Raw genomic sequence first — 72089 nt, 5'->3', positions numbered from 1 at the left:
ATAATCTTATCAGGGTCAATCAATTACAAATCACCCAATATAAATATAATTTGTTACGAAACATTAATAATTTTCCTGATTCTTTTATCATGGAATCCCTACGGGTAGACATTCACAAAAATCCATTTGAAAAAAATTTGTAAGCCACACTTTTTATTTGGAAGCCATTGCTAAAATGACGGTTCAATAAATTCAATGGAAAAACAGGGTTTATGGAAAATTTATTTGCACAGTATCTTTTAAAGATATTAGAATAATTTTAAAACCAATGAGTTTAGCATGAAACAACCTTCAAAAAGATACTATTTTAATTTCTGTATCATGCAAGAAAGTCAGTGAAACCCTTTCTATAAAAAATCAGAAAAAATGTTAAAATTTAATTTTCATGACTATAACTTTTAGGAAGAAGAAGAGATTCACAAGTAAAATTTTATTTATGTGTTGAGCACTCGTAATACTACCAGCAGCATAAGTTTAAGTCTTGAGAATGAACTCCTTATTTTCTACAGCTTTTCAAAAATAGATGAGAGCACAGTAATGCCAATTTTTATAGGTTAATATCTAAAATTGGACTGAATGAAAACAAGTGAATATTTTATAAAATGTTCTTTATACTAATAAGAATATCCCTCCAAAAATTATGACTGAGACTCAACTACGTTTTGAGACACAGAGCTGTGAATTTCGATAAAAACATTACCTTTTCAATACACTCGTGCAATGCTAAAATATCAACTATAGGCTTAAAGTTATCTTACTTAATTGACAAAATTAAATGATGCTTAAATCTATAAATTAATATATTGAGTTTTAAAATAATATACTTAATATAATAATATAATATAATAACTTAGTATATAATTGGGAGTGCCGATGGCCGAGCGGTCTAAGACATCGGATTTTGAGTCTGAGTTAGAGATAGCGCAGGTTCGAATCCTGTCTGTGACCCTTGCACTTTTTATCAGTACCATTGACCTTGTACTGTATCGACTCTCCCCCTTATTCTGTTTGATAAGATCCTCGCACAGGCCAGTGGCCCATGAGGACGGGCAGAATAAGGCTTAAAAGGGGATCGGCTTCTCCTTTAAAACAAAAAAAAAAATTTAACGCAATACTTGAGTTGAAAATGTACCTTTATTAAAATGATATATAAGTATATTATACAAGTATGTTTGTAATTTAAAACCCTTTGTTAAATGTCAACAGACACATCAGTTTTTATGTTGCAAGTTAATATGAGTTCCACAAGTTTAGACTTGAACTCTTCCATCTGCAACAGCTTGTGCAGTATTATAATATATTATAATGGAAGAGTGGTCTGAAAAATTTCCGAGCTAACAAAAATACAAAACATTTTTTCTCAAATATTTGTGTTATTTTTCAACATAGTCTCTTTGTAACTCTACACACTTCTCCCAGCGATGTTTCTATCTCTATAAACCATCCAAATAGTACTCAGCGTTTTTCTCTGCAAAATAATTGTTCATGAAGGTAATTACCCGTTCTTACTTACTCTTACTCTTACTCCCATGGCCATGGATACCCTAGGTGGTATTTGGCCTCGCCAACCAGCTGCCTCCATCTCTCCCTGTCTTCACAATCCACCTGACCCGCTCTCAATTTCCGCAAGTCCTTCTCCACCTGGTCCTTCCAGCGATTTTTGGGTCTACCTCGAGGTCTTCTTCCAACTGGATTGTGTTTCCAAATTACCCGTTCATTTGTCGAAAATCTCTGTCTTGTGAGTGCAATTTTTAAATGAGAGTGAGAGAACAAAAAGAAGTCGCTAGGGGCTATATCTGGTGGTGAGTAAAGTGGATGGTTAAGCAGTTCAAACCATAATTTGTGGATTTCCATGGCAACCGCTGAGGTGTGAGACAGTGCAATGTTTTGGTGAAACAGGATTTTCTTTTTCTGCAAATGTGGCCGTTTTTCTGCAAGTTCTGCCTTCAGCTTGTCAAGTAATGATGCATAGTATGCTCCTGTAATGATTTTTTTTTTTTGGAGATAATCAATTTAAATAACTCCATGACTATCCCAAAAAACAGTCGCCATCACTTCCCTAGCTGAAAAAATGTTTTTGCTTTTTGTTGGAGCCAGTTTGCCCTTTGCAGTCCACTGTTTGGACTATATTTTTGTTTCAGGCATATAATGGCGTATCCAAGTTTTATCTACAGTAATTAATCAGTGCAAAACTCAAATTTATTGTGGCTAAACTACGCCAACAGAGCATTGGAAATATTCATTCCAACACGTTTATTGGTCTAACGTGAGTAAACGCGGCACCAAACGTGCGGACAGCTTCCTCATGCCACCACTAACGAATCAGGTGCAAAATTATCAATTAGAAATACCTAAACTATAGAATACAAAAACATTTAGTTAGTTACAACTAATTATTACCAACTCTTTTTAATGTATAGAATAGCCTAACAATAAAATTCCAAATTCATTCAAACAAAGTAAAATCTTTTGTATTTTTGAGTAATGGTCACAAGTACAATAGCGATGTACATGTGTTATTTTTGTCACAACCTGCCAGACCCATTTCAAAATAGTAAAAAGTAACTAAATGAACATTACACTGTTTTGTATTTTCCGTTATATAAATACACATAGATAGTTCTTTATTCATCATTAAATTATTACGTTTTAGATATAAAAATAGCTTAACTATACTTTAATTTGAAATACCTATAACGTAATCCAGTTTGACATTCTGGTTTCAGTAGTACAGATAATCATGAATATCGAAGAACTCAATTGTGGTGGTGGCCACTTATTATACTCCAGCCTTTGTAATATCACTGATACCTCAAAATAACTGACTCCCCACCTGGTGGTCACCATAAGGTTGCAGTATAATAAGCGTCCAACACTCGAGTGATCAATAATATTAAATCATGATATTCATGAGTAAAGAATCCTCGCTTAAACTACTTAAACCAAATTACACTATATTTTAATTATGTTATATTTAAAATTACAGTATAAAAACATTATAGTGAATAAAAACAATCTAGGATATGTGTATTTATAAATAAATAACAAACTAAACAGTATAACATTTACTTACTTTATACTATTTTGAAGGATAAACTTGTCTGACACAAATAAAACATGTGCATAATAACCACTGCACTTGTTGCCATTACAGATCTGCAGTGTTAAGAGTCAGTATCAGGTACTTCAGTGGTAACCTTTTACCAGGATACTGTTGTTTCAGTAACAGCTGGGCTGAATAATTTGTTTCATAACAGTTTTTTGGTTTTGTGTTACTCGTTAACCAGTGTCAGTTTAGGCCATTTCGTGCAAGCAATGAGGCATATATTAGCAATGGAAATATTACTACACTATGCAAAGTTATTATACGATATAAGTAGTTTAGATTAGATTATCATAAATATGTTACTAGTAATATCAAAGTTAAACACAACCTATATAATCACTTAAGTGATCTGAGCTTGAATTTGGGTACTATCTGAGGGGATGTTTTTCTTTTTGCACCTGCCGTGCGGATGGCATAACAGAAGACTGCACTGATGGCCATTGGTGCAAGCTTCGATGGCAATTTGGCTCCACCCTGCACTTCTGGTGAAATAAGAAGTACATCCCTCGAGATAGGGCTACAGTATAATAAGCGGCCACCAACATAATCGGATTATAACTTTTGATTTTAAATATCGATACTATTGAATATGACATTTTACTTACAGATATTCATGATAATTATTCATTGCCGGCTTTCTTTATTAAGACTAGTGACGTCATTATCAAAGCTGTTATTTCATTTATGTAGGAGAAGGCTAGTGACAACGACAAGAGCAACGACGACGAATATGCAGATATTGGCACAAATTCTTTTTAAGAACACTGAGCAATGTTTTAAATAGTTACAAGATAATGGCCTTGCTCCTTTAAATCCAAATTGTTCAGTTTGTATTGGCAAGATGAAAGCGAGAATTCAAAGTGGAAATCAAAGAATGTTTCGCTGCAAGAAAAGTAAGAACAAATACTTATCTAAAAATGATCTTGAGAAGACTTTTAGGACATTCTAAGGGTAGGGTACGATAAGCGGACCCGGTTTTTATATCGAAAAATGTAATCATCGATATCTAATATTCGCATCTCAAATCCTAGACTATCATTCGATATAAAAGTATCTATAATCCCCAATAACAAACATATGTTTTAAATTAAAATGTGAATTTAATATTAACAGTGATCAAACAAATTATTATAACCAAAATTAGGAAAACCAAAGACCAAATATTAGCTCCTCTCACAGTTACATTTGTTTCTTTCCTACAAATTTCACATAATGGGTTTTTCGGTACGAGTCCATGTTGAAGCCACGGAAAACATGTCTTATCATCTTTCAAAGCAATGTTGTGTAGTTTTCTAAAATTGACTGTCATTTTTAATAATTAAATGTTGCTTATGTAAAATTGAAATATTACCTTACGTGTATTATTTGAAAGTATTTACAGCTGTTGATATAGATTATTCAAAATGATTAATTAGTATCGATTGATTATATTGATGGTTATGATTAAGTAATATCGGTTGCCAATTTCGATATAAAAAACCGGGTCCGCTTATCCCGGGTCCGGGTACCCTACCCAATTTATTAGTTAATCATTCTATGTTACATAGTTGTAGCTTAGTTAAATTTTAGTATACTAACATGCAACACAGTAACAGGTCCCTGGGATGTAATAACTCAACAAGTTATTTTTTAATAGGTATTAACAAACAACAGTATTTCCCGTCTCTAGCGGGCATTACTAAAATACCACACACATGGTTTAACATTGTTCAATTACTTAGGATCAATAATGTTGAACTGAATTATGTTATAGACTTTTAAGATTGTATTACAGTAAAGCTATAGTTTTATATGTCAAAGAAATATATGCATTTTAGATTATAGAAAATAATACAACTTTCTTTATACTAAGTTTGGGCAGTTACAATTACTTAACAAGGTAAACAAACATGTCTGATATAATTTAAATCGTTTTAATTGATGATTCGATATAATCAATCACTCGAATGTTGGACGCTTATTATACTGCGGCTCTTCATGATTACAACACTGGCTAGGCCATTGCAAAACAATCAAATAAAACTATTATAAAATAAAAATACATCTTCATGTGGTTTATATTGTAGTTTAGCTTGACTTAGGCCTATTAAGATAACCAACATACTTCATCTAGGATCTGAATAAGTATTTTGAACATCTGTTAAAAAATAACTAAATAAAACATCCTCTCACCTTCAACACAGGTGTCAAATATTCTGCAACCCCAAGTGCTGTTCCTTTGACTGTGTTTATGACACTTTGCATTTTGATGGTAACTTAAAAGGTTTCTACTAGCACATAACAATCCGGTTCAAAAATCAAAATACAGATAAAATATCAAGCCTATAACAGGTCACCTTTCTATTCCTTCGATATTATATATGATGAGTTACACTAAACTGTTAATGCAATTGAATGAACATTTAATTTCAATAATACAAAAAATATATTCCTTAGATATATTTTTCGTTCCACTTCTACTTTAATTTTCTTACTTCGTCAGTAATCACTAATCAGTATATAGGCCTAGGATTCTATGTTTATTTTGTTTGTTTTTTTTTCTCACAGTTTGATGAATCTGAATAAATGAAAAATACACTCATAGAATATACAAGCCAAAGACGTAATATATACGCGAAATTAGGTTTTCTTACTATATAATGAAAATTGATAATTTTCCATTTTTAAGTAAAAAATAAATTGTGTATTATTACTAACAGGAACGAAATAAAGCAGAGTTAAAAAAATAATGTAAGAAGACTGCAAAAGAGTGTAGCCAGTTTTTTTTTTTTTTTTTTTTTTTTTTTTTTTCAGGAAAGTATATAAATGTATCCAGTGATCGTCTATTGTGTACGATGTCACCACAGCAAAAACCGATTTCATCAGTCAAATTAAACATTCGTATGAGTGATATATCAGTATTTCTGTCTCCCAATTTCTTGCCGTTGTTTATTGACGCTTATAGAAATCACGCTTTGAACACGTTGTGCAGTGCACATGTAGTGTATGGATAAAAGATCAGTGGACGAGGTTCATGAGAATTTTGAGACACACATATTATTTGTTTGGATGCGGACAATATTTTTTCTAGATTTAATTTGAGTTAATGTTTTTGGAAAATTAAACCAGACAATTCATGTTTATAACAAAATCAGACTATCCTGTTAAAGTTCTTAGCCTTGTTGTATCATAGGCAAACATAAAAAGGTTCCTCTCGTGGATTGCTTCAGCAACATCATTAATAAAGATAAAAGAAAAGGACCCAAAACTGCTCCTTCTGGTACTAGAGATTGTTGTTTTTATTATTTCAACTGAATGGGCATAACTTTAGTTTTGAATGGTAATGAATTTCAGTTGCCTCTTTTCTGCGAATTAATGTCTGAGCATATATACATGTGTGTGTGTGTGTGTGTGTGTGTGTGTGTAAATGCTCTTATAAAAATTAATTCGTCACAACTAAACATCTGAAATCAAAATGCAAAATAAATAGATGTAAAGGCTTTTGGCGATTTAAAAATTCTAAAAAATAGTTATTTAATTAATAAAAATAAAAAATACATCCAGTTAAATTCCATACATAAAATACAAAGTTCATGCACTGTATCACACCTGAATGAAATGAGAGTGTTAATATTCTGCACCTTAAATATGTCCATGTGCTTAATAAGCACTACCCCCTCAGGCATGACCCCAGAGCCCGGGAGTTCCTTATTCCAGGGGGTGCTAAGGCATCGTCTCCCTCTTAGCAACTATAATTATTGAAGCTCTAGAAACCACTCGTCAGTGTATCATGTTGAGAGCTTAAACCAAAGGCGCTAGACTGTAACTCTATAATGAGAATCTAAGAATAGGATTTTTATAGACTAAAAAATAAGACTAACTGACTTATTAATTTATCAACGCCTAGGAAAAGTTATTAATTAATGCCGTTGGTAAGCACAACACCAGAGGACGGCTGGACTGATTTTCTATTTTTTTTATAATCGTAATAATTTAAATAGATTTTCACAAAATGAAAAATCAAAAACGTTTTTAAAATTTAGCATTTCGAGAGTAGTAGTGTACTTCAAATATGAATAACAATAATATTAATTATATACTACTATAGATCGCGTCACTGAAAAACTCAAAACAACTTTATATATCATGTGTGCTATACTAACAGTGATGTAGGTTATAATAAAATCATTCTTGATGATCAAACTTACTAATATACGAACATAACGAACCAATAATGTATCCTCTTGATACTGTCAAATGGAATATTTACAGAAGCTGAAGAAAAGAATAAGGTGGACGAGCAATAACATTACTCAATGAGCCATTCCTTCCATGATTACAAGCTGTATAATTATTGTTAATTAAACTAACATACTTTCAAATAGGATAAATAAACTTTAACGAATCAGCCTGTATACGTATACCAGCAGTGAAATAATAGATGACTAGTTCTAAGGTTAAAAATTTGAATAAATATCGGAACCGGTAGCATTTAGTGAAGTCGCTATCTCCTCCCACGAGTTTCCTGTCATTCCTAAGTCGTGATAACTCTTATGTGCAGGATTTTTATAAGTGTTCGTAAAGGCGCATTCTTTCAATAAATTTCTCGTCGGAGTAGACACAACTAGCCATTTTTCGGGGGACCAATACAACGACCTGCACCACTGAGGGTACGTTCGGAGAGTGGATAAACTCTATACAGATAAAGGAGACCACGTAGAAGGGGTATCCCCAACCCACCCACACCCCATAACATCACCTCCCTTCCGGCCTTCTCGAAATGCATACGATCAATTGGACACCCGCCCACTGCGAACGGCCCGGGCCGGCCCAGCCCGTCCCGGCCTCGGTTGGCTCTTGGGCGGTCGCAGTGGTGGCCATTTAATTGCATGAGTTTCGACTTCACAAAAAGCCCGGCCGGGCCGGGCTGGCCCGAGCCGGTCGCAGTGGGCGAGTGTCCATATGATTAAGTATATTTTGTCATCCTACAATATCCGGGCCGGGGCGGACGCAGTGGGCGCCGTGCTTTAAGGGTGACTTCCGAACCACCACCAACGGCTGGGCAGGCGGGTTGCTTGCAAGAAATATTATAACAATTAATAATAAATAATATGACTAACAATAGGATAAACACAATAAATAATAAGGATAACATAAAACAGTATAAAATAAATAGTAAAAGATAACAATAAACAATCAGTAATTGATTATACTTAATCTAAAGTAAGAAATTTAACAATCCTAGTCGGAAAAGAGTTGCAGGTTATCGCAGAAGAAAGCACAATATAGGACAAGCTGGTTTCCCAGACGGAAAAATTTCACTAAGGGACTATTTAAGTTAAAGTTTGTGGCGTGATGCTTGCGACTTAATAGACCGCGATATCTGGTGCTTATTGGGGCTTTGAAGTCTAATTTAGCCGAGCATTGCATGAGGCCATTCATAATCTCAGAAAGCAAGAGTACATCAGCCACGTTATGTCTTACGGCAAGAGAAGAAACATGTGGTTCTTCTGAAATGATTTCCACAGGAACCTCCATAAATCTGTAGCCAAGTATGGTCCCAACTAAACGGATGAAGCGCTCTAGTCTTCACTTCGCACCAATTGCATAAGGAGACCATACTGGGTTGGCATTCTCCACAATCTGTCTCATCAGGGGGCAGTAGAGAGCACGTAGAGCAATAGGATTGTTGACATCTCTAGAGAATCTTTTTATAAAGCCGAGTAGGCTATCTTGTTGGCATGTTTACAAAATGCATTTGATATAAATAGGCAATCGCATATCGCTGCCGAAACGAACTGCCAAATATTTTATGTTATAGGGTTTTGGAGTCCGAGTTAGAAATAAAATAAGATTTTAGGATTGGCGATCTGATTCTATGAAAAGTGACTGTAGAGCATTTGCCGGGGTTTCGCCGAACATATAGTTTCTCTTACACCATTCCTCTATTGTAAATAAGTTATCCTGAAGCTTTTGAGTGTCTTCAGGTGAAGAAATTTCAGTGAAAACTATCAGATCATCTGAAAACTGTAAAGCGTTAAAGTTAACTATATCCAGGAGTTCATTCACAAAGATATTAAAGATTTATGGGCCCAATAAAGAGCCCTGAGGTAACCCTGAAGAAAGTAAAAATTTTGTGGGAAACAGAAGAGTCAATTTTAACATATAGAGATCAATCAGAGATAGCTGGATATCCAAGGCAATAACTGGTCGGCCACCACGTTGCCTTTTAACGTGGTGAAGAGGATGGAGTGGCCCACTTTATTGAAAGCATTTGCCATGTCTATGCAAACCACACAAACTTGCTTCTACTTCCGAAAGGCAGCCAACAACTACTCTTGGAATATCAGATTAGATAGTGGATTTTCCACGAACAAAGCCATGTTCAGAAGGATGAATTGTCTTTGATATGAATGAATTAGGTCTGTCCACTATGAAATCTTCTAACAACTTACCAATTCAAGGCAGAATAGTGATGAGGCGATAGTTCCATATATTGCATGGGCCATTGGATTTATGATGTAGCAATTTTTCAGAGCTCCAGGAAAGATGCCATTTTCCAGTGATTCACTAGACATTACAGAGGCTCAGCAAGGAGGTAACGGAAGAAGTGAATTACCGAAGGAAAGCTGTCAAGGCCAGCTCCTTTTGAGGTGTCAAGACGTTCAAGTTTGAGTAGAACATCTTTGGTTACTGTTATATTGCTTAAGTAATCATAGACGGAGTATTCAGTAAAGACAGGGGCGCTATCTGAAGGCGGAGAATAGACAGAGTTGAAGAATAATCGGCATTTGCTTGTGGAATTTTTAGCTTCTCCTCCGTCAAGATGTAAATTCGACAGCATGTTGGGAGATATTCACCGAGCCTTGACCAGGTCCCAAAACGCCCCTGAACTATTACAGATATTTTACTCAACATGTGACAAAAACGTCTGAAGCATTCACTTGACATAGACTTACATGTGTCTCTAAGGTTGGATAATTCCTAGTAACGGACGAGGTTGAGACTGCTTTTGTAACGCTTGTGGGCAATCTTCTTCTGTATGATGAGCCCACCAATTCACTACCATCACCATTTAAATTTCTTTACAAACATATTTCTTATATAGGAAAATATTTCTGTAGATATTTACCAATAGAAATAAGACAGGAAAGATAAAAAAAAGAAATTTGAAACATTATTGAAAGACCACTTAATTAATTTAGCTCCTAATTCAATAGACGAATATTTACAGAAATAATAATTCAGTAATATGTATGATTTAGGTTGTTAGTTGGTAAGAACGTTTATGACACTATTCATGTACATGTTTGTTGAGTGAAAAAGATGTTTTGATTTGATTTTTAAGATAAACCTCCTTTTCAAGATGTTTGTTGTGCCCTTAACATGGTGGAGGTTTATCTGAATAAGGCATTTTATTACGCCTTTTCACCATCCTCCTCCCCACAGATCCACTCTTCTCAGTTTTTTTGGAGTACTTGGGAACTGTGCCCCCTTTACTGCCCCTGGTCGAAACCGATGGTTCTTTCAAGGTGGGTCCTTCTTCAAGAAGAGGGAGCATGAAGGTCTTAACTTGCCCTCTGCAATTTTTTTTAACAGACTTTCCAGTTAAGGTTCTTCATTATGTTACTAAAATAGAATACTTACCATGTTTTGAGGATTGAAGATTTAAATAAAAGTTCAGAAGTGTAACAATGAATTTGCCACACTAAAAGAAACAATTTTTTAGTATAATTGGCTATAAGGTATAATGACATGATGGAGTGATGATGCATGCACGGTGAGGATATTAAACGACATTATATTATGTAAATCGGTGCATCTATATAACATTTATTTTATAATTTAGTACTTTTTCATTATACTTTCCATAAAAATAAACTACTATATTTTAGCAATTTACTCTACCAATTTAGTTGTGATCTTGATGATTATCTGGTTAAAACTGTGGCACAATGACTTCAGGCTGGAAAAGAACATGGTGTTTACACATATATAAATGATTTATTCTATTTTTTTAATTTTTTATATAAAATTTTATTATTTATTAATTTTATATATAAATATAAAATTAACTAATGGTGAAATCTGACTGATTTGTGAAAGATATTGTGGATAAGAAAGGCTAAATAAAAAACCATTTTTAAAACAAAACTATATGTACAATGCTGTATATTGCACAAACATACATTAAAATAATACAAAAACACTTAGGTACTACAAAAAAATTAAACTTAATTTATTATTGTACTTTATACATTACCACTTAAACTTTATTAATTTATCTACTTATTTATAATATCTTTAAAGAAAGCACTATGGTGCTTTTTTGTGGAAGAAAAACAAAGGCCATTATTCCATTGTGTAATTATGTGCAGAATAACTACTGCAGCATTTTTAGCTGAGAAACCCTTTGCAAAAAACATTTACATAAGTGGTAGCTAGGTAACCAATTTTTTATACGTCTAAAGAAAACGTGTTGACTTGTAAAAAAACCCACATGTTTAGAAAGAGCTATTCTTTTCAGTGATGTAAGTTTAATACTCACCAAATGGAAAATCCCTTCAGTATGATACATGAAAATATAGGTAGTTTCTTACCCTTCTTACAACTTTGTGGCTGGCACTAACTACACAACTATTTTATAACTTGCTAAAATCAAGTGATTAGGTCTATTGGAAATTTAAATACATTTTTGGGAATATAGTTTAGTTCATTTGGGAAAACATACATATCGTTTTTGACGTGACAACGTCTTAAATTAGGTTGCGGCTCGGAGTCACTCATGAAAAAGTGTAACGCTCGGTAACGTTACGATGCCCGTCCAGTGGGTCCGCCGCACGGGATAAAGCAGATAACTATGTTTATTCGTGAAAATGTGGAGTGCTTAGATTCGTCATTTACAACAACTACAACAATAAAGGTAAATAATTGTACACTGATATTTCATTATCGTAAACTATGATTGATTGATTAATTGTTAGATTGACACAAAAGTTGAGAAACTGAGTTTATAGGTTATGTCATACTATTGACAAATGTTGATAGTGTTAAGTAAATTATTAGTTTAAATCAATCTGCAATCTATCGTAATTCAGTCGATTGAGAAGAAACAGCGCGTATTGCTAGTCAAACATTTAAAATAACAAATTATAACCTCTAACCTGTCATAACAGTGCGACCAAACAAACGAACTAAACCGACCAATCACAACGTGCGGAGTTAGAATTTAACTGTGTTTAGCAAGAATTTCAAATTCCAATTTTAGTAAATGTTTTATTCAACTTTACCATTTACAATAACAAATTTTAATTAATTTCAAATTATGTACAATGTTTTAGTAAACAAAATATATTTCTATAGTTAAAATTTGTGCAATTCTTCTTTTCATTCAATTCCTTGTTCCTATTGTGCAATTTAATAATATTCATATCAATAAATATTCTACCGAGAAAAAGACGTTGTCACGTAAAATCTTCGCCCGTAAAACCGACTTTACAGGCAACCATAATTTTTTTTGTCTGGGCTAATGCCCATTTGATTTGATGAGTACATTTGCTATAGAAGTGGAGATGATATAATGACTCAAAATGAATTGCTGGCCATTACAGATGGAACCTAGAGGTACTCAAAATGAGTTACTGCCCAGTAGGAGAGTTAAGAAATGTATGTTATTTAAATTGTGATAATAAAGATTGTTATACCTGGTGTCCTAATAGTCAGCCACCCTTAACAGATTGTAGACATTAAAACTTTCCAGTCTGGTTGTCGCTACTCCAAAATTGCATAAAATGTTTGTTACATTCTGTGATCAGCTGGTGACAATGACGAAGTTTGTTTTTAATTGTAAATACAGTGCAGTTTTTCTGTTTGTACTTTGTGTTTTTGTTTAATTTAAATTCATGTTCAATAATTGCTACTACTTGTTACGCCTAGTAATTATTACTAACAGCCCATGTCTACGTCTAGAGTACGGTAGCCTACGTCTAATGTGAATTTGTACTAAAAATGTTCACGAATTTCATAATAATCAATATATTACCAATTTTAGTTTCTTTACATGCTCTTTTATTATTTTTGAGAATTCTGAATAGGTTTATAAATTTTTCAATAAATTAAGGCCAACCAATTTACAAAAATGATAAAAGTATGTATTTATTAAATATTTTGGTGTGTGTTAGAAACATAGAAAATCTTGAAGTAACAGTTTATTTGCAATAAATTTGCACGCCTTTGCTATTGTCACACAAAAATAAAAAAGCCTTATGTACAGTATACACATGAAATTAAAAAAATATATATATAATCGTTTTTGCCATTTTTAGTTTATGCCCAATAAGAAACTTTCTTAGTTTTTTTTACCTGGTTATATGGGCTTAATATAATGCCCAACTATTATAAGTTCATTTCATTATTTTATTTAAAGCTATGCATATTTGTTAACCTTAAATGCAACTACGAAGGAACTACACAGGGTTCAGGTAATTCAAGTGGGAAGGGTGGCAGAGAGAACTTTCAAGTTCTAGCTTCACCTCTTTAACCCTTTACATCGCATGTATTTATTAAGATACATCATTCTCAGTGTGTTTAATCTTAGTTGATACTAACCTAAAACACTCATTATATAATGTGAGGTAAACAGTTAAAAAAAATTTAATATAAATTTAATTTTGTTTAACTTTTGAGTTGATGAGAATATTGAAATATTCTTCAGAAATATGCCCCTTGGATAAGACCGTTGTGTAACTTTTCTGATTCTATCAAACACACTGTCAGGCTTTTTTATGACATATTCCTAAAGGAGATAAGGCAATTCTCAAAGTTTAGGTGGGGTTGTAGTACTTTTAAGACAGCTGGCACATCAGAAAGAAATAATCAACATATTAGCATCATTTATGTATTAAGACACAACGCTTATGAAAATCTACTTTATAAAAAGTTTGAAAAAACTGAATTGTGTAACTTGCACTCCCAGTTTACATTACTGCACAAATCTTTATTCTGATCAGGTCCAGGGTGAATCCAACAAAATCCTACATTTACTCATATTGTTGACAGTGAGAGAGAAAATTGAGATTCCTGCATCTGAAATGTACACTTTATAAAAGTTAATCACAGGCAAGCTAGTTCCATCCACAAATTATACAATGCAATAATGGCCTACTTTGTAAACACACAAAAACTCCCTTTATCAGCACACAGCAAAATCAATCTAATCTATCTATTCAAAGTTTATATATTTACAACTTTAATTGCTAACATATTACCACACACTAATATGTACACTGTTTTTTTATTACAGGGTGTCCTGTAACTCAGGCTCTCAGTGAATAGCCAACTAATTACAAACACTGAATAAACGGCAGCTCTCAATATGAGCCATGTCTTGTCACAGTAAATCTGCTCTAAGCAGTAAATGGCCGCCATTTTAAAAATACTAAATATAAGTTCATGATATATTTTTCAGTCACTGGCCTTGTTATCATAAACATTTGAGCCAAATTTGGTATAATTTAATTAGTTAGTTTTTAAGATATTAATTTTTTAATAAAAAACACATACAGACAGACAGATGGGAAACTAAGCATCGGAAACCCATGTTCATATGGTGAAATATGTTTGTCTTGACCTGAGCAATAACGTGGTATACCTTTGTCCAGAGAGTTACGGGAGAGTTACCATGGACATTTTTTTATAATGAAGGAATATATTATGTTCTTGAAATATTGGTAATTCTACTTAATCAAAATATGTGCTTCAATATTGTGATATATTTTTCTTAAAAAAACATATATTGAAACAAACTGAAAGGGAACCAGCAATATTCACCCCTCCCCCCCCCCCCCAATAAAGAGTGAAAAAGTTACATATAAATTAAATCCAGTGTTTCATTTTGATGGTTCCCTTTAAATTTATCTGAACCTCTATGGTCTTGAGTTATTTTTCACAGTTTCAGAATCCCTCTCATCCGGTCAGTTTAACAATGGAAATGACTCCTTTAAGACAGTTCATTGCTGTAATCAACACGTCTTGTTAAGTTTCCAGTTATAATTTTCTATTCAGATATAATACACCATACTAATAATACAGTATTTATGGATGAAATGAAACAATGACTCAAGTGCATATCAACAACACCTTTCGAGTACATAATCGTTATTAAATCTGACTCTTTGAAGTCCGACTGAGAGTTCAATCACAAGATGAGTCCGGACTGGAGGGTGTCTACTGTAGTAGGTAACATTGTATATTAAAATATTACTCTGCAAATAATATTATGTATCAGCAATAAATAGAAATTTAGTTTTAATTACAAATATTTGTTAACAAGATTTTCTATATGGCCTGTTAAGAGATCATAGTCAACATGATAATGTTCAAATATGAAACTAAAATAAATAAGCAATCACATAAATAAAGTGATTCATTCAGATGTAATTATCAAATTATAATTCATACCTAGTAATTAACGAGACAATTCTCTCTACCAATGATACACAATTCACATATATACAGATGTGTTAATATTTACAAATACTCACTTATATACAAGATTTTATTACAAGAGTTTAATAAATTACTTATGTCATATACCAAAATGCTGTAAAACGAGTTACACGAACCTTTACAATGCAATCTCCAGTTATATTCTCAAGTTCTTAAAACTCTGTGACTCAAAATTGAATATGGTACCTTTAAAAGAAATCCTTTAAAATTTCAATCGTTTACTGCTAGTTTAGGGATGATATTCATCAGTGTTATGTATATTTAAATCTTTTTTTAATACATAAAAATAACCTCTGGAAGTTCTTTGTTTTTTTTAACATGCTGTAGGTGTAACAAAATTCTAAAGCCAATAGGAACAAGTTATAGTTATCCAAGCATTCCATAAAAAGACAAAATTCAAGTAGATGTTAATTCAAAATGTGTATTTAATCAGAAATCACTGTCAACGGTAAACAACACTGGAAAGTATAACATTTTGATTGCCTATTTTAAAAATAAAACAATTTCAGATATATACTCTAGAAAATAAGAACATTTTATTCCTTTTTTTCTTACCCATAAGTTAAATCAAATATATTTCATCAACAAATGGATAAAATTAATGGAGTATAAGGGCCTACTTATGTTATACAGTAGAGATTTATCTAGTTCCGAGGTTTATTTTAGTGTGCATCCGATTTGATTCATATACCACTGAAAGTATAGAGAATAAATTGCTTAAGACATACAGGTAGACTGCTACGGACGCTGATATTCGATTTGCCTAGTAATGTGCGCCTGTCAGCGCTTTGTGCGTCATAATGTTAATGGTTTTTTTTTTTTGTAACATATATGTTTTATAAGTTTCTGAGTGTAATAATTCATTGTTCGTTTTTGGTTTGGTAATACAATTTTTTTTTACAAAATCAGCTGATTGTTTTGTTTGACAGCATTACGAACAAGCTGTGTGCAGCAAGCGCTTTTGAGAGCTAGTCTTGTATTTTCATTTGGTGCCGAGATTAGTTCTTCATTTTGTTCAGAATTGAGGTTAACTGTGTTTAATGAGACTTTCCTTAGTTGTTTACTTTTACTTTAGTGCAAGTAACACTTTATTATCAATTTTTGTTTCTTCATATGAATTGTATAAGGTGTCTGATGGAGGACCTTCAGGATATATAATATATGTACACAAATTTAAACAGAAAGCTAGCTCTTTATAAACAAAAATGGAAGCCCAGAGAAAGAAAAATTATGCCGTGTCCTTTAAATGCCCACGAACACCATCACAAATTGCTAATAAGTTTAATAATTGTAACCTTGGCTAACTTTCTACTAGCTGGTTCCCTGTCAATGCTTAATTTCTCAGGGCCATACAAAAGTTAATTTTACACAAAACCAAGAATTTTAGTATGTATTTCTTTGGTAGCGAGTTTCCTTTCATACAAATTAAAAACTGTTGTAAAAGTACATTCTTGAAGCTCTTTTCTTATTAAAAAATTAGATATTAATTTAAAACAAACACTCCAATAATATAGGTTTTTTATTCTTGTGAGGCCTTTCGTACTCAATGAGAACATCTCTTTGTATTTTTAATGACATATATTTTTATTTAGTACAAAATTGTTTATGTTATTATTTTAACCACTTTTATTTAGTCTGATGATGTTCTCATTGAGTATGAAAGGCCTCACAAAAATAAAAAAAACCTATATTATTGGAGTGTTTGTTGTAAAAATACCAAATTTTATAAAACTGTGACATCTTTATGTAACTCAACCTTCAGTACATATTGTAAAGTATAATTAAATAGTTGTACATGTTATATGTTATTATGTTTAAATAAAAATCATGCTTATTCCTTTAGCACACTTTAAAGTTATTTACCTGCAAAAATAAGTATTCTCACAAAGAATCAAATTCAACTCTGCAGCTTCCATATGTTTCTAAATATTATATATTTGAAAAAAGTTACAATGAGGTATAACATGTAACATTAAAAAAAGTCAATTCATAGTCAAAGTTAACGTTAAAATTTTTGAAATGAATAGTATGTCTAAACCATAAGACAGTAAAAATGACCCTTTATATAAAAAAAGTACATTTAGTTGGCTATAACTTTTCCTATGGGACCCTTATTAATACTTTGCCCATAATATGTTGTTTTTAGATTTAACTTAAAATCCACCATTCAAGTTACCTTTTACTTTTAGTTACTTGGTAATTAGTTACTTTTTTCTGTATTAGTTTGTCCCAGTCTCGGAACTTTTAAATTGGTAAAACGTCCTGCATACCAATATCATCTAGTTGATAAATCTATGCATTCCTTTGTTATAATGAGCTTAATTATCAAGAATATCTTAAGGTAACAATCTATTCCTTACATCTTAAACACAGTATTTCAATCCACTGCTGTGCATTGTGGATTTCTTACACATGATTTAAGCGATATTAAGATACTCTGCGTCAAGTGTCGTGTCAGAGATGTATGGGGGAATGATCTTAAACTTCTGGCCGTCGGCTGCAGTGAACTCCAGTGTGGAGATTGGCTCATCGACAATGTCCTGAGCCACCGGGATTTCCAGAGGCCCGTCACTGCTTGTTATCTGCAGTGGGATCATCTGGCCATCCTTGGTTGTGACATGGAGGTTCTGACCATCTGTTGTTGTTATCTGTTAAACAAAAACATTTAACTATCACAATTAAAATCAAACATGTATGCTAGTTTTAGACAAAAGTACGGAAAACTCTTTGTATTTTTAAACCCGGTGCTCGATTTCTAGAAAAGAGGGAACTGTAATCTATCAGAGATCGGGAATGTATGGAATACCTTTTAGAAGAAAGGGGAGTTTGGAAAATTTTAAAAATATAAGGTTCTGAAACAACAGTGCACAAACCAAAGTGCTTATTTTTTCAATAAGGTACCAGAACACTGTTCCCATAGAGGGACTTACACTATCATCAAATTCTATCTTGTCCATATAAAATTGATTTGATACCACAGGGTATTAAAGGACCAGAATCAGACATAACGAAAGTCTTGCCAATCTCATCACATATTGTGTTACTATATCACATGTTAACATGTCAAATGATTGTACTCATGTCTACAAATTTATTCATTCTCAGATTTTCTCGTTACCATCATAGTTATATTTATTATATCTATATCTGTAATTACACAAGACCAATATAAAAATGTTTACTAAAGCTTAGCCAAATCCCTTGGAGAAATATGCATCATCATCAAACTCAATGTTGCCCACATAAAAATTAAGATTTATACAGTGTCATGTTTATAAGTCAATCTGTTCTTAGTATACACTGTAAGGGCATACAGAAAAAATAAAATTTGTACAGCCCCTCAAGGGGTAGGCTTGGCTAACACTCAGACAATAATATAATTTTAATGATGATGGTTCTTACCACCTAGAGTGATTATAACTCATAAAGTATAAGAATATTCCAAAATATAGAGAATAATTGATTATCTAATATAAATATTCAATGATTACAGTGTTGTATTCACCATAAATTGAATAACACATTCCCGCTTATACATTACATACAGGGTGTACATAAAGTCCTGCACGGGTATAATATTTTCTGAACGATAACAGATAAATAAACAAGATTTGGTACATCAATACTACACCTAAAAATCTACTTTTTGAAGGAACTATCAGTTTTCTGTAATATCATGGGGACGTCCCGCAAGGAGTCAGAAGGAAATCTTAAATAGGAGCATAGGTCAATATGGACATCATTTTAAAGGGCTTATCTAGCAGAGTTTAATGCCGCAAACCGCACTCAAAAAGATTGATCCAGTACAAAATGGCGGCTGTTCGAAGATTTTACTTGGTTACATTTTATTAGTAGCCATAACCCCAGTAAAGCAAAACTGCAACCAAACAAATACTGCAGCTAACTACTACATTATGCTTGTCAGTTGTACATAAGTGAATTATGACATTAGGTATCCTCAAGGGTTACAAATTTGGTCCTAATATATTGATAACAGGGAAAACCTGATAACAGTAACAATTAGAAATCTCTTATCTTTGGGTTGCAGTTAGGACTTTCCTATTAGCCAGTCTATTCATAGTAGGCTATTCTAGTTTTCTTGTTTTAGTAGTGCTGTCCATCCATTTTATCAGTGCGCTTTAGTACAAAAGAGTTTGTCGTATTGCTTGTAGTTCTTCAACTACATTATGTCGCTTGACGAACGTGAACGTATAACACTTTTTATGATGGTTGGTTGGGGAAATAACAGACGATCACACGAGGAAGCATGCCATTTATTTAATGACTACTTTCACGAAAGGCAGCCAATTTCTAGAACAACTGTAGGGAGAACTGTTCAACACTTTATGGAAATAGGAAGTGTTTCCGATCGTCATAGGTCGCTGAGATTTCTAATTGTTACTGTTATCAGGTTTTCCCCGTTATCAATATATTAGGACCAAATTTGTAACCCTTGAGGATAACTAATGTCATAATTCACTTCTGTACAACTGACAAGCATAATGTAGTAGTTAGCTGCAGTATTTGTTTGGTTGCAGTTTTGCTTTACTGGGGTTATGGCTACTAATAAAATGTAACCAAGTAAAATCTTTGAACAGCCGCCATTTTGTACTGGATCAATCTTTTTGAGTGCGGTTTGCGGCATTAAACTCTGCTAAATAAGCCCTTTAAAATGATGTCCATATTGACCTATGCTCCTATTTAAGATTTCCTTCTGACTCCTTGCGGGACGTTCCCATGATATTACAGAAAACTGATAGTTCCATCAAAAAGTAGATTTTTAGGTGTAGTATTAATGTACCAAATCTTGTTTATTTATCTGTTATCGTTCAGAAAATATTATACCCGTGCAGGACTTTATGTACACCCTGGTATAGTAACATAATTACATAAGAAGATTGGTTATGCTGGATGATTTGATTTGAGCACCGCACAGATCCAATACCGCCACGGCAAAATCACCCGTTTTTGCATGGTCACATATTAAATTACATAATTTTCGTAAATTTTGAGCTAACCTTTTAGTTTTGGTTTTGTTTTTGAGGGGAAGAGATGTACTTTCAGTTGATGAAATAAATTACAGTTTTTTTTTTTTTTTACATTTGTTTAGTAGTATGTATGCCTGTCGTAATAAAAAAAAAAAAATCTTAAGTTTGAGGTCCAAAAACACACTGAATAAGTAACTTGGGCTCAAATAACGTTTTTTAACCTAAAAGTACGTATTGTTTTGAGCATATACTAAAAGTTACAAATATATTCCACAGAAATTGCATAAAATAATGTAATTTAAGCAAAATTCAAAAAATTTCAAAAATTTCGCTGTAGGATGAAGATACACTTGTTACTATAGAAACAAGTAAATATCAATATTTTATAGTTGAAATGAAGTAGAGCAATACAATTCAAAGTTGATATAAATATATTTTATATATATTATGTTTAAACTATAAGGACAAAGGCGTAAAGTTCACAGAGCCACTATAGTGGCCCGCGGCGCTCAAGGTACCGCATACGGCGAGCCACTATAGTGGCTCACGGCGGTCAAAGGGTTAAAACACCTCCTTATACCCATAGTGTGAATTCTAAGTACTAGGACTTTTTTTTAGTACCTATAACCCCCTAAAAGTGGTTGTTACCCACATTTAATATATTTAATAGTATGAAACTTCAAAAATAAATTTCTTTCACTTACCAAACAATTTTGTGGATTCCGTTTTCTTACACCTCGTTTAATAAGATATTAATATTTAGGACAAGCGGTAAGAAAATCAAACGGTAACTAAATATATATTTATATCAATTAACAGTTTAGTAACCGGTGCAATGATGGAAAGAGCACAATTACAAATCGTCCATACATAAAAGATTTCACATCTTTAATATTAATAGCGTATGAATATGTCTAGGTTAAGTTCTGTGTCCAAACTTACTTACAACATCAAGGGCGATGAGACAGGAAAGGGAATAAGTGTATTGGATAAAGGCAAGTTGTATGGGAAGTAACCAGGAAAAATTTCATCTTTCTGTAAAATAGAATAATAACAATGGACTAAAATATGTTTTATTTTTAAGTAAAATAAATTAAATTATACACATATCTGTTATGCAATCTATGTTCTCTAATGTGAAATATTATACACTTGTTTTGTGCAATCTGTATAAAAGGGAAACACTTTATACAGTGATATACATAATACAATTTTGCAGTCGCTGAGAAAATATGAAAAGTTTCCAGAGTTATAATATTTACTGTTATAATGCCACCAATGACAGTGCGATAATCCCCAATCAACGGTATATATCATCACTACAGCATATGTTCTTAACCTAATCAATGTGACCTTTAAAACTATATTTACACATTACTTTGAAATAGCGGTTTTTATGAGTATTTTAATGAAATACTTATGTTTATATATATATATATATATATATATATAAATATATATTTATATAAAATATATAATGTTTATGTTTATATATATATATATATAAAATATATAATGTTATGTATATATATATATATATAAATATATATATAAATTATATATGTCGCGGTGGAGCAAGTACTTTTTGTGATTCAATGTTTATTGAAATTAAATTCGGCTATTGCCATTTTATACAAATTTAATTAATGTAAATAAAAGTCGTTTAACAGGTATTTGGTCTTCCGATCATATGTTAGTTTGGTTATTTAAACGCATATGTGACAGATACGGCCAAATACAAAATAATTGAATCGGAAAAAGTAAGCGCTCTGTGGTGTAATGGTAGCACATTCACCCGGCAAGTGAGAGATCCGGGTTCGACTCCCGGCGGAGCAAGTACTTTTTGTGATTCAATGTTTATTGAAATTATAATTATATATATAAAGTGTAATAAAATAACAAAGATGTTTAAAAAACAATAATTTATCATTATTTTTGGTGCTACATAGTTGGTGGTTCTACTTCGTAGCTGTCTTTGTTTATGCCAATATCACCCACCCCAATGTTTTTGTCTAGGACTCAAAGGGATTAGTTATTGATATTTTATTAAATTTCATTAATTTCTTTCCAACAAATTTATTACTGCAGTTAAATTTCATTGTAATCCTTATTACCATTCTATGAATAAAATACTCAGCTTTCATTTTTTACTCATTGAAAAGTAAGAGAAAGCTCTGAGAGGTATTGGTGTTAAAGACTATGGCTTAGACTTGCTGCATAGCACTGTAAACTTAGCTACAACTAAAAGTTGAAAGCTGTATTTTGGAGCTGGACATAACAGACCATTATGCATTGTATGTAAGTTTATTAGGAATAGATAAGCATAGAACTCAACACACGTTTTGTTCCGTTTTAGACAGTAGAACGCTTAAACGACAATTACACTTGGCTGATTGGAAATTAGTTTTTGATAATAATTTTTAATGTCACTGTTTAGATTTTTTATTAAGTCTATAAAAAATGTTACAGTTCTTCACGTACTTTGAAAAAAATCAACAGTAATAACAGGAAAAGAAGTGAATGGATTAAATTGACTTGTCTTATCAATTTAGTAAATGAAAAAAAATAGATTATTTAAATGGTTTAAAAAATTATTAAGCTAATTTAGAATTTAAAAATGCATATAGAAATTATTCCCGGCATGTAGCAAGACTTATAAAAAAGCTAAGCTTAAAAATACTGAGACGTAAAAAAATTTTAAAGCGAAGCAATACAATCTTTAAATGATATTCAAGTATAAAATATACTTATGAATGTTACAGCTAACAAAATACTCATTGCTAATAGATTTAATTAATTTTTAACAATTAGTATCCCTAGACTGCGTTCTGCTGCGTTTGGTTGAGACTTATTCAAAGTTGTCTATTCTAATTATGATGTGCACCTTTGTAATCAGGATGATGTGGTGAGTGCCATAAAATTGTTAAAAAATATACTAAAATATGGTAATTTTTTTAATTTTTTGAGGGAGAGGCAGGAAAAATGCAATTACGCACGCAGGTGGCCAGCCTGTAGTGTGGGACCCCCCTAAAAACGGGTTTACCCACTAAAAATCCTCCTCTACTCTTTAGGATTCTAACCTGGGATTGTTTATCACATTACTTCAGGCTAGGCCTAAATTTGGCTTAAGCCCGTGGGGCTCGCTCCTTATCCAGCCGCTCGGTCAAGGGATCTGGGCCACTTCGCGGTCCAGATCGGGTTTCGAAGTGGCCAGATCCCTTGACCGAGCGGCTAACCATCAGTAAAATATGGTACTGATGGTTAGTAGTAGTGCAATAATTACGTAGTATAATATCTGCCACCCATGCTGTAAGTGATACTACTATGTACAGTATGATCCTGTTAGTTTACAATAGGTAGGCATTAAAAAAAAATTAATTATGAAAATGCCCCATATTGGAGGATATCAAATGCCAATAGTAGGGTTAGTTGACAGCTCAGTTACCAATAAAAAGCTAGAGACTCCTACAGCTTTACAAGGAATGTAAGTAAACCTTAGGGATTGTAGTCTTAGCTGTTAGAAGACAAATTTATAGAGTTCTAGTTTCTAAAGCAGAATATATAATTTTTTTTTTCAACCCAATAATAACATGGAGACCTCTTTGATGCTTCGTGGCAGGTCAGATCAGGTTAAAACAAAAATCGTGCAGTATAGGTAGCTTGACTACATCTTTACCTCAAACTGTATTCGTAATAAATTTATATAACAATATCATTTTATAATAATAATATACCTGTAGAGCACTGCCATCTTGCATAGTTAACTGCAGAGGGTTGCCTTGGTCATCAGTCACATGAAGTGGTTGAGTGTTCAGAGTCAAAGACTCCTCCCGCAGGTTCGTGTCCTCATCCACTGCGAGGCCTGGCAGAATGTACTTTTCATTTTCCTGCAACTATAAAACCACTAGCTTGTATTTTTTGTACACTAATACACCTTTTAGGCTCTTAAAAATCATAATATGTCCATTAAAATTCAGGCAAAACAATATTGTCCAATCGTTTATACAAAGTGAATTTTGTTCTAACCGACAAAAAAAGCTAGCATCAGGTTGTATATAATAAACATTATTTATATTAGCAGCTTATTAGTTGACAAAGGTAGACACAACTCTTAACCACTTGACTATGGTTAATTCCAAAGATCTACATCATTTGCTTCCTGACCTGGGAAACTTTCCTTGTCCTGTAACTATGTTGATAAACCACACTCAACATTACTGATAGTATTGTGTTTTTTAGACAATTCTTTATTGATTTTGAAACTACACAGTTTATTTGAAGACTGCATGGATACAATTTTAAGTTTGGATCTTAAACTCTTTGAAGAAAGTGGATTTACCAGAATATAATGACTTACCCGTACGTTATTTATTTACTTGGTCTAAAGAAGTGACGATGTACCAACATATTTTTTATGTAACTAGTATTTACTGTTGTATTAGTCACAATGAACAAGAACAAGGTTATTATCCTATTAGTTGAGGTGGAGTAGAGATGTTTATCTTCGAAAGGGGGAACAAGCAATATAAAATGATTAAGTTATGTGATGGGGCACTCTAATCAGTGATGTGTTCTGTCACAGCTGTTGTCAACTATTTGCACTTGGTGAAATGCACAGTAAATTACTATTGACTCGCATACAGTGAAATACATGCTTGACAAATACTAAACCAGTAACAGTACTGGCAGGAAACTATTAGTGCAAAACACAAAAACGTTACAATTTCCTGTTTTTTGACTGTGTACAATTTTAAGACAAAAATAACCATTAAATATAAAGCGTATTAATTTTGTAACTAAATATAACTGTTTTACTCCAAATATTACAGAAAAGTTTTACTTCTAGATGTAATTTTATACATGTTCAGCTAAACATATTCATGTACATAGTGCTATTGGGTATTTACCAGTATTTTATTACTCCTAAAAATATTAATCGGAATTTAGTAAGTGTTTTGGTCTCTGAATATATATATATATATAAAACCCCAATCAAGATAGTATTACAAAATTGATGTGTCCACATGTCCAAAAACTAGTAAATTCAAGCTACAACTGAATATAATCAGCAAAAATAGAATGTCTCACATGAATTAAATAGTTTTCTTTAACAATGCGTACAAATTACTATATGTGCGAGTAAGTGAAAAACATCCCCTGGAAGGTTCACTTCTGGCTGGTTTATACCTTCCAGTTGAACCCACACTGGGTACAGCAAAAACCGATGTGTCACTTAAAACTGTATGGATATCTATGGACGCCACATCACTAACCGCAAATGTCAAGATACTGGGGTGCAAAGATAGACTGATGTTTAGTCTACTGCGAGAGATGACTGTTGAAGTTGAAGGGGCTCCCTAAATGTTAAGGACTGTTGCTAGCCTAGACATAAGGGCATGCCACCCACTTCCTGCTCTAACTGGAGAGGTTCGTACAGACCTGGCTTTCCCATCTTCTAAGGAGACATGACTAAAATTAATGTCCAAAATCTACCCTCAAGATCTTGACAGGAAGTGGTCCCTACACCCAACTTTACCCATCCAGAATATACTGTCACTACAGAAGCAGCGCAAAGGTCCTTTAAGGACTAAGTGCAATTTCTCAGCTTCTGTGAAAATCATAATATTGAATAAATGTTGACCTTGACTGCAACAGTGCCCGCCAGCGTAGCCGGTGCAAGTTTGACTGCCACGTTTTCGTCACAGTCCTGATGGTAGGTGACGTAGATGATCTGCTGCACATCCTCCTCAGCTCTGAGCGAATCCTTGTCAATCACAGCATTCTCCTGCAAGTGCGACTGTATGATGTTCCATACTGACATGTCCACTCCGTCAATCGTCCCTTGCTCCTCTTCCTCGATCTTCGCCTCTCGAGCATGGACCTGTTGTAACAGATACGACATTCAATAAACTCAACATTTTGAAACACAAGAGTAAAGAGTATTTAGAAAAAGACTGTACATGCATGGAAAGATTGGCCACCATATAAGATCAAGTTTACCGAGCTAACTTCTGATGTGGAATCGTGTGAGAGAGGGGTGGATAATGTGTCCAAGGCTGATAACAGTTAGTACGCAAGAGGCAATCAAGCAAGAAGGATCTAGAGCTACTCACAGCCAGCTTGGCTTCACCTCGTGGTGATGTCCCCAGGATGTTGTCGGTCATGAGTCGCCAACAAATTAATATCTTACAATGAACAGTATCAATAAATCTAAATTTTGAATATCAGAAGTTTTTCTTTTAACTGTTTCAAGTTTTTTAAACAAGTCTGATTAAATTTGGAAATGAACAAATGATTATTTTTTTCATTTTTTACTGCCTGAACTAAGATTTATTTCACAATAGACTGTTAAACTATCCAATTAAATAAGAAAATCAGAAGAATTCCTCAACAAGTTGACTTTGACTTTTAAGTCATTTGAAATTCAACACCACTCCATCATTTTTTTAATATCCGAGCGGAGCACATGGTAACTAACGTAACCAAATAGCAACATTGTTGATAAAGTTAGTAAGTAAGGGTTGTCTTGATGGTGAAGATTTAAAGCAAACACAGAAGGACATCTTACTTATCACACAAGTTTATTTACATAGTTCTTTACCTAGGCTATATTACTTTCACTAAATAAATTAAATTTTAATGTTATTTATTAAAATTTATTATTTAAACTACGTTAAAGGTAAACATGATTATCATTCAAAATTAATTACATTACCTTTTTATGCTTGGTCAGATTGGAACAATCAGCAAATGTTTTACCACAAATTGTACACGAGTAAGGTCTTTCCCCTGAAACATTATACAGAGAAAGTTATTTGTAAATAGCACTAAGTAGGAATAATACTAAATGCATCTTTAAAGTTGTAATGGTAACAAAATTGTATGTAAATTTTTAAATAAAAAAAAAAATAAAAAAACCTATACAGTTTTAAATAAAAATATAACTGTTTTATACAAATAAAATGTTTTAAAATTTATCTTAACTCTTAGAACACTGACTATAATTAGTTTTACTTCCCCCTAGCATGCTATACAATAAAAAAAATTTTTTTATTTGTTTAAGTTTCATTTGAATTTAGGTTTTTAAAGTTATTGTGTAGGACAAAAAAATACAAACAATGCATTTTTTTAAGGTTTTTATAATTTTGTACATGTTTTACAATGTTACTGACAAATAGATCAAATTTTCATCATCTGGGCTAGCCATATTTGTAATTAATTTAATATTAAATGAAAAAGAATTCACTGCAGACCCAATCACTATTTCAAAGAAATAAATTCCCATTAGTCATAGTATTGAACAGAAACAAAACATACACAATGGTCTCAAGAGTTGCACTGGCACTCTTTCCGTGTGGAAAAACCTGTCAAACACCAGTGTCAAGTCCAAAGTAGCAGTCAGTAGCTACAAAATCCCATTTCGGATCGATAACAGGAATAGGAAGCCAAGAACAATGAATGGAGTGCATCTGTTGTGTGGCGTTCAGTCAACACTCTAGTGCATTCTATCACTGGTTTTATAAACTACAATTCATGACAAGAAAACAAAAACTTAATTACAAGATTTCCCGTCAGAGGTGTTTAATGCAAATTTAACCATTTAAGATTTTCTGTAATACGCTTGGGAAGGTTTAAAATAATTCCAAAGCAAGTATGGATAGAACTATCATGTACGAGTGCAACACAAGATAGTTTTCATTCGTATGTCAACAGACAACGGCCTTAAAATACCTGTGTGGAGACGCATGTGCTTCTTGAGTGCCCACTGCTCTGGAAAGTCCCGGGAACAGTGAGGACACTGGAAGGGCTTTTCTCCCTTGTGCCTGCGGATGTGACACTTCCAAGCGTCCTTGTGCAGGAAGGATTTGCCACAGTACTCACACTTCCAAGGTCTCTCTCCAGTGTGTCTCTTCATATGTAGCTTGTACTGTGCACACAAAACCATATCACATCATGTCGGATTTCTATTATCTCCGAATTCAAGGAACATCAATCAGTTACAGTTGTAGTTGAAAGGAAGCAAGATTTTATGACTAGTTACAATGGGCATTGGCAGATATCTATATTAACTGTTAGGGAAAAGTCACAATCATAGCTTCTTTCCGATTATAGCTCAATTTCATTTTCATTATACACATACCTGTAGGTGTATGATATGTTAGAGAATCCTATTCCGTACAAATAATAAAATAATACCTTAAATGTAAAATTACATAACAAAGTAAATATAATTATCAAATAAAAAAGTATAATAAAAATAGACTTTAGGAAAAATATCTTCATATATTTATATATTTCTTTCAGTTTTATATTCATAAAACTGAAAAATAATGAAAATAAGGTTTGTGTTTGTTTAATACAGTAAGATGTTGCTAGATCAGATCTATATAGAGATCGGTAGTATTGGTTTATCAAGAATTACGCACAGAAAACATGATTTAAAGAAGGACTTGTCAGGTCCTTAATAAAACCAACTAATTGGTTTAGAAACAAAATTTTGTCAGATACCAAGAATTATTTTTTTAACATTACTCAAACGGGTTGAACATTCACAACATGTTTTGTCTTGATATTGAAAACTTATAATTACATTTAATATTGGGAGTTTCCGGGATTTGCTCATGTCTTCTGCTGAAGTTGATCTGAGTGGTTTTAGACGGATTTATTGCGAGATCGTTTTGAAGACAGTATTGCATTGCATTGTCAGTTGATGTTAAAATGTCTATGTGTAGTCCGAGAGGTGTGTCATTTGTAAAAAGTAGAGTTGTGTCATCTGCATATAAAATGGGTTGAACCCTGGGGTCATTAATGTAATTAGAAAAGTCATTGGTAAAGAGTATATATAGAAAAGGACCCAGGACTGACCCTTGGGGTACTCCTCTACTTACTGGAAGTTGTGTAGATCTATACACACATTTTTTCTTGTTTGCAATTTGTTGAATTTCAACAACTTAAAGATGTGTGTATAGATCTACAAGTTAGTTGTAAGAAAGTCACCTGGGATGATGTGGTGAACTTGCGAGTACAGAGGTTACAGTGGAAGGGTTTCTCTCCTGTGTGTATCCTGTGATGTTCTTGTAAGTTCCCTTTCTGAGAGAACATCTTCTTACAAACCGAGCACTGGTATGGCTTCTGACCTGCACGATAACACATATTGTTATTAAATATTTTTCCACATATAACCAAGAATTTAGTTGATAAGTTCAATAAACCAAAAACAACTGTTACCAACAGTTACAAAATGAGTTTGAAATCAAAATCTAAAGTAAGACCAGTCAAAATGCATCTGTTAGCCTAACACTCAGCAATGCATCAATATAATAAACCTTTACTACTGGTAAACAATTTTTGATAGTCTTTACAGTTATGCCAACTGGTAGAAAATCAAATGAGCTACAATAATTTACTTTCAGAAAGCTTTATTGAAATGTGCAGTTTTTGAGTTATTTCAATTTCAAAAATGAAATAACTAAAACATGAACGCTATTCTGAAATGGAATATTGGAACTGTGTTAATTACTTTTTCTAAATAATTTTTGTATGGATGAGAAACAGAACAAATTTTAGGTAAATTTGTTTTAAGAGATACAAATTATTTTACAAAAAACAAAATAGCGAATAGCTGACAACTACATTATGAATGATTTCTGCACACAAAGTCCATTACTCTCATCTTGTCCATCCTAACAGCAATATCCCAATTAAATGTCTATATGAAATGGGTAACTATCTGTTTGAAGAGGAGATATTTGCACTTTCAAATATATGACACCCATCACACCAACAGCTACAGCCGGGTCCAAGAATATAAGGTAGCTTCATAACAAACAGCATGTAGGACAGACTTGACCACACCAAGAGTACCAACAGTAATCTCAACACAATGCTGATTAAACCCTGAACATCTTCCTGTATATTCATCCCTCACCACCAAATTCAGTTCCATGGTAGTAAAAACTAGTAGTTTAGCTACTAAAATTAATGAAATTAGTTAAGGGCGAGTTTGTGGGAGAAGAAGTCTGTGGAGGAATTCAAATCCCCTGAGATGGCCTACAAAACCTACAACAGGAACAACTCATACAAGAGAGTGCTGGTGGCAATTCGGTAAGCCACCATCACAGCTCAGCCTTCAATATCAGCAAATCCTGCTAATTGTTACGCTATAAAACTCTACAACTCTCTGGTTCAACATTGGTAGCAGTCCACATCAACTAGGAGGTAACAAGTTTAGGCAAATCAAACCCACTCAGGGGTGCTGTTAACAACCCCCCTAACCTTTTTTTTCAAGACCCAGCAGGGATCACTTCTGGCTGATTTATACCTACCAGTTGAACCCACCACTGGGGACAGCAAAAACCGATGTGCCACTTCAATCTGGGCAACCTTATGGGTGTCCAGTAGCGGCACATCACTAACCGCAAATGTCGAGATTCTGGGGTTCATGGGCAATTCGATAGGTCTAGTCTACTGTGAAAGATGACTGTTGGAGTTGGTGGGGTTTGTTCCCTTACCTCAGAGGCTCTTGTTAACCTCAACAAGGGTGTGCCACCCCCTGCCTACTTTGACTGGAGAGGCTGGTTCAGAGCTGGCCTCCCCTTCTTCCGGGATGACTTTGAGATGTAGTGCCCTAATTCTTCCTCATGGATCTCGAAAGGAGGCGGCCCCTACTCCCTAACCTTACCCCTCCTGAATATCCTATCACTCCGGAAGCAGCGCAAAGGTTCTTACAGGACTACGCGCAATTTATAAGCTTCTTGTCCTAAGAGAACAAAAAAAAAAACCTTTTCCAAGAATTTAAGTTTTATAAACAATAAAGAGCATTATCCAAATTAGATGTTATAACAAAATGTATAACAAATTTGTTGTACAAAAATGCAAATTATGTTGCATAACAAGAGGAGCAATCATAATTAACAACAGTAACATAAATACTAGTAGATACAACTAAGAACTGACCCGAGTGCCACCTGTAGTGTAGAGTAAGACTGGTCTTGTGAGCAAACTGTTGACCACAATGTTCACACTTGTGTTTCTTTTCTCCCGTGTGAGTTGCATGGTGGTTCATTAGGTTGGCTTTGGTCTTAAAGCTGGAGGAGCACAATGTACACTGGAATGGTCTGTAACAAAATTCGAGATTGTTGTTAACACTGCCTTACCTAATTAACATTCCTTTTTTGTTTATTTCATTTAAAATTAGTTCTTTGATACTCAGTGTAGATGAACTTAATAATTGTACTGATCTAATTGTATCATTCGGTGCTAATACAATTTGTGGTATACTATTTTATGGCTGAGCCTTTAGCGAACCCTCTACTGCTAGTTGACGAAAACCAATTTCTGTCTTTCAGTATGTACGATATCTATGCGAACAAAATCACAGAGAACATTGAAATTCAGTATCGAACTCTATACCTCTACCTCTACATTGGTATTGAAATGTCATGTTCAACATTAAAGGATGTTTTACTTTATTTTGTTGACCAAGATTACTAATGAAAAATAGGATGAACAGAGCATGGATCTCATGTATGGTAGTATGAAGGTTTCTATTAACCCACTTTCTTGTCTGTCTGTTAAATATAAATATTTGATCAAGTTTTAACTTATTTTGTGAAGTCCTAGTCTTGAAATTTGGAACATAGCTCGGAACTGGATAATAGTGCTATGCACACTTATAAACTCGTGAGTATTTGCAAGTCCATTAAGATACAGAATATTTTCTACCACCTGAAATTATTACATGTTTGTCATTTTTTTTTACTTGCAGGATATTCCTGATGCAAGTGAACTCGGTCAATGTCTACTTGTGCACAAAATATGTAAAAGGACATAAATTTATTATTTTTAAAATTTAGGAAGCACCCTTAAGACGTATTCATATATTTATTGTATTAAAGTAGTCATTACAACGTCTCATTGGCTAGGGACTTAACAGTCTGTATCACCAGTTGATGATAAAATTAGATTTGGGCTGTGAAATTGGATTTCCTCTTGGCGATAATTTAACTTAAGTTTGAAAATTGTGAAACAGGAGGTCTTCCTTTTATTGATTTTTTGCTTACTTCTAATTCAGTATACTGGTCAAAGTCACTTTTTATCAATCACTTAATGGTTTATCTTTCTTGATTTCAAACTATTTTGTTTTTAACGAGTCTATCTTGCAATTATTTTTGTCCACTTTATGGTTAGTTATTTTTTTCCCAACATTTGTGTTATAATAAATTTTTGCTTTCTTATCCTACCAACTGGTTTTATTAATTTTTTGACTTGTTTTCATTACATTCATTTAATCATCTACCAGTATACATCCATTACTGAAACCTAAATTCACACACTGTCTCCAAGTTTGCTATTATTTAGCAAACAAAATTATACACTAAAACGATAACACTGTATAATCTTTTCAAGAGTTGGGTGTTTTCTGAAACAGTTTTTAATACTAAAACTATTTTAATATTTTGATTTTGGTCTCCCCAAGAATCATGCCAAACAATGAGTCTCTCTGCAAGATGTGTTTCTTGAGGCACCCATCTACTTAATGAGCTCTGTGAACTGTTTCAAACCTAGACATGGGTTGTAAACATAAATTTGTCTTTTATAGTAGAATATTTGTGGAAATCACAAGTTTCCTCAAAATCAAAGCAAAAAGTTTCCAAACTTTGCATTTTCAAATCACCCCATATCCAAATCTTACCTGCAAGTAGGCCTTTCTTTTCTCCTTTCCTGTGCTTTTCTTGCTTTTTTCCAAATGTAAGTCTTTTTCCAGCTCATATTTTTTTTACAGAGGGAAAGAGACCAGAGTCTCTGTACGTTGTCCTCAAAGGACCTTTGTGTCTCCCTTACTTAAGTTTTTACCTCTCAGAATCTGAGGCATTTACAGAAGCCTACAAGATTTGAGGGCTTCTGTTCTCTTATATTCTTAGAGGCTGAGGAGACAAGCTCCTAGGAATATTTTCCTGATTTTACATATGGCAGAACAGTTCAGCGATACATGTTCCACTGATTCTTCTGCTTCAACGCTGAGTCTACCTACATTCATCAGTCTGTCTTCATCAGATGTTTTCTATCAAATCATTCCTAAGAGGGCCATGTCCTACCAGCATCCCTAATACTAGTCGTATATTCCCCTTACATTGGTCTAGAAGTACTGACCATCCTTTTGCATAAGGAGAGATAAACATTTTTTATTGCTTCAGTACTGAGGACTTTCTCCAAGTCTCGGATCTAATCCTCTTTTCCAATAATTTACTACAGCTTTGCTGTAAGAGAATGCTACTCCACAGCCTGGCTCTGGCCCTACCAGAAGACTTTCAGTTCCTATTTAAGCAAGGGTGTTTGCTGTTTAATTTTCCCAAATGCCTTTGTAGACCGGCACCCTGCCAAGGGTAACTTTGTTCATCGTTGCTAGATCTACTAGTGAATTCTGACATTTTCATATTGCTTTTTAGTCTAGAGCAGGCGTTGAGTGCCTTTAATGCTGTCTGACTGCCTGAAAGTATTAAATATTCTGGACCTTTAGGTGTTATTTGTATGAGCCTTCAGATGTATGTTTCTATTGCCATGACCTCTGTTTGCAAAACTGTGGTGTATTTCTCCAAGAGATCTGCTATTTTTACTCCTGGCCTGTATACTTCAAACCTGTGTAAAACTTGAAACACTTCTTGCAGATGTACGTTATCAACACAGTTTAATTTCCAATTTCAAACAGTAACACAGATAACATTAATTTTTTCTTCAACTTTATTTTGATTTCTAACATGAAATACAACAGTTATTGCTAAACGCAGAGCTAAGGACATAGTTTGTGTGCCTTTTGGCCTCCGGTCCAATGAACAGGACTTACATGCGGCCCCTTTTGTCTGCTTTGGGTTAAAACTATTATGAATGAAATCACTTCGAAAACAAAAACATTTTATTTTTACACAAATATCATCCCTAACAAGAGGAAATGGTATGATACTAACTAACCTGTTGTCTGAATGGACTAGCTGGTGTCGCTGCAGCAACTGCTTGTGCTTGAAGCTCTTGCCACACTTACTGCACACAAAGCGGCGGCCATTGTTGTGCTCTGCCTCTCTGTGGTATAGCACGGAGCTGGGATGGTTCAATCTTTTGCCACAGAGCCCACAGGGGTAGCCCTTTTCCTTTCCAGTTGGCTAGAACCAGAAGACCCATACAAAATTTGTAAAAGAAACAAAATCTTGAATCTATAATTTAAAAGTATATATATGCATTGATTGGTACATCAATTTTGTAATATCAATTTATATTCTTAATTAATGAACAATTCAGGCCTGTCTGTACAAAGGTGATTTGACTTTTTTCCTGTAAATAACGGATATTACTTTATTATTCTACTTGACTCCTGGAATCTAGACACTGCACTAAGAGGAAGGAGAACTAGAGCTAAACTCAACATTTACATTGAATCAACCCTTCTTACCATAGCTATGTTATGTGTATAAAACTAAGTTGCTTTACCACGCTTTGAGGTTGTGTCTAAAATGTCATAGTGCACTCAATTGTACACCTAATGAGACAAAGAGAATACATCTTCATCAAGATTGCACTATATTTTTTAGACTAGATGTCTTTGATGTTAAAACGATGCTAAAAGTTTGTTTTGAGCTACTTTGTTGTCAACTTTTTTTACAGCTCTTCAGACGAACATGGCTTCTGATTTCAGGAGGTAAGTCTGTGACAATGTCAGATTCCAGATGCTGCACTAAGAGGAAGGTGAACTGGAGTTAAACTCAACAATCACATTGAATCAACCATTCCCATTATGGTGAAATTAAATTATGTGTTATATTTTCCAGGAAAATCATTCGACTCATACCTGCATCAATAGTATTCACGATTGAGAAGGCACTAGCACCAAAAGAGGTAGTCATAAGTGTAAAATTTGGACATTGAACGAGCTTTTAACAATACAGGCACTCAGGTGTTGTCAATGTGGACTCAAGAGGTGGTATTGATAGTTAACACTTAGAGTGCTAATCCCGGGTAATTTTACGGAACGGCGAAACTTCCGACAGAATGCTAATCCCGTAGTTTTACGTGGTTGTCATCTTCAATTGGTAGTGATATATTACATTGTCCGTAAACGGGTTTTGCCTACCTACAATGTTATTTGGGTTTTTGAACACAAATTCACTAGAAAGCGTAAGACGTATTGTATGAGCTTAATGACAAAGCAACTTCGGTCGCGTTGTTTACGTGCCGCTGACGTGACGTTCGTTGCAGCCGGCAGTCGATGTCGCAATCATGGCTTCTCGCAGCTTGAACGACGTTGCGATCAGTGATGTATTAGATGAAGATAGTTTTATTGGTGTAGATAGTATTTTTGACGATTCTGACATTGATCCTGATTTAATGGAAGAAGATTAGACACATACTTCAGGTAAAGAATAAGTAAGTCTATTTATCATATAAACATCAGTCTAAAAGTTTGGTTATGTTATTGTTTTCGTGAATCAAACTATAATTCGTATTATAATAAATTAACTTTATTCAACTAATATTCTATTCTTATGAATAAAATGAAAATATATTCATATTTACATAGTATATTATTATGTTACAGATGCTGAAAACAGTGCTGACAGCGAAAGTGATGCCGACGCATCAATATGACGGCATAGTTTTTTTTCAAAAAACTACAAAACATAAAAACATGATTTGTATTATTCAAAGGACAGTTTATATTTGTAAATGGGTCATTGTAAATAATTGTATATATGTTTAGTTTAGTACGTTAGATAAAAAAACTATCTCAAAAAATATTTTTTTTTCCAAAAATATATGTTTTGAATTTTTTTATGTGTAGTTTTTTTAAAAAACCACTAACAATCTCACGTTAAAAGAAAGACGAAAGTAAGCTGAATTAAGGCATGTAAGTATTTTTCTCATACCTTAAATACTTTTTCTTGAAATACATTTTTGAAAACCACCAAAAAACGCCCAGCATTCTACAGAGTTACATGTCATTTAGGGCCAGCACTCAAAGTGTTAAATATGTAACTGGGTAAAGGCTCTACTCACAGATAGGGTGGTTACTACCACTCTTATGGGAGTGAACATCAGTGAAAAGCCCCCCTTTCTGTGAACCAACCTAGTTGCGGATGGACCTGCTTGTGTCTTTGAACAGCAGTGAACTGACCAATGTTGCTCTGAACATGGTGGGAAATTGGTGTGACAAAGTGGGCCTTAGTATCACTGGGCGTCATCTCTATAGGGTCCTGAACTGGGGCCCCCCATCTGGAAAGGGTTACGTCAAGCCAAAGTATGGCTTGCCTTGCTATCACCGGGCACAGCTCTAGACTGTTGTCTCAACCTCGCCTCCATTTACATTGTCATTCAGGCTAAGGCCAGGAGAAGTGCCTACTGTCTTCAGCAGGTGGGGCTTTGGTCGGCGCAGGCTGCAACAGAGGTCATTGCAAAATTACCATCTTGATTTAGGGGAATGCCCTAGACATGATTTGCTAAAAGATTTTCCTTCAACAAACCCTTCAGGATTGTTATACTTTCTAGGGACGCTTGGTCGGAGGGAAAGATACACTCTTTCACCAATACAATGCTTGCTTCAATGGTTTACGGATGGCTCCAAAACAAAAAGTACAGACGCTGGGATTGTGAGAGTGAGACCATGTAGGGAGCTGGTGGTTCTTATGGTCCTTTCAGGCAGAAGTCACTTAAATGTTATTGAATGTGCTCATGAGAATCTTTATCTGTGTACAGGAGTAAGATGATTAGCATTTTCACAGATGCCCAGGCAAGCAATTAAGGTGTTGGACTCTTGTGTGTTCAACTCCAAAACTTATTTAGGAATACCATCAAGTGGTTTCTTTCCTTGACAGAATAAAAATATGTGACTTATTTGGGTTCCTGGTCATAAGGGGTTTCTGGGAACGAAGAGCTGATACCCTGGTCTGTGCTAAGTGTCTAACATAATGGGGCCTCAACCCTTCTATGATATTTCTAGGGTGAAGCCCCTTTGGGGCTGTCTCAAAGTGGGTTCACGCAGAACTAAGAAAAGGGACTCTGCATCCAGGTATGAGAATTAGCAGAAATGAGATTCTACAGCCACTTTGCCTCATGGTGGTGTATGACCTTCTCTCCTTAAGTAGATCATTGTTTTCTTGGGTTATAGGTCTAATTATGGGACGTGGTCACCTGAGGAAGCATCTTCACAGAGTCGGCATTCTTCAGGAGGATCTGCTCTGTAGAATGTGTATGAGCAGAAGGAAACTACTGAACACCTTCTCTTTGACTGTCCTGCAATAGCCAGGAAGCATATTCCTTCTTTGGTAGTCTGGACATGAGTGGTAAATTTCCTCAGGAGGATCTGCTCTGTAGAATGTGTATGAGCAGAAGGAAACTACTGAACACCTTCTCTTTGACTGTCCTGCAATAGCCAGGAAGCATATTCCTTCTTTGGTAGTCTGGACATGAGTGGTAAATTTCCTCAGGAGGATCTGCTCTGTAGAATGTGTATGAGCAGAAGGAAACTACTGAACACCTTCTCTTTGACTGTCCTGCAATAGCCAGGAAGCATATTCCTTCTTTGGTAGTCTGGACATGAGTGGTAAATTTCCTCAGGAGGATCTGCTCTGTAGAATGTGTATGAGCAGAAGGAAACTACTGAACACCTTCTCTTTGACTGTCCTGCAATAGCCAGGAAGCATATTCCTTCTTTGGTAGTCTGGACATGAGTGGTAAATTTCCTCAGGAGGATCTGCTCTGTAGAATGTGTATGAGCAGAAGGAAACTACTGAACACCTTCTCTTTGACTGTCCTGCAATAGCCAGGAAGCATATTCCTTCTTTGGTAGTCTGGACATGAGTGGTAAATTTCCTCAGGAGGACCTGATTGGTTGTTTTCAATGGTTTGCAGAACTGCTGAAACCTTAAACTGGTTAGCCTCATGGTATACTTCCGGGATGCGTAAAAGGCTCTTGGGGCTTGAATGAATGGCAACAGGCTACCCCTCCGAAGAAGATAACATTCCTCTGCATTATTTTTTGCTAATCAAAATTTAAAATAAAGATTCTGTAGAAATATTTCAAAAATCTTGATCATACTAAGATGTACCAGCTAATTATAAGCACCAATAGTATAACCATAAACTGACCTCTTCATGAGTCTGCAGATGACACTTGAGGCTGGTTTGGTGGGAGAAGCTCTTCTGACAGATGTCACACTGGAAGGGTTTAGCCTCTTGGTGGTCTGTCATTAGGTGGACCTGGAATAACAGACAACTTTAATATATTTGACACAAAATATGATATTTCTAAAGGTTATTTGCAACAGTAACGACAATGGTAAGAAACAGTGAATGGAAAGAACAGTTATTAACAAGGGCTGATAACAACACACATTTCTTTCCCCTACTTGTAACACATCAAATAGGATTAGGATAAAGTAAAAGACCAATGCAGCAACTTCAGTTCTGACGGAATAGTAATACTGTATTACAGATAAAAATTATATTAAACTATCAACTGGACCCTCCCAAGCTCCTCAGTTAAGTTTGCTTCTGATGTCCCTGAAACAGCTATTCCCATCAGAAGTTTTTTAGGCCTGCTTTGTCCTCCAATTATACAATGAACAGTCCTAGGCTCCACAATCAGCATCATGGAAGTAATATTACAGAGAGCCTGACTTCTGAGCTAGTAATTACAATGTTTTCAAGATGTGTCTTATCAACATTTGATTATTGGTAACCACTTCCTACTTTCTGCATTCTGTCATTAAAATATTGTTTGTTTTATATATTTATAGGATTTATAATCCTAACTTCAACAAATTTTTCTAATTACTTTAAAAAAGCAGGAAGTAAAGAAATTGGATGATAATTTTCTACTAAATTATGTATATTTACAAATATATATATATATATATAAATATATATATATATTACTATAGCAATCTTAACTTCTTAACACTTTGGTTGCCGGGTGCTTAGTGCAACTGAGTGGTGTAAATCGCCATGGCCTAAATCACTGTTTTTTAATACTGCATATAAATCAAGGTAAAAACGTTACTATTGAAGCTAGCTAGCACAATAATATTTTTTGCCTTTGACTATTCTTTAAGATTAACATATTCAATCAAAACTTCCATTCAAAGTCATTTTTCATATCATAAAAGTACTAAAAAGTTATAAAACGACATTTTTATTTTGAACTAAAAAATTAATATAAACAAAACATATTTTAGGCGTAACATTAATTTTTTTCCAAATACATGTAATAATGGAGATCTGTGAAAATTGAATGATAAATAAATAAATACACACACAATAAATATTTAATAATAAATTTAATTTAGTAAATAAATCAATATTTCTGTTCTTAACAAATGTAACATCTATTAATAAAATAAAAATAAACAAAATTAACTCATTTAATTTTTATAAAATATGTACAATTTTACTAAAAATTTAAAAATAACAGTTGCTATCCAACAAATTGTAATATTGCTCGATTTAACAAAACTCCAGTACTTCATTTCCTCAGTATTTAGTAACACTATTAACACGTTAGCTGCTAAAAATCCCTATATAGAGTTCCCTATATGCTAAAATTTTTTAAATATATTTTTACATACTTTTGGATACTTTAGAAATATACGAAAATTACTCATAAGTCCCAAAATTATCACTCTCTACCATTTTGGGAATGCGGTAACTGTGGTTACCGCTAGCTCCTAGGGACAGTCTTCCTTGCCAGCTGGTAACTCTAGATACTGCTCGTACTAGGGAACGCCCTTTTATGGCAGTGGCAATATTCCAAATGGATACATCGTAGCTAAGTGAACTGTATTTTATTCGTTTTAGACAAACAAAAAATATTTATATATAAATGTGAAAACCAACATTAATGTAAAAGTTTATAAAAATGTGAAGAAGTTTATATAAATCTCCACTAACTCACTCTAATTCAGTTATTATTTACAAATATGTGGTGAGTAATTATAACAAAATATATTTAAATGTTTACTTGAAATAATAATACAAAAAATATTGTAGAACATAAGTTTATAAAAATATAAGAAAAAACATTAGTTTACTAAAATAAAATAATACAAATACGAGGTGTGTCCAAAAAGTATCCGACCTTGACATCTGGCATGAACTGACGTTACTCGGTGGCAACGGCAATCTGGTCCCCTTCAAAGTACTCCCCTCCACAAGCCACTACCTTATTGCAACGCTCCTCCCACTTCCGGAAACACTCCTTAAATTCATTTTGCGGAATGGCTAAAAGGTCCTTCATCGCATTTTGTTTTATTTGTTCAACATCGTCAAATCTTTTTCCTTTCAAAGGAATTTTAAATTTCAGAAATAGCCAGAAGTCACAAGGAGCTATGTCAGGACTGTAGGGAGGCTGTCGTAGTTGGTTGATGACTGTTTGACCAAAAAACGCTGAATAAGATTTGAGGAATGAGCTGGCGCATTGTCGTGGTGCAGGATCCAGTCACGGCTTGTCCACAGTTCAGGTCGTTTCCTTCACACTGCATCTCATAGCCGCCTTAGGACCTCAAGATAATAAATACTCCTTATTCACTATCTGGCCTCTTGGAGCATATTCGTGATGAACAACGCCATTCTGGTAAAAAAAAACTGTCAGCATTGTCTTGACATTGCTTCGACTTTGTCTTGCTTTTTTCGGCCGTTGCTCTTCACGAGTTTTCCACTGTGAAGATTGAGCCATTGTTTCAGGGTCATAGCCATAAACCCATGACTCATCACCAGTAATAACTTTTTTAAATAGCCCTGGGTCACTTTTTATCAAATCCAGATTGTTCTGTGTGATCTCAAGTCGACAGTTCTTGTGGTTTTCTGTCAGCAGCCAAGAAACAAATTTTGCCGAAACACGGTTCATTTTTAAATCTTCGTGTAAAATGTTACAAACTGACGAGTTTGGTATTCCTAAATCTTCTTCCAGCTCTCGGACAGTCAATCGACAGTTTTCATTAATTGCTGCACGAACATGTTCAACATTTTCAGCGTTTCTAGCCGTTGAAGACCTGTCACATCGGTCATCACTCTCCACTGATATGCGGCCATTTTTAACCTGCCTAAACCACTCTTTTATTTGTTTATCGCCCATAGACACGTCACCATAAACTTTCCGTATCATAGTAATCGTCTCTGATGCTGAATGGCCGAGTTTTTTTCAAAATTTAATGCAAATGCGCTGCTCAACACGTTCAGTCATATTGAAATGCGACGCACACACACGGCAGTACTGTACGGAACAGAGCGCTGTGACTCACTGAGTGACCGGATTGTATTCAATGCCTAGTATGGGAAGGAGTAGGCTCGCCCCTTCCCTCCAATAACCGGTTCGAGCCAGTCGGTTACGCCGCGGCCGCCTACTAGTCGGCGGTCGGATACTTTTTGGACAGATCTTGTATATAAAATTTAACAAATGTGTACATACAAACCAACCCAACCAAAAGTTGTTTATTATTTACAAATATTTAGTGAAAAGTATGAAGTTATATTAAAAAAAAAAAAAAAAAAAAAAAAAAAAAAAAAACAAACATAATCATCCCCACAATCCCTTTTTGTCTCTCATTATTCATGGTATTGGTCAAAACAACAAAACAATAAGGCTCACACAAACCAGGTTGTTCATCACACTGCAAACAATGCCAGACCACTCATTTCACAATTCCCTTTGCACTACAAACTCTGCATCTTTTATTTTTTAACTTTTTGCCACTTGTTTTTTTCTCTTCAATCTTGGAAGGGACGTGGTCAACACTCTTTCGCTTCAATGGCCTTGGAGGTGCGGGAGGGTTCAGTAGGAGACGGTCAACAACTGCTAGATGAAAATTATACAAAGGCATTTTTCTTTCATTACAAGAAATTGTTACGATCCAGTCCCCACTGTGGCTGTGCGATTTTGCTACGTTCGTCGTCCCCCGTTTGTTGTGCCAATTTGCTCACGATCAGTTTTCTAAGTGTGCTGCCCCTCGTTGGTTGTGCGACTTGCTTACGATCAGTTTTTTAAACCGCTTTTTAACATGTGTTGTAATCCCCTGTTGGCTGACTCATATTGTACCAAGTTGGTATTTAAATAACGATCAAACTTCAATGTCTGTGGTGTTGTTGGAAGTGTAGTATGTATTAGTGAAAGTAGGCTACACGTTATATATCACTAGCACTGGGTCTATATTTATCTCAGGTTTTTTAAGTAGGTTGTATTATGGTTCAAACTTAATATTACTCTATTGAAAGTTCTGATCAATATGATTGTTTATATCATAATAAAGTTCACAAAATATTCACTGTTCTTATCAATCACTTTGAATCTAAAAAGTTTTGAAAGTAATATTCTTTAAGCTAAAGCTTAATTTCTTACTTACCACATTTCTTTGTAGATGGGATAGTCAATGAAAGACAAAGCAAATGACTTTGACGTCAATTTATTTTATGTTATACTGTCTAATTCTACTCACTTTGCTTTGATTTTTGTTCACTAACACAACATCCCATCCCTGATTACAACTTCAATGCACTATTGTACAGTTTCAAATTTCATCACTACTGCACCAGGAGGATCTACATGAGTACACGACCTCGCTGCTTCAAGTCCAGACAGAGAAGAAGGATTCTCCATATAAAACTACGCATACCGGTTCACACAATGTTCATCCCCTCTCCCGTTCAAATCAGCGTCTTCACGATTGAATATAATTTGATTCTTTTCTTATGATTGTCGAAATTTATCACGTTCACTATAATTGATCAATTTAAGTCTTTCTATTTTCTTTTATTATTTTTCTATAGCTTTTTTATTTAAATTTTTTGCAACATGTGCTTTCTGATGTCATCAATACGCAAGTCATTTTATCCCACAATTGGCTTTTCTGCGTAATTTTATTTAGTACTTTTGTAAAACACGAATTTTGGTTATGTTTAACTCATTTTAATTAATTAAATTTGTTCCCGTATAAAGTTTAATATATTTCTCCGTTATTAATTAAATAAATCTCAATTCCAATAACATGTGATTTACTGACGTCACAGTCTGCTAATTCCCCGCAAATATTTAAATGTCGTAATTTGACCTGTCACAAAATTCGCATTTCGTTGAAGAGGTAGTGGGCATTAATCATGAGCATCTGCAACACGTGAATAAAAATCTTCTTGTACCAGCGTATGGTTTTCCTCTCACAGGGATAATATGCCATCATGATCACTTCGGTCGACACCCTTTATAAAGCGATTATATTTCACAATTGGCAGAGGCTTTTTCCTTTCAAGTTGGTTGCGGTTGATTGAAGTGCCTATTTCATTAGTGTGTTCTGTGGATATGTAAGACACTACTCTTTTATCCCTCCATTTAGCTACCAATACACTTTCGGCGTAGCGTGAATGGTTTCTCCTTTTTTCAACTTAGCTGACTTAACGTCCGTTGAAATGTACTTTCTATCCAATCTGAGCTTACCTGTACTGTACGTATTTATTCTCAAAAGAGTGGAGGCAAGAGAAAAACTATTATAATAATTGTCCATGTAAAGGCTGAGTCCGCAATTTAGTTTTCCTTGCATTAGTTTTAGCACAACGTTAGCCACATGTCCCTTACCATCAAAATCATCAAGTACACCACAATACATAAAGAACTCTAAAATAAAACCATGGGGATTGCAGAGACTGTACAGTTTGATCCCATGTTTGTGCCGTTTTCCTTTGATGTATTGACGGAAATATAGCCGACCACGCCAAAGTACCATGCCCTCATCAATACACAGGTTTTGTTGTGGGTAGTACACAGACTTCATTTTGTTATTGAAGTAATCAATAAGGAACTGGACTTTAGATGAGCAATTAGATGGATCAGGATAGCTTTCGAAATTCAAGCAACGTAAGATAATCAAAAATCAGTCTCGTGATATGAAATTTGGGAAACAAGAAGAAAACAACTTGTTCGGTTTCCAATAATCTTGGAGTTTGGGCATTTGTATTATGCCCATGTGTAATATAATGACATATGTATACAATAAGAGTTGGTAAGTGGAGAGCCGGGTATAATATGGGGCCCACAAAAAGAACTCAAGAGCGTAAAAAAATCACACACTTGTTGATTGCCTTAACAATTCCATCTAAAAAAACTATATCCACAAGCAGTGTGAAAAAAACGAATTGGAGATTTGTCATCTGGCAAAGGAACTAAAATCCTTCCTGTCTATTAAAGGGAATATCTTTCATTCCAATCCGATTGTGAGCGCTCAATTGCGGTGGGTTGGTCTCGCAATCAGGATCCTCAACTTCCGAGTCTGTCTGGTACTCCACATGACTTTGTCTATTGCATGTAAATTGCTTAATGACAATAAAATATCTTGAATCTCGTCCATGTTGTCATTCTCATTGTCTGAACTCAATACTGGCTCTGTTGTACGCTTAGAACTTGGGTTGTTGTAAACCACTTGGTCCCAGGGGAAGATCCATTGTGTTGCACAATCACTTACTACTATAAAAACTTTAAAAAATCATAAAAAATAACGAAGAAGTCTAATCTGAAAACGAAAGTGCATAAAAATGCGGGAAAAGTACCTCCAGAGGAGCGAGAAATACAGCATTGTGATAGCTCAAGTGCTGGCCGCACACTGACCTCATTTCAAAACAAAGGCTCTGTGGTAACCATAGTTACCGCCCGCTCCTAGCGCAGCGTAGCAGTGGTAACCAGAGTTTCCACCCTCAGCGAACTTGTTAAATAATTGGAAATGGTTAATTTTATATTGCATTCCAGAATTAAAGTTCCGAACAAAAGCTTATTCACAAATGTTTCTATTTATATATAAAACCACAAGACTCATTACAACAGATGAAATAATATTTATAATATTCCTAGTAAATACTAAAACAAATATTTGTTTTCTTAGAGTATTTAAAAAAAGCCACTATTCTTACTTCATAGATTCTTTTTGAAGGGAAGACTTTATCACAATATTTGCAACTGACTTCTACCGCCTTGGCTGACTCTTCTGTAGATTTTGCTTCACTGGTTTCTTCTTCCAAGTTCTCTATTATACCTAAAACATAGTAATCATTAATTTTTATTTTTATTGTAAAAACTGCATAGTTTATGTCAAGTTAATCCTTTAAGAGCTGTTGCCACTGTTATAGACATCACATTAAATTTTTTTTAAGTTACTGTTTTCAACAAATAATTTGGGGATTCCCACCTGTCACTTCCCAATAGTTTAAGGTTACTTTTAGTTTGAATTATATGGATTTTTTCACTTGATATGGATTGCTCACTGCAACACTTGACTGTTACCAATGTGTAGATAGTTTTTCCTTGTGACATTGAGCCACCAGCTGAGATATTTTTAATTGAGCAAATAAAAATCTTAGTTGTTTTAAGTATGTTTAATCTGATGTATTGTTAAGTGAAATACATAGAGTAATAGCTGTACAAAGAACCTGTTTTTTTTACATTGCGTAATGTCATTTAATAATTGTAAATGGAAAACCTAATTTTTAACAGAAGCAGATCTACCTGGCACATCTACATCTTGTCCACTAATGTGTTATCTTGGAATGTCAAGATACCTCTATTTCTTACAACATCACTATAGTTCCTTGAGCGTTAACTATAATACTGTATTGAGAAGGATTCTTAGATAAATTTATGAGATTCAGTCATTTTCAAAATGGAATACTTGCCTTCTCCAGAGTGTCCAGATATCTTTTGATGAAGTTCAAAGTTTTCTTTAGTTGAAAATCTTCTTTGACATGTTGTACACTCAAATTTAACTCCTTTATGTACAGATCTGTAACCAACATACAATGAGGATTAAGGATATGTTGTGGTTAAAAATAATGACAAATTTGAAATTAAAACAAGGCAATTAATGTAAAACATAATTTATTATAAAATATTAAACAGAGTAAAATATTATAAATATTTAACTCTGTTCATTACTGAGCTTTTGTAAAAATAACTTACTTTAAATATTTATGAACTAACAATAAATATTTAAGATATGTTTAACCCTTAAAGAGCTGAAGAAAATTTGGCCTTGGTTCAATTAGCATAAATTACTAGATTTTTAAAATTCTGTTTTTATTAAAGTTAATTTGAAGAAAAAATAACAAACAAGTTTTTTTAATGCTCTAACGGTTTTACATATAGCCGCATAATATACGTGAGCATGCCATGTGCTTATATCAGTCAATAGCACCGATTTTATATTGTTTTTTCGAGTAACACACAATCCAATTTACTGCCCGACAGTTATAAATCAATACATTTACGTATTCATATACATTTACAGCATTTTTGTGAATTTAATGTACACAACAAACTAAAATAAGACAGTATGGATATTGCCATAAGCCATGCTTACCACAATTAACGGTAGAACAGATACATCCGTGTGTCAAGCATGCGCTTTAAGGGTTAAAATATACTTCAAGAATTTGTTTTGTGTTGTTTAAAATTAAGTTATTGAATTGCAATTTAAAAACCAGTTAAGTGATAATATACAAAGTTATACAAATATTAATAGAATCATTCTTAAAAATTATTCAGTACAGAAAGTTTTGAAAAATAAAACTCAAAATATTCTTGACAAAAATTGCATTAAAGCTGGTGGTAATGTTATGGTCATAAATTTACCATTCACTTTATAAAAATCAATACAATTTTTAAGGTGTCCTTTCCATTTTAGATTCTATTAGATTCAAAGTAGAAAATATTTTATTATCTGGCACACATTTATTTCCATATTATAATAACATACTACTGTAATTTTAATATAAAAATAAAGATGAAACAGAGAATAACAGAATATACAAAGTGTGAATTCTTGAATTAAATCCATGTGTAATAACTGTATGATTATGTTCAATTAAGAAGTGTAAAACAGAGCAAAATTAACATATCAAGAAAAATACAAACAAATTCATTTACTCACCACAGTAAATTTGTCTTATTCAATCAGAGAAACAGTATTTTTAAGATAAACGAAACTTATATTTATTTGGATTATTTTTATCTAGATTTTATAACTGCATTTACTTTTACTTGATATACAGTAATTTTGGAAATTGCTTTTACTTATAAAATGTTTTACTAATTTCTTACAAGGTTTCTATTGTGAACTTCTAACATTAAAAACATTTTACATTTATACATTTTAACATCTAACATTTATACATTTTACATGACTAATACATCACTATTTAACTCTTTGGCTGTTTTGCAACAATATTTGGTTGTTGTGTAATTATGTTTATTTAACTTTTCCATTAACCCTTTTAACCCCGACGTCCGTACTATACGGACGTCGTAAAAATGGCGTCAACTCCCGACGTCCGTATAGTGCGGACGTGCACTTTTTATTACTTTACTGGCCACCTATTTCACCAAATGCTTTGAAATTTCACAGACTTGTGCACAAAGATATTTTGCATCGAAATATATTAGTTTGTAATGGTTTGACTTCGTATTTTGTCAGTCTGTGACTGAGCAATTGCAGTTCGTCTCGACTGACTGCTCACGCTTGTTGCAGACAGCTGTATATCACGTATATCAGCTGTTCTTCACAGTTTTAGGTTAAATCAGTGTAAAGTACGGCAGTTAAAGTTTAGTTTATTATTTGTTTGATTTCAAAATGAGTAAAAGACATCGTTCAAAGTCTCCCGTAAGTGAAAATACACTAATTAGTAACCTAGTTGCAAATGGTGTGGATGTGATTAGTGACGACGATTTGAGTGATGGATATCTTGAAAATTTACATTTTGTAGTGATGTAAATATTGTTTTAAAACTTTTTTTAAATTTAGATTATGAACAGTTTTAGTTATTTTGTCAGAAATAACTTTGGTTTTATGTTTATTTTAAGTACAGTGAATTTTAAAGGTCTTGTTACGTTGCCTTGCCCAAAAATGGCAAAAAGAAAAATTTACACGGCTTTACATAAATTGATGTTACTCCACTTGTAAATCAGGTAGGCCTATAATTTTTGTTTCCTTTTATTAAGGATTAAATATATCATAAAGTAAATGGGTATTTTTGTGTCAAATATTTTTTTATCTATATGGTTTCCATGATCAAAACTTGAAATTTTTTCATTTTTATTTATTTTTTATATATTCATATGTATGTAAAAAAAATTACTTTCAGAATAATAATTTTATTTGTATATGTCTGTAAGCTAAATGTATAAAGAAGTAAAACAAAAAAAGAATTACCTAAATATCTTAAAAAATAACTGAGTTATGAATTTTTTACAAAACCCTTACATTTTGTCTGAAAATGGCTTGGGATTTCTGGCACATCACTTGATTTAATGGCCGGGGGTTAAAAGGGTTAAACTAGTATATCTATATACCAATGGTTAAAGAATTAAATTCCCTTCATAATAAAAATAACGATTTGTACTTTACGTTTCCATGCAGTATTGAGTATAAAACATTGCAGTGATTTGGATAGCAGACTCAGTTGCTATGGCAGTGGAGTGATTTTATTGTTTTTCCAAATTGCTTGGAATTTTCAGAATCTATACCAACATGGAGAGAGTGTAAGAGTTGTACAAACCGAGTTTCGACACTATTACAAGATCCCTGTTCCCTGTTTATCAAGTTCTCTCATAACATGATAAACAGGGAACTTTGAAGAGACTGCTTCAGCTTTAAAGAAAAAACTTACAGGTTATGTACTGTTTGTGCAAACTCCAGGAAAACATCAGTGCTGCTTGAGCCGTAATGGAAAGGAGTCCTCATCGTCTGGTGTGAAAAATTACATTGCAATTGCATCTCAAACGTTGGAGCATGCAATTAATACTCCATAACCTTAATAACTATAATCTTTTCAAGCATAAGATCATTTAAGAACGGAAACAAAATCATGGTAAGCTTTTTTTACAATTTTGTGAACCTTTATTAGCTAAAATCATTGAGGATACTAACTTTGTTGAAAACATCTGGGTGTCCAATGCAGCCCACCTTATTTCAAATGTATATGTGAACAAAGGAATGTATGTTATTGGGCACAAAGAAATCAACTTGAACTTCACCAATATTTGTTACACAGTCCGTAAGTTATTTTTTTGTGAGCCAGGCTCACATCAAGAGGTAAATAGCCTCTATTTCTTTCAAGATACAAATGGCTCCACTCTACAGCATTATGTTGATATGCTGGAGACCTTTTTCACTTCAAGGCACCTTACTCCTCCAAATATTGAAGTTCACAACACCTAGTTTCAACATGATGGCGCCAACTCACATACTGACGAACAGCATGTGGCAAAAGTACGATATTTGTTGGGAACACATAACTTCAAGGAATGCTAATATGGCTTGACCACCAGCTTGACCCTACATTTTATGGGGATATCTAGAGAGTGTTGTGCACCCGAGTAGACCAGCAAATTTAGCTGAACTCAAGACATAAATTGAACAGCACATCACAACATCCCATTGTGCTGCTCTAAGCCAATCTTCAAGATCGATTAATGAATGTGCAAGGCACATGAAATAGCATTTAACAGAAGTAATGTTTTTAAATTGAATTGTTTTTTATAATTATCTAACCTTTCCCTGTTTTTCTGCACCACTTTCTATTTTATCAGTTCTGCTTACTTTAAAGATCTGACAAATGAGTAAGCTGAACATAATACAACACGTTTTGTTTATTTGGCATGGGTTGGCTACAGTCAAAATTACCTGCTCATAAATTAGGAAAACTAAACTAAGCAAATCACTAATATGTTAGCTTACTTGTGAAACATGTATCTTCCATGATGAAGAAAACCCCTACCACAAATTTCACATTGAAAACGAATTTTCTTCCTAATGGGATACTTTCTCCTTGCTTTAATCTTATTGATTACAATCACTTCACCCAGATCCTGGCCTTCCTGAGTCTCTAAGTGTCCGATCACCTCTGTAACAAGCAAACAGTAGGCTGTAGTGAGCAAACAATTCACTAACAATATATTTTCATTTACAAAATTGACGATTGCTATATAAAATACAGATGTAATTGTTGTTCAGTGCTCCTGGAAAAAAATATGTAAAATCTACAAAAAATTTGTCAAGTGCTTCTGATAAACAAAATTCAACATACTTTCTGAAACAGCTACAAAAAAGTAGTTTAATTTTATGGTTGTTATTTGATAACTACTGAATGGAAATGTACCTTGCATAGATAAACAAATCCGCTAACAGATATTTTTAAGATCTTTAAAATGAGTAATCAACAACAGTTTTGTTCCTTTCTATGACTCAATTCCAAAAGTTGGTGGGAGATGTTAACACAGTGTTTTGTATACTAATACTCCAATTCACCCTCCGCTTCCAGAGCGTCTAACACCGTCACAGACTTTACTCCTGAAATCTAAATTGTACTTCTATCTGAAGAGATCTAATAAAATTGAGACAGTGGAGTACCACGGCAATAATACTTAGTACTTGCCATGTAGTTTGGTATCCTTGATCACACTACTATCACTAGGGTACTGAGATTTGGAACCAATAAAAGTTGGATGATCAGTTCAGCCAGTCATGATAAAGACGTTCTACACACGTACTCCTACAGCACAACCAGCACTACTTCGGAGACTGCCTTTTGAGTACATATACACACATAGTACACTACACTTCATGAATGAACCATAATAGTCATTTCTTTGTTTGAAGTTTGTTTTTGACGATGGAAGGATTGTGAAGGAAACAGGATTTTTCTGGACATTTGCCATCATTCAGTGATACAAAAAGTCAGTAACACAAGTGTAACTCTGAACAATGGAAAATGTCCAGAAAAATCCAGTTTCCTTTCATAATAGGCATCTTATCATGTTAAGGGAAGACATCTTATTTAAATCGATCTGTATTAAAATATCGTAAACTAGATATCTTATTTCTAAAGAACTAACTTTAGATCAAAGTGATTATCAGTTTCTTTGAGACTTACCACTAACTTGTTCTGCTGGCGTATCGACAACTGTGGGTAACTGTTCATCTACTAACTCAACGATTACTTCCTTCTCTTCTTCTTCATCAATGACACCTTCTTCTCTGAATATCCTCTCAAGTTCCTTTCCCTGTACAGCTTCCTTGTATCTGACAACAAAACATTGTATAAATGTCCATTTTTGTAATTTATTTACATTTATGGCTATAAGCATTTTAACTACTAACATTATTTAATACTAGGAGTCTTAACTAAGAATTAGTAATGGTTATGAAGCACTTCCTCCTGGTTACGGATCATAATAGTAAGAATTAATCCTTTACTGTGAAATATATCTATAAAATAAATCGGTCTGGAAAGTAATTTTACAAAATTTAGTAATGCCTTGAAAAATAATTAATACTGGATAAGAGAAGATGAGGGAATTATTAAGTTAATTACTTAAGCAAGGATTTATAATTATTACAGGTAGAAATAATTTGGGAGACATCTTAAAAAATGGTTTTTACACAATGTTGGAAGGTGTATGAAACTTTCAATCATTTAGCTTTGGTCAAGGCTGGTCCAAACGTTTCATCTAAATTTCTCAATTAATACATAGCAACACTTGCACGAGTTCAACATAAGGTTTATAGTTACTACATTACAATATATACAAAATTTACCTGATTCATTTATTAAAAACTCTTAAGGACATTCAATAAGTCAAAAAAACTCTGTATCCAGCCAAAAACCAATAGGCAACTTAGTTACCTTTGACGTTAAAAGTCTATTCATTAATTTACCAGTTCCACTAAAACTCATTGTCTCAGTTATAAAAGAAGGCAATTATGGAACGTTAAATAAGACAGCAAAACTTCAATCCCATAATCATGGAGCTGTTAGAATTATGCACATAAAACAATAATTTTAAACCAGAAGGTAAAATTTACCATCAAAATGAGGGATCTACTCTATGACCCATCACCATAAATATCGTTATGGCAGAATTTCATCAAAAAAGCAAACTCAACCAACTTAATTCAAACTGAGAATCTGGTGGAGATACATGGATGACACCTTGTTGTCTTTCCTCATGGAGACACTAAACTAAATTGATTTTTTTCCCACATAAATGGCATTTCTCCCTCCATTAGTCTAACCATGAAGGTAGAAGTCAATAAACTCCATTTTCTGAATGTGTGTGAAGAGATAGGAACATCCTTAATATGATATTTTGTAGCAAAAAAACCAGAGAAAATTATAAAAGTAGGCAGGAAATACATTATTAGAGCCTCTTAAAACCCAAAACATTCTTAGACAGTCTTTTAAAATCCAGACCAAAAAATGACACACCAGGATTAAAAAAACTGTGTTTACAGTAAAACATTTTCAACTTGTCATTGGGAATATACAGGCGACACAAAAAACTACTAAATGTGAGAATTAAAGAACATAAAGAAAATAAAAAAAGAGTTCTAGCGGAAAAGTCCAAAATTGCTCAACACTGCTGGTCTGAAATTTATCAAATGAAATGGTGAAGCAAACATAATACACAGAGAGATTTTTTTTCAAACACAAACTTATTGAGGCTTCAGAGAAAAAAATTAGTAAACCAACTGTTAACTCAACCTTCTATTGACATTATCAGGCAAATTTGGCTACCAGTATAAAAAAAGAATTAACTAGGAAACCTACAAAGATTTGAACAAACAAACTTTAACTAATAAAATTCGTACAAACACCATGACATTGAGGTCAAGGACCAAAACATTAAGCGGGAGATGGTTACCCTTTATTACTCCCTGTCCCGACCATTGACTTCCTGTTATCTTTGTTGCAGATGACATGCTGCAATACCATAAAAAATACCGACATTAAGTTCATTGTCAGAAATCAGAAATTCTTTATTCATAATCATCAAGATTAGAATACATGTCAAGTTTTAAAGACAAAAAAATATCTTCTTCCTCATGAGTTGGGTCTTCATGCATTGTCCCTCCAATTGAAGAACTCTTCCATGCTGTAGAAGGGTCTTTCCTGGAGCCAGGTCCGGAGTTCCTTCTTCAGGTTCTGTGGGCTGTTGGTCTTCAAGTCTTCAGGCAGTGTGTTATATATCTTGATTCCAGCATAAGATGGTTTTTTTTTGCATAGGTGGCTGTTCTGTGTGCCGGAAGGTGGAAGTTGCCTGCATGTCTTGTGTTGTGTCCATGCAGATCTCTATGCCTTGTTAGGTCTCTAGTAACACAAAAGAGAACAGTTTCCAATATGTAAATGGAAATAACTGTAAGAATCTTCAAATCCTTGAATGTATTTCTACAACTTTCTCTTGGGCCTTGACCAGTCATTATTCTGAGAGCCCTCTTTTGCAATTTCAGTAGGCGCTGCAGGTTGGCATTTGAAGTTCCCCCCCAAACAACTATTCCATATTGTAGGTGGCTTTGGAAAAGGGCATGGTATGCTATTTTTGAAGCTTCTGGTGAACTGACTGCTGAGGTTCTTTTTATGGCAAATATGGCAGAGCTTAGTTTTTTGCACAGATTGTCTACATGATTTTTCCATGATAAATCACTATCAAGTGTTACACCTAGGTGTTTCAGCATGTTTACATTCTGAAGATCAGGGAGTGCTGTTGAGTCCTTTCTATTTCTTCCAAAATACATCTGTTTAGTTTTATTTTGATTAAAAACAAGGTCATTACTCATGCAGTATTGTTGTGCCATGTTGACAGATATGTATGTGTCAATTTCCAAATGTTTGTTATTATTACTGGCTATTACGAGCACAGTGTCATCAGCATACATAATTGTTTCACTGTATGGTGTCATGTACTTTGGTAGGTCATTTGTAAATAAAATAAATAGTACTGGCCCTAAGACTGATCCTTGTGGTACGCCTCTTCTTGTTGGTATTGGATCTGATCGCACAGTACTTGTTTGCCCATGTTCATTTTTCTTCACCTCTACTACTTGGGTCCGTCCTTTCAGGTAGCTTTTGAACCATTTTAGGGATGTTTTTATAATGCTTAGGCTTTTTAATTTAGCCAAAATGAGATCGTGACCAAGGCAATCAAATGCCTTACTCAGGTCTAAGTATACGCTGGAGATGGTGTTGCCGGACTCTATGTTCTCTACTATGAACTCTACCAGATCAGCAATTGCAGTTGTTGTTGACTTCCCTTTTGTAAAGCCATGTTGCTTGTCTGTCAAGAGGCCATTTTGTTGAAGGTGTGTGAGTAGTCTGGCAAGAACTATTTTCTCAATAATTTTTGAAGTAGTAGGTAGGAGAGAGATGGGTCTATAGTTGGCTGGTTCATCTTTCTTGTCAATGCTTCATGTACGTTAGTTCTGGTGTGGTATGTTGTTGTCCTCTTGGCTCCTGCGCACTGACATCACATGGTATCATTCTGAACTTCATGATGTTCGTGTACTAGTCAGGTATAACTTAATAATTAATATAACTTTGAGAGGCAGTCCATTGTCGTACTCTTTAGTTTATAAGCTTTTTAATGTATTAGGGTTTTTACATCCCAAGAAGAGGGTAGATTTCAATCCTTGAAATATATGTTATACTTTTTTGTAACATATAAAGATGACAAATGTCCGAAATCCTACTATCCTTTCATTCATTAACCATGAACTAAAATCACAATTTTTAGTTTAATAATGGATTTTTGCTATCAAAATTCTTTATTATTGTTGAAAATTGACATCACCTGTGAACTCTTTTTGGTTGTTTTCATTATAGGGGCCAATAGTTGTACATAATTGAGTTCCACACCTATAGTTAATTGAAATCGTATTTTTACCTTGGATCTTTACCTTTACCAACCTTGGACAGTTGGATTATCCATGAACTCAATTGGTCAACTTTTGTAAATATCCTCTGATAACAAATCTTATAGAAAAGTGTAGCTCAAAATTCTTTCATGTCAGAGCTCTGCCCTTTGTATCCTAATGTGTTTGTTATCAATTATGGATGAAGAAATAAGCAGTACAATATACCATACCAAATTTGTGTAATATGATGTTCAATAATAAGGAATTCAAACCAGTTAGTTGGTCCAGTCACTGATTCCACTCTAGGACTTAATACCCTCTGGTCATATTTGATTGAAATCTTGTACAATAATTGCTGAAAATTATTTTTATTTCAGGGCTCTGTCCCCATATTCAATTATAGGCTGATTAAAAAACTTAACAAATACAGAATTAGCAGCATTGACAGACATACAAAAATATGTTTCTGCATGTTTAGTATTAGCCTTCATTACTTTTTATTAATTATGTATTCAAACAAGTTGTAAACACTATACCAGCAAGATCAAATTGTTAAACTTACCTTTGTGGCACTTTTCTTTTCCTACGTCTTCTGCCATCAGTATCATCATCCTTAACATTCTTCTCATCTCCCCTAACATCTTCAGATAAGATTTCCGAGTTTCCACTCATAGAATTCTCCAGTGCTATTATTTCAGGATCAGTCTGGGGGATTTTCTTAGGCCGTCCTCTTTTCTTCCTGGGTTTTTCAAGGCCTTCAGCTTTCAACACTAATGGGTCATCCGAACTGTACATGCTTCCGTTTTCTCCAAAAACTGGAAAGAGATGTTGATTTTTTAAATTAAGCACAAAAGAAATGTTACTGAAAGTCAAAGTGTATTCATCTTAAGAGAAGTGAATATCGAACATCGAAAAAGAATTTGTACAAAATCTATATACATTATGATAAGCTAATGTTCACCTTCAACACCAAGTTGTTGCTCCACCTCGTTAATAAGATCCTCCACAGGACTAGTGCCTTCTGGCACGGCAGTCTCTGACTCCTCTTGACTGTAGGAGTGCTCGGTCGCATTGTTCAGTGACCCAGTCAGAGAGCATGGCATCTGCAGCAACTGTGAACTCCCCGATATCTCTTTCTCCACTCTTCTTTGCTGACTAATCTGGTAAAAGTTAACAAGTGCTGTTAAAGACTTATGGAAATTTTATACATGGAAAGGTTTAACTTATGTAAAAATATGGCCTGAGAGACATATTGACCGAGATGTAAAAGAGAGACTGATTGATAGTTACATTATCAATAGATTTTTGTTGACTGTCACAATACTTTATTTAACAAAAAGTGTTACAATATCTTAGGAGTTGCTATTTCAATCCTGCCGCTACAATCCCAAGCTCAAATAGCTTCCCTTTTTTCATAGATCATGCGAATAATAAACAATAGACTGGGCGAAATTCATTCATATGGAACCCGCAATGTGACAGACTTCGTCTTACAACCTCATCGACTCACCATGACTACCAAGAAGCCATCTTATGCAGGTGCAAAATTTTACAATCTCCTACCAAGACACCTCAAGAGTATAACAAGAGAGTCAGCGTTGAAGAGGAATCTCAGTGCATGGCTTGCTGACAGGACGTTTTACTCCATCGAGGAATTTTTAAACTGGACATGACATTTTTATCTTGATCTATGTTTTAAACTAGATAAATTTTTTACATACATATTGACACATATTCTGTACTCGATGTATATGAATAAAGTTCTCTTTGATTTGAATTTGACTAAGCTGGGTTAAAACTTACACAAACTTTATGCTTTTCATAATTCAAAACTCAAGAATGTATAGGCTAGTTATTTATCTTGTTGCACACATTTCTTTAGACTAGTATAGTATGAAGATTTGAAGTTATTCAAACTCCAAAAAAGACAGTTCTTTTTTTGGTACAACAAACTTTTAAAATGTTTAAAAACTATCAAATTTCAATTTAATGAAAAGCTACAATTTTGAACAACTTTAAATCTTTTACTGTATAGCAATTGCTGTCAATCAAACCTTTAATAATAATCAAGGAGATTAGCATAATATTTTTTTCATGCTATCATTCAATCAATAAAAAATCGTTAAGCAATAAATAAATAGTTAAAATTTTTTAACTACAAGGGTTTCCAAAGTTTTCTTAATTTAGCCATATATAACAATTAAAACTTTTGAATAAACATAAAAATTGTAGAAAAAATACACTTATGTACTGTTAAACTTAGGTGCACCCAACAAAACAACAAATACCAGAACTTAAGAACTGGTGTTTATCTTGATTTTAGCCTCATAAGAAAAATGTCAAACTTTAACTCTCTCCCGCTCGCAAGGCATGAATCGGCACGGCCACAACATAGCCACTGCAGCCTAAACGGCACAGATCGGCACGCACTGCTTTATCTACTAGAGCCGATAAGTGCTGCTCTCGAGTAGCAATAGTTTGTACTACTACGGGTTGTTTGCTATCAGGAGACCATTTAATTTACTTTTACAGTAGATTTATTCCATTATTTTGCTATTTATATTAGTTGTGCGGAAACAATGGCGGGTTGTAGTCGTGCACTTCATGACAGTGAAATCGATCTCGTTATTAGTAGTGATTGCGACGATTCAAGTGAGTGTAGTGACGTCCCAGAGCTTTGTGAAGTGGTTGGTGGCATTGAGGATGTAGTTCGGAGTGATCACAGTGGCAGGGGCAGTGACGGCGAGCCAGACAATGACCTTCACCAAGTAACTGCGCAACAAACAACCCGGCGCCCAGCTGTCCGTGTGCCCCCTCCCTGGTCTCGTACAATTTACTTCATTGATTCAATATATAGTGAAATAATTAATATATATATATAATTACAATAACAGAACGTATGTAAGTTGAGACGCTGCGTATTTTGACCGAGCGCGACCGGCAGAGCGAATTAATTCAGGTTAGAAGCACCGTGAGCGCCTGGAAACAATTCGAGCGGGAGAGGGTTAAACACTTTTGCAACCTTATTTTTAGTTGTAAAATTATAAGATATGTCTCACGAGATTTGGTCCTATTTATTCCCACGATTTTGGTTTTTTTATTGATTGAAAACTAGGTTATTACTGTGCCAGTAGTCTATGGCTAGTCACACTTATAAATATTTCAATTTCTAAAATTTCAATAGATTTGTTTGCTGTCAGAAGTGCTTTTGTCGTCTGCATAAATTACAGAATGGCTATGTGGTTCAATATACTTTGGCAAGTCATTTGTAAATAAAATGAATAAAGAGGTTCCAGAACTGATCCCTCAGGTATCCCTCTAGTAACTGGCAACAAGACAGATCTTGAGATGGTTAAATTTCTATCTATACACAATGCTTAAGCTAGACCAACTGGCTGCTGGTCCCTTTAGGTATGATATGAACCATTTTAAAACCGTATGCCGCATACCTAGTGCAGAGAGTTTCAGTAAGATCAGGTCATCACTAAGGCAGTAGAAAGCTTTAGTTAGATCTTGAAAAACCCCTGTAACATGGCTTCCGTTTTCTAAATGGTCCATGATGTTTTCAGTTGTTTCAACTATTGCTGTGGTGGTGGAGAATCCTCCTCTGAAACTGTGCTATCTGGTTGTTAAATGGCCATTGATGTCCATGTGATGAAATACTCTGATCAGAACTTTTTCCATTATTTTAGATATGGAAGAAATAAGAGATATTGGTCTATAGTTAGAAGCACTGTCTCTTTTACCTTTTTTATGAATGCAATGTCCTTGGCAATCTTGAACTTAGCTGGAAAATGACCATTTTAGAATGAAAGTTTGGTGATGTGCAAGAGTGGCAAAATAAAGCTCTTTTTACAGAATTTTATAAATTTTGTAGAGATGCTGTCCAATCCAGATTTAAGTTTCAAAATGTCAATTGCTTTATTTATTTCTTCGGTTGTTGGAAGTGTAAAAGTATACTGTTATTTCATGATGTTCTGTATTTCAGGCTGAAGAGCATACTGGTGGTTGATTTGAGTTGGCTGATTGTTCCTTAATGTCTCTTTGGCTATGTTAGCAAAGAAGTTCTTTTTTAATCATATCATTTTTTTAAAGACAAAAGCACATTCTCTGTCAGTTTTATTTCCTTTTAAAATATACTTTTCTTGAGATTCCAGAAAGATTTTCTTCAATCTTGGGCTTTTGCGTCACACATCGGTCTTTTCACTAGGGTGATGTTAGTTCAAACATTTTTTTCATCGACAAGTAAGGTCAAGAAATGCTGTTAAGGTAGTTATAAAAGTATTAAGAGCATTTTCAGCAATGTACTAACAAGTACTTGCTACCAATTTTGTAAGAGTATGCTTCAGTTCATCAATTTGTTTATTAATTTTTGTTTATCACATTAAATTTAGTGGTGCAAATTTGTCCAGTGGGTTGGTTCGATTTCTGTACTAAAAATTTCAGTGTGAAGGTCAGGCTGGAGCACCTATGGAAGAGAATGAGCTGTTAGTGATCCTCATTGATGGAAGTGAAAGCCTGGTAATTTTGAATGAATTAAGCACTTCTCTCAATAATTCTTTCTTTGTCCGAATTTGGTTATCGATAGTGATATCTCCAATCAAAACTATATTTGAATTGTCTCTAGGGAAGGAGTAAAGTACGAGTCTCTTACTTCTGTGAGGATGTCAAGAGCCTGGTTGCCTACCTCCAATCGTTTATTAGGGTGTCCATAAATCCCCAGGGCTTTTTAACTTTATTTTTATGCCAGAAACTTCACAAACCATAGGAACGCTACGCTTTTCGATATCCGGGTGATTTCATTTTCTTCTCTGCTGTGTTTGTAAATAGCCAAGTCCCCCTTTTAGTAAGTTGGTCCAACTGATATCTAACACAAGCTCATAATCAATTAACTAAATGTCTCTTATTTTACCATTATTGTGGCCTTTGCTCAGTGAGGAGTTCTATGTCTGGTGAGAGGAAGTTTACGAGTTGGTTCAATCTGTCAATTTCGTTACTAACTCTATCAATATTTTAGTGAAAATTCTTAAATCTTTAAGGTTTTTTATATCTGGTTTTTTGTTGGCAGTTTTGCAGATAGTTCTGTGTTCCAAAAGTACCGGTTCAGCCTGCCTCTCCTTAGGTGTCTTGCTTCTAAAAATGATTTTGCCAACCCTGGTTGAAAATGAAGATTAAGTTCAGGTGTTCTTATTATTTTTACTATGTATATTGTGGGGATTAAAGTGTGGGTTTAGACCTTAGGATGATTGAAGCGATTAGATTGTTACTTTTAAATAGAATTTTGCAGGTTTCATCTTGATTTCTTGTCCTCCTAACCAACTGGTCAGTTCTTTTATTGTGTCCAGTTGTTAGTGTCATGTTTTGAAATAGGGATTGGCTGTCCCCCATTGTCTCTCATATCAGCTGGTTAGTTACCTGGTCTTCTTCTTCTTCTTCTGTTTGTGTCCTAGCGCAATCATTATATTGATCATATCTTTAAAAGGAGATGCCTCTCTTAATTTTATAAAAATGTTTTGTTTGAAGTTATTCATGGGATAAAGCTCAAAGTTTTTCACTACATAACTCTTAAATGTTTTTACAAAACCTCTAAAATCTTCAGTTACCTGTTCCCTCCACATTGTTCGTATTTTCTTCTGACCTTCAATAACAAGGTCGAAAAACTGAACAGTTGCCTGTAGTTGAATGTTACAACCGGGACAAATTGTCTGAGGCAACTTGCCATCGTTTTGAACCTGTAACAGAAAAACAATACTAAGCAAAGTTTCTATTATAACAAATTAAGTAGATAAATGAAGGAAATTTAAAGAATACTGTCACTGAGAAATAAAATATTACCAACAATAGAATAATGTCCTAGGTAGAGGTGCTACAGTTAAGAGACGTATATCGTTACAGTATTCGTTACATTTTTTTTTTTTATTTAAAAATGTCATAGTTTTTCAACATCCATTTTATTTCAAGAAACTAAAATGTTTACAATAAGAAAACTTTTTATAAAATTTCTTTTAATACACATGTATAAAAATTTAGATGATTTATTTTAAAGAACTCAACACACCCATAACACACGTTATTCTAGATCAACAGGAATTCTACGACTGCAATTAACTAAATCTTATTCAAACACCAACTCATACTATCTAGCTCACGTGCTTTTTATAAATATGAGTAAACAGTTTCCAAATTTTAGTTTTTTCAATGAAATTTCTACAATTATTTTTAAAAGGAAAGTTAACCAGTGGTTATCATCATTGTCTATTGAGGAGGGCGAGGCAGTGTTGTCTATGAACTACGGGCGGACAGTTGACATGTGAACAGCCACCATTCCTATCCCATCATCATTCATTATCACCACCCCATTATAATCTGAGGTGACCCTGCTTATTTACCCTTGTTGCTAATATGTAAATGTTTTTAAAATTAATAATATTCAACGCTTTAAAACAGGTACAAATTAAAATTATACGGTTTTCTCCTTTTAATATATTCATTCCATATTCACGTATGTATGTGTATGCATGTATATGTATATATGTATGTGTGTGTATTATGTATGTGTATGTATGTGGTATATAATTGTGTATTATTTTGTATTATATTTTATATTCATTTTTTTATTTATATCCAGTCCGTTATTTCTTCAGGCGTGAGCAACTCGAGTCTGCGCACAGGCATAATAGCCCATGCAGGCTCATTTCCCGAGGACAATGTTTTATACATGATGTTATTTTTATGATGTTTATTCTACGATGATTATTTCTTTGATGTTTATTCCTTGTTCTCATTTCAAACTCCGTTCGGTAAATAATAAAAATTTAGAAGTTAATTGTACAGTTTGAATTGTAATATTGTACATATATTTGGGAAATAAAAAATCAATTCATTCATTCATTCATATGTTATGAAAGATAGATGTTCATTCTATGTTGAGGAAACACTTTAGCTATTTTGACTTTCGCAAATTTCACTACAGAGATTGTTTCAAATTGCCTAATATCAAATAAGGAATACAATAATGTCAAAACTTTGCTATCTGTTGTGGTTGGAATATTTTTTAAATTTTAGAGTCAGAGCACTTCAAGATAACTTCCTAAAGGAAAAATGTAAGAAAATTCACTCCAACGGGGATATTAAAGGCATTTAAAGTAGAAAATTTAGCCATTTTGTAACCAGAAACAAATAAAAAGGCTGCAGATAAGAATGTGTATTTTTTACAGGAGACCTATATGTACATGAGTTATAGCTTTGAAAAGTAATATGTTTTTAGTAATTATGTTTTAAGAAATTATATATTTTAATAGAATATAATTTTAGAAGTTATTAAATAAACCTTTTGTTAGGGAAATTTACTTTTTTAGGAGCAAAAAACAGGGTATTTATTTTTATGATCTTTAATATACATACTGTAAAATGCTAAACGGGGGGAGGGGGAGGGGGGAGGGGGGCGAGAGAGAGAGAGAGAGAGAGTGAGAGAGAGAGGAGAGAGAGAGGAGAGAGGGAGAGAGAGAGAGGATGAGAGAGAGAGAGGAGAGAGAGAGAGAGAGAGAGAGAGAGATGTGAGAGAGAGAGAGAGGAGTGAGAGAGAGAGAGAGAGAGAGAGAGAGAGAGAGAGAGAGAGAGGGAGAGAGAGAGAGAGAGAGAGAGTGAGAGAGAGAGAGAGAGAGAGAGAGAGAGAGAGAGAGAGAGAGAGACGAGAGAGAGAGAGAGAGAGGAGAGAGAGTGAGGTGAGAGAGAGGAGAGAGAGAGGAGAGAGAGAGAGAGAGAGAGAGAGAGGAGGAGAGAGAGAGAGAGAGAGGAGAGAGAGAAGAGAGAGAGAGAGAGAGGTGAGAGGAGAGAGAGAGACGAGAGAGAGGAGAGAGAGAGAGATGAGAGAGAGAGAGAGCGAAGATGAGAGGGAGAGAGAGAGAGAGAGAGAGAGAGAGAGAGAGAGAGAGAGAGAGAGAGAACTGATGATTTGTTACTCAATAAATATGTTTCAATCAAAAATAGAGAAAGAAATCTGTTGTTTCCATAGTGTAATTTATTCATGTTCATCTTACATAGATGCATATTCTATAACACTTTAAAAAAAACACTGGTTTTGTAGATTTTTATTTTGGAAAGCACCAAAACAGTAAGTAAAAAATTACAGGTACTTCTTGTTCCATATAGAACTAATAAACTACTTCAGTTGAGATTAAATAGTTCCAGTAATTCATGTTTTAATACGCAAAGGGGACCTTTACATAAGCGTTCTGAATCCTATGTTTCAAAAGTATGCAAATTAGAATATGGATAAATAAAAAATTATATTAACTTTTCATTTCATTAATGTTACCATGAAATGGTCAATTAATTACCCTAAACATTTTTAAAATACACACAGTCCATACAGGAAGAAAGCTTTTCACCATTTGGAACACAAGGAATTTGAAAGTCAATGAGAAACATAATTCTATCAGCTTTATTTTTATTTGGGTTATTTTAAGTGTTTAATAGCTAGTTAAAAATATATCCTAAAATTTCAAACATGACTAGGTACTCAAACAACAAAATTGTAAGACTACAGCTTTTTAGAAGCCAAGTAGTAGAACTTATCATAACACACTTTATTTTCATTCAGCTCTGCATAACTGTAAAAAAAACAATCGAAAATGTTTCAGAAAAACATTCAAAAATGCTTACAGGCTCATATTGAGACAAAATTTTAAATTGTAAGCCATGAGCATATGAAAGTAAAATAGCACATATTCCCACAAATTCAATTTTTTATTTCAGCATATCCATGTAATAAAAAATAGAAAAAATATTCCCTTAAAATTCATAATGTGTGACTAGGGGTGACTAACTACTTGGAAACCAGGATTGTCCTGGTTTTTATCATGATGGTGCACAATACTCTAAGGAAATAAAAATCCCACAACAAAATAACATTATAATAAATTCATAGAGTAAGTGAGGTCCGATTATCTTACAACTACAAACCATCTGAGGATTAGCCAAACATAATAGATATTAGTGCTAATTTCAGATACAGCAGTGGCAACGTCAGATTACACAGAAAAAAAATGGGGGGTGGCAACGGAACACAATAGACAGTTTCATCCTTATTAGAATATATTCAGTAGCCCCGGATAAGATTTTGAATCTAATATTCTGCAATTGAAGCACTCCTCGCTACAGTTGCCAGAAGGCCCTCAATGGTTTGTTATACTGCCTGCAGCAATTTCAGTGGGTACCTACACAAAACTCAGACCTATTGCAGAAGAAGGGGATGATGAAGATGACAAAGAAACCCCATACTACCATCTCTTCTCGTCTCTGAAAAAGTTGAAGATGCCTACATTACCTAGATGGAATCGTAGAAGATTTCAGAACCAAGTACAGAATATAGGTATTAACCCAAATGTGAATACCTCTAAGTAATTTTAACACGAATTTCTCCTTTCATTTTATCATGTCACAAGTTGTGACTTGTTGTAAACATTGAATTAACTATGCAATGAAAATAAGAGACAGATTGGAATAAAAAATATTTTTTATTAAAAAATTTACCCTTAGTGTCTGTTTTTCTTCTCTCCTGACACTGCCAATCCCAGTTCTACCCCCTTCCTTCTTCTCTAAACTTTCTGGTCATGAATGAAGAGTACAGTACTATCACGTATAACGAGTTGAAGTTGTACAGAAAAAACATTTTTGCTATGTACTGGGATCCAACCAAAAATAGTTTATTCCAGTAAAAAGCTTAAGACCTCGCTAGCTTTAGCTTGTTTTACATTTTTACAAAATCATCATCATCATCAGACGTTTCCGTTATCACGGGTCGTCTTACACAGCCTCCTCCACTTTTGTCTATCATTCCAGGTCTCCTCTTCCTCCACCTGTATTTTCTGTAGTCCCTTCTCTCTATGTCTTTCCACACTTGGTCCTCCCCCATCTTCCTCTCGGTCTTCCTCTTGGTCTTCTTACTCCTTCTCCAGTGCTATTCTAGGCATTCTATTATCTCCCATCCTCTTCACATGCCCCATCCACTGTATTCTTCTTCCTTCCTATTGTCTCTTTGCAGTCAAACTACCTTCAATCTTTCTCTGGTTATTTCGTTCCTTATTCTATCTCTTCTTGTAGTCTTCTCTATCCCTCTTAAAAAATCTCATTTCTGCAGCTTGCAAATCTGCTTAAATCATTTTTTAGTCCACGTCCACGTCTCTGCTCCATATAATAAAATTGGTTGGAAATAAGATTTTATACATCAATACTTTTGATTCTTTCCCAATGTTCCAACACCACACAATCTTCTTCACCATATTGAAAAAACTTTCCACTCTTCCATATTCTGTTTCCTATTTTTACAAAAATGATAAACCAAAATCCCAAGTTAAAAGATATTTGATGATCTACAACTTTTTCATTAACACATTTTCTGGGGTCAATAATAGCGCTACAGACAGAAAGCTTGGCAAAACGTGTTGTGAAAAAGGATTTTTTCTACAAACTACTGGTTTTATAGAGCTTCTATTTCACAAACAAACACAGATAAACAAAGATGTTACAAGGATAAAAGATGTAGCAAATTATCTCAGCTTTTAATTTTGTATATATGTAAATTTTCTGTAGGACTATATATGTGTACTGAGATATAGGTGTGAAAAATCAGAAAATAAAGGGACTTTTGAGCCTCCATTCTCCCTGTTACCCCACCACTAGGGTTACGGACTTTAGGTCCTTAAAAATGGTTATTTTTTTGTACTTTTGAACTAATAAAAGGAAGGCAAAGTGGAGGGTCAGAGTGTATAAAGTTTGCAGTAAAATCACTCTACCACCAATCACCCAGTAAAGCTTGTACTGGGATAATTAAAATCTTCTGCAAGAAATTCAGTTTATATGAAGTGTATTTAAGGGGGAGTCCGTCGTCTCATTTAACCTAATATTATATATATAGTATATATATATATATATATATTATATATATATATATATATATATAAATAATAATGCTAAAGGGAGTAAAGATCAGTAATTCATTAAAAATATAGAGCAAAAAACTCAATATTTCAAAAGTTATATTAACTTTTTTGTATTAAAAAAAGTTAAATTTGATTATAAGAATCAAAAATGGAAAAAATCAACTTGTGCCATATAATGTTGTAAAAGTATTAATAATAAAAATCAAGAAAAAATTGTAAAATGAAAAATCAATTTTTTTAATGACGTCATGCTTTCCTTAACTAAAACAAAATTTAATCGTGACATTAACAAAATAGTTAAGTTTAAATCACAGATCAAGACCAAGGCTAAATCTTGATGCCTACTCTTAGATCACAAGGGCTCCAATGGCAGGAATTATTAAAATTTAGCTTGTTCATTTCTGTGTTTCTACATATAAAACTGTTTACTATCAATAACTTTCATAATATATCAATGACAATGAGAAAAATACCGAGTTTTGCCGCTTTTCAACCAAACTGCACATTCATAACTTGTGATTCGATAATGATTAAATGTTTATACGAAATATATGCTAGAATATTGTAATTGAGTATGTAATTTTTCAAAATCTTAGAATAGCATGGTAATAAAGTTGTTATCAAATTACAATCTTAACTTTTAATCTTGACTCGGTGATCCTTAAAATTCGATATTGCTCACGTCATGGAGCTCTTAGTCATTGAGGATGTAATTTTGTGAACCACTATTGAAAATGTTACAATATTTAATACAGATTAAATTGAGCAAGTTTTGTTTGTTTTAATGCACAAATCGTTACACTGCCCAGGGCGGTTTTGCCTCGTAGTGACAACGATTGACAACAAACTAACACAGTTCAGAACTGCTCAGAGCTTGGCAACATGCTCACTACTGTGACAACTGATCATATCAGAACTACTCCGAAATATACTTTGTACCAGGTACTCATCATCCTAAGAGTACAAGTCATTGAAAACTGAAAGTACCAGTACAGGTTACAGGTTCGACGCATTAAATGGATCAGCAACTTGGAATCAGCCAAAACAGCTTACTACTCATTAGTAGAAACTCACATGAGGTATGGACTTGCGGTTTGGGGTGGCTTCTCAGTTGGAAACCTTAATAGAGTTCTTACCCTACAGAAAAAAGCCATCCGAGTTTTGGCTGACTTAGAACCAAGGTAGAGCTGCAGACTTGCCTTCCAGGACACTCCAGATAATAACTGTTACTGCGCTATACATCCAAGAAGTTATCATGTATGCACACCAGAAGAATCTCAAAACTGGAAAGGACCTCCATCACTACAACACACGTTATGCAACAAGCTACACTCTACCCGTACACCGCACAGCACTTTTCGGGGAGAAACCAACCTACATTGGGCGAAAGCTATGGAACCATCTACCACAACCATTAAGAGAGCTTCAGAGTAACGCTTTTAAAAAAGCACTCCATGACTTGCTATGTTGGACAGCCTTTCTACACCATTGACGAATTCTTGAACCAAGACTGGAGGCCTCAACTGGAACTCAACAATCGCTCTCAAATGTGATGCATCATCGAACTCAAAAATTATTTTTCCAAAACAAGTTTATCTAATTTCTGACTCTATTACTGTTCTTGATGAATATGCTAATAAAGAAGTTTGTCTATTGTCTATAGGTTACTTCTACAATACAGATAGTTTACATGTTTACTGTTCCTGGTACAAAGTACTTGCACTCGTTTAGCAGAATAGTAAAGATAGTAAGAACTAACCTCACTTTTGTTGTTGCTGCGTGAGGGTGATATATTTAGCGTTTTGAACTAAATGGAATTATATGTGCAGTGTTGTGTATTTCATAAATTAAAATAGCTATAAAGTTTGAATTTAAATATTTTATTATAATTGATAATCTAATACCAAACTAATACTAAACCAAATTAATCTAATAGGGAATTGAACTTTGAGATAAAATGCTCTTGGGGGACCGGACCCGTTCGTCTCTCCCCCACCACCGATACGCCCCTGCTATTAGGTACCCCCAAACAACGAACCACTTGATCTATCTGCTTATTGGCTTTCCTCTTAGAATATTTGTTGACTGCTCAGCCTATCTTAATATTTGTAAAATTATGTATTACCACTGAAAATAAATAAATAGATACATGTGTATGTTGTTTTCAAATGTAGTGCAATGAGTTATTTTTATTTCAAATGGTTTTGAAATGCTTATGGTGTTAAAAATTTAAATACATGAAGTAATTACTTTGTAATAGGTATTGTTAAATATTTCTTAAGCTAAATTTATGTTGGATTATAAATAATCAAATGGTTACTTTTGGATTTTGTTAGGTTAGTTTCTTACAACTTTTAGACCATTTCCTGTCAAAAAATTATCTTTTTATCAACTGTAACCAATTATATCCTATTTAGGCATATCTTATACTGAAATCGTGAAAATGGAAGTGAACTACATGTCCGATTTTTCTCAGTTGGTTTATTTGTTAAATTCTTTATTTTGCCCATTTTTACTTTCTCTTTATTTAATATTCTAAAATTTATTTTTGTATTATTAATCCTATTGTGGTATTAAAATGGCCATTAACACAAAATGCAGAAAAAACAAACGTTCCTTAATGTGGACTTGTCCAAAACTTTCAAAAAATAGTTTGCTAATGTCCAAATATCAGAAAATTTAGAATAAAGGAAAAGTATTTTTATTTTCCATTTAAATTGTATTTCCTATTAAATTGATTACAAAAAAAGTTGATTAAGAATATAGACATCATACTAGCTTACCTGCGGTTTTGCGCGCAATTTCGTAGGCTAATAATAAAATACCTTTATTTTCCAAACGTATTTTCGGGGTAGGGTATGATAAGCAGTCCCGGTTTTTTATATATATCGAAATTAGCAAACGATATTATTTAATCATAACCATCGATATAATCAATTGATACTGATTAATTTTTTAAAATAATTAACTTAAATAATCTACTACAACAGCTGTAAACACTTTCAAATAACACACGCAAGGTAATATTTCAATTTTACATAAGTAACATTTGATTATTAAAAATGGCGGTCAATTTTAGAAAACAACACGACATTGCTGGTGAAAGATGATAAGACATGTTTTACGTGACTTCAACATAATGGACTCGTACTGAAAAACCCATTATGTGAAATTTGTGGGAAAGAAACAACTGTAACTGTGAGAGGAGCAAATATGGTCGTCTTCAGTTTTCCTAATTTTGATTATAATAATTTGTTTGATCACTGTAAATATTAAATTCATATTTGAATTTAAAACATATGATTGTTGTTGAGTGCTAGGCCTAGATACTTTTATATCGATTTATAGTCTAGGATTTGAGATGCGAATATTAGGTATAGATTACTACATTCTTCAATATAAAAAACCGGGTCCGCTTATCGTACCCTACCCTATTTTCGTACAACTGTTGTTTTTTAGATCAACTTTGGTCATAATACCACAAGAATACTTAAAGTCTAACTACACTAAGTAATAAATACTATTAATGTATAATAACATTAAAATTCTACAGCTAAAATGAATTACAGCGCTTAACCCTGGAAGTGTCTATCAGAATTTCTGAAATGTCGGCACTTTTCATGCAATTTGCAGGCTCTCACGGTAAAATTCATTAAAAAATATTTTTTTAATTCAAGTATTAAGTGTTATACCTACATCAATGTCTTTGTTATAAAACAGAGAATAAAACTAAATAAGTTTTAATAGGAAATTTTTAAAAATTAAAAAATTATGCCATGTATCGTGACTATAATTTTATGTGTGAAAAAATTATGCTACATAAAACTATCCTCATCTTACAAAAATTTAAGATGAATAGAACATGTAGGATAGCCAAATTGTAGCAAATTTAGTTATAAACACAAAAATATATAGTTTTATTGGTTAAAAAAATTAAAAAAGTGATAACAATGAATTATGTTTTTATACAGAAAAGTGCAAATTTGCCATTTTTCAAGTTGCTAGGCAACACAATGAAATAAGTACTATCAAACAAATATTCAACATGTTTCTTAACTTTTTTTATGTTTGATGATATAGAGCAATATATAAAAGAGTTTTTAACATTTTAGAATTGAAGAAAAAAAAACAAAATATATTTACACTATTTACACTAGGTTTTTGGTTTTCTCACTCTGAGTCACTTGCTTCTTCTGGCAGTACATGCTGCTTTTTGGCTCCTTTCAGAGTCTTCTTGTAGTGTATCAGCCATTACTAGTTTTAAAATGAAACTAATTATATTTAAACTGGACACAAATCACGTATACCCACTCCCGAACAAACAAGAAATGATTTGTTTACAACCGGCAATCTCCACTACACAGATACGATTGAGCATAATGACCTCGATAAAGTTAAGCTGGTTGCCATCTAGATACAGCACAAAAGATAATAAAAGACCACTAAACATTAAAAGCAACTCATAAGCAATAGATTGATATACAATTTAAAGGTCTGTGACCAGTAATAGGCATTTTATCGGTATATTACGAATTGACCCCGTTAGTCTTGATTGCACTTTAGAAGTGACCTCATCAACACCAAATGGGTTGACCGACACTTCCAGGGTTAAAACTAATCACATCTACAAACATATTTCGTCTACTGCATCGTTAATATGTATATTAAATATTTTTTCTGATATTTTATATTACCTACTATGAAAAAAAAACCTCTTAACTTTTGTCTAAACTTTAGAAAACAAGTTTAACATATTTTCGGGGAGGTCATTGTATAGTTACAGGCTGAAGTAAGAGAAGCTATCTTGATTTCATTATTGTTAGGTTGGTCTGCTTGATTTTTGGTAAGTTTGAAAAAATATTTACCAGCAAATAATTTTATAAAATCATCAGTTTCTAAACCAAAGACTGAACAAAGGTAAACATCAAGCCTAAATTAGGGTTTATTTGATAGTCTAAAAATACCCAGAGTAGCCTGCTTATTACCAAATTTCTTACGTCTTGACATTTTGTAATTTGAATATTCCCGGGGTAAACAGATGTTATGGCCGTCTTCTTTGAATCAATTGCACTATGGGAAGACATTACTTGGTTAACACCCAATCGATTCTCTGGAGACCATAGCGAGCATACTTTAAACTCCATACAATTGTAAATTTAAAAACTGTTTCATTGAATTTTGGTAAGTTGACTTTCTAAATAAATCTACTGAAAAATATATTGAAAGAAGAAGATAGTTGATTAGTGTAGTCTGGAAGACAGAGGTGCAACGATAATCAGTGAAGCCACCATTTTGTCCTCTCATTTGACAGGAAGTCAAGTTGTACACTTAACCGATTCTTAAATTTAAATTACCTTGAATGGTAGGTATGTATTGATGAAAGATCTAAGGTCTCTGTCTGGTGAACCTTCGTCGAACAGAAGTACTCCATTTGGATTATTATCAGCACAAAGTCTACAAATTGAAGATAGATGCAGTTCCACTTCCATTCTCCCAGTTGGGTTGGCATTAGGAGCTTAAGCATCAACCAATCACAAGCGGTTGTCTCAAACAGCTGTTGCGGTGTAGTTTTTTTACATACGTAACAGCTCTCTCTCGTGATTCGCTTGTAACAAAATACAACACGCGCCAACTTTTAAATACTCCAAATTATTTGCGGCCATAGGCACAATAGTTATGACAAAATATAACCACATTAATGAAAAATGTTGTAGCATTAAATAATGCAATAACCCTTTTTGTGCAATTCATATATGTTTCTAAGTAACAAAACATATTATAACCCTCAGTTGTATATAACTCTTTAATTAATTAATATAAAAAAATAGGAAACTAATACCCCCTTTAAAAGTTGTATTTACAGACACGT

The 72089-nt window shown here is 33.8% G+C and overlaps 2 protein-coding genes across 4 annotated transcripts in view; both read right to left on the bottom strand.

Moving 5' to 3' along the window:
- The window catches only part of LOC124365019 (ubiquitin-like-conjugating enzyme ATG3), an 18312-nt gene extending 12659 nt beyond the window's left edge, over positions 1 to 5653 (bottom strand). Inside the window, exon 1 of the mRNA XM_046820905.1 lies at positions 5279 to 5653. Coding sequence (XP_046676861.1) covers positions 5279 to 5350 — 72 coding nt within the window. The 5' untranslated portion in view covers positions 5351 to 5653. The remainder of the gene's footprint in view (positions 1 to 5278) is intronic.
- An 11559-nt stretch (positions 5654 to 17212) lies between these two features.
- On the bottom strand, positions 17213 to 71731 carry LOC124365018 (zinc finger protein 184-like). Of its 3 annotated transcripts, none has more exons than XM_046820903.1 (18): positions 71575 to 71731; positions 60881 to 61009; positions 56239 to 56437; positions 55840 to 56092; positions 51520 to 51668; positions 50325 to 50490; positions 46267 to 46373; positions 45508 to 45629; positions 38713 to 38823; positions 34549 to 34736; positions 31537 to 31697; positions 29578 to 29717; positions 28312 to 28507; positions 27296 to 27369; positions 26222 to 26461; positions 24315 to 24473; positions 21527 to 21615; positions 18108 to 18240 (listed from the first exon to the last, which is right to left on the bottom strand). In XM_046820903.1, the coding sequence occupies exons 1-18, from the start codon at positions 71707 to 71709 to the stop codon at positions 18237 to 18239; spliced, it is 2622 nt and encodes an 873-aa protein (XP_046676859.1). In that variant the 5' UTR covers positions 71710 to 71731; the 3' UTR covers positions 18108 to 18236. The 3 variants fall into 3 exon arrangements, with proteins under 3 accessions (XP_046676858.1, XP_046676859.1, XP_046676860.1); XM_046820904.1 differs by having other exon boundaries at positions 18109 to 18240; positions 21523 to 21615; XM_046820902.1 differs by lacking the exon at positions 21527 to 21615 and having other exon boundaries at positions 17213 to 18240.
- Positions 71732 to 72089: the final 358 nt, after the last annotated feature.

This window comes from Homalodisca vitripennis, chromosome 6, assembly GCF_021130785.1.
Source record: "Homalodisca vitripennis isolate AUS2020 chromosome 6, UT_GWSS_2.1, whole genome shotgun sequence".
Taxonomy (NCBI): Eukaryota; Metazoa; Arthropoda; class Insecta; order Hemiptera; family Cicadellidae; genus Homalodisca; species Homalodisca vitripennis.
This window is presented reverse-complemented; position numbering and strand designations above follow the sequence as displayed.

What these genes read in the sequence shown, in the direction of transcription:
- LOC124365018 (XM_046820902.1), bottom strand. Translation starts at nt 71,709, where the DNA reads ATGGAAGTGGAACTGCATCTATCTTCAATTTGTAGACTTTGTGCTGAT. An exon ending in ATCTGCAGACTCATGAAGAG is followed by an intron (nt 34,737 to 38,712) that starts GTCAGTTTATGG and finishes TTCTGGTTCTAG; the next exon opens with CCAACTGGAAAGGAAAAGGG. An exon ending in AAGATGGCAGTGCTCTACAG is followed by an intron (nt 18,241 to 24,314) that starts GTATATTATTAT and finishes TTTGTTTAACAG; the next exon opens with ATAACAACAACAGATGGTCA.